Below are 72,089 nucleotides of genomic sequence, written 5' to 3' on the forward strand. Positions count from 1 at the left end.
GGAATAACAGGGAATGTCTCATAACAACATATTTGTCAAGATAGACTAGGCTAGCTGCAATAATAAATCCTCTAGTTTTAGGAGCTTAACACATGAAAATATATCTCTCACCAAATGAATCCCATGTGGGTTTAGAAGATCTACAGGGCAGTTATCATAGTGAGCACAGTCCATGTCTATTTCAAAGTACACTCTCCCATTCCTGGGAGAAAGAGCACATTCCTCCCAGGTCAGTGATGGCCTGTGTAGTCCATCTACAGCCAATACCCACCAACCCTGGTTCACGCTAAAATCTCATCCTTTTGTCCTTCATCCTCAAAATCCCCATTTGGGCTAAGAAAGTACATATAATTTTCATCCTCACATAGAGGGCAAAAATAGTGCCCCTGTTCATTCCTAGAGGAGGGGAAGTCATGCTGTTCCTCAGCTATATCCTGATCCTAACTGTCCACACTGCTCTATGGGACCCTTGCCTGAGCTCCACCCTCACAGCCTTTGTCTCAGCAGAGAAACCTTTCTCTCAGTGCTCCCTGGGTTGTAGAATACTCTAGAGGAGAAGCACATGTTCACTAAGGTAGTGCCTTTACCCTTGCCTAAAGGAGCTACCCTTTCTCCCCCATGAGAGAATGCCAGAGTCTACTCCCACTTAGGATGAGGCACTGGAGATATTTAGCACCTGCCTGAATTCAGGCTGCCAGGTGGCGAGCATCTGTCTGTATGTGCAACACCACTGCTCTCTCTCTTACCTAGGAATGTACCAGGTCATCCAGGGTATCATCTCTCCTGTCAACGACAACTATGGGAAGAAAGACCTCGCAGCTTCTCATCACCGAGTGGCAATGGCCCGACTGGCCCTGCAGACATCCGACTGGATCCGGGTGGACCCCTGGGAGAGTGAGCAGACACAGTGGATGGAGACAGTGAAGGTGCTGAGGTAATGGTAGTCACTCTCCTGTGTGATGACCAGGGGTCACGGGAGATGTCTGCAGAGCCTGCGGGGTAAAAGGTAGGGCAGTTTGTGGGGCTGGGTTTCTGCCAGGCCTTCTCAGCAAATATCCAAGAAGCAGTTTCTACTTAGCAGGAGAGAGACCAACAGATTCACATTCTCAGAGGGGTCCCTGAGCAGAAAAATTACAAAACACTATCCTTTCAAAAGCACTTTGTAGAAACACCCAACCTTATGTCAGATGACTGTAGCACTGGGGTCTAGCGCCACCACTTAGTAGCTGTGTGACTTTAAGCAAGTGATTTGACGTCTCTGAGACGTATTTCTCACTTGCAAAATGGAGACAGCAAAACCTAATGAGGATTTTTTAAATGTAAATAACTTTCCTGACCCAGAACTACATAATAATATTCAGTAGGTGGGACCTTTTGTTATTTTTATCATAGTCTAGGCTGAAAACTACATCTTTAGAATAAGCTGTCTTTTTTAATTGTACAATTCCTGGGTTATGTAAACCCAGACTTTTATGTGAAATAGAAAAAAAAACTGTAAATCTAGAAACAGTTACTCTGGATTATTTTTTCTTCTGGAATTTCTATTTGTATTCAGCATATGTAATCAAACTGTTTAAAACCCCAAGCCAGCCCTGAATGTTAGGGCAGTGGGTCACTAGCTTGTGTCTGCAAACTTTAAGGGGAATTGCCAGAGAAGCAGGAAGTCCCACCTCTCCTGGCTGTTGGGATTGTGAGGATGGCCTGCCTCATCACTAATGACAACCAGCTCTGCTGGAAGGGATTGCAAATTGCTGTGTCTTTTGTCTATTTAGAACCACTAGGATCGGCAGGAAATGGGAGGCACAAGGGACAAGGTGGAATGATTGACAGGCTTGTTCATAATGTGTTTTAGTTTTCATTTTTTCTTATCTTCAAAATCACTTGGGAGAAAAAGGTTTACCTTTTTAGTAGAGGCAATCATTTAGTTTTTATATCCTGGTTCTTATTACTTACCTTTTACTGGGGAAAGAAGCAGCCGGAAGCATTCAGCAGTTACAGTGTTGCTTCAGAACCTGTTGCCAAATTAAAAGGAGAGCCATTATAAAATAATTGTTATGACGCATGCTCTTCTTTATTTTTTTAAACTACCCATTAGTATAAACAAAGACCCATATATTGAAAATTATATAAGGAATAAATTGACACCTAGATCATCCTTTTAGAATGAGTCATGCAGTCATTTCTCATTAGAAGCAAGAGAATAGATCATCCAACAAGTAGTTTAGCTTGAATATGTAGGCAGAAACAGACGCTTTCTCCTCCACCCAGTGAGAAGCACTGTAGCCTAGGACACAGGTTTTAGAGCCAAATTTACTAGCGGAATGACTTACGTGATTTAGCCTCCCTGAGTCTCAATTTCTCACCTAATAAAAGGGAAATGACATCACCCACTTCACTAGGATTCTGTGTGAATTAAATGAGATGATGTAGGCAAAACACCTGGTTTATGGTAGGCACTTAATAATGTTAGCTACCTTCCCTGAATCCCTAATGCTGGCCCATAATTTGTCCTCAAAACAGATAAGCCATTCATGGATAAATAGAAGTTGACCATAGTACTATTTATGATTACTTGTGCTTTGGCTGCAAAATACAGGAGTGAGCTAAGATTGTACTGAATGCATTCGTTTTCTTTTTAATTTTTTTTTTTTTTTTTTTTTTTTGAGATAGGGTCTCAAAAAAAAGCTCCATGGTGATTCCAATACAGGCTAGCCCAATGCTTCAGCTGCCAAGTTTATGAATTAAGCTCTGTTGCTCAGGCTGGAGTGTAGTGGCACGATCTCGGCTCACTGCAGCCTCCGCCTCCCGGGTTCTAGCAATTCTCCTGCCTCAGCCTCCCAAGTAGCTGAGATTACAGGCACCACCATGCCCAGCTAATTTTTTGTATTTTTAGTAGAGGCAGGGGTTCACCATGTTGGCCAGGTTGGTCTCCAACTCCAACCTCAGGCGATCCACCCACCTCAGCCTCCCAAAGTGCTGGGATTACAGGCATGAGCCACCACACCCGGCCTGTTTTTAATTTTTTTTTTTTATATCTCCTTTATTCCTGTGTTTCTTAGTGTTGGCCTGCACACTGGAATCACCCAGGCAGCTTTTAAAAGTACCCATGTCTGGGTCTCACCCCAGAGACTAGCATGTCTTTGGTCTGGGTTGGGGCATCAGGATTTTTAAAAGCTACGGGGTTATTCTAATATATGGCTAGCCAACAGCTTTAGCTGCCAAGCATATGAATTAAGTTTATGATCAGTGCCAAGATGCATCCAAACCAGCGGTCTCAACTCTGGCTGCAGGAATCACTTAATAAGCTTTTCCAAATGCTCACCTCCTCCCACCCACCCCAGAGATTTTGATTTGTCAGGGATGGGCTCTAAACATTGCTATTTTCATAAAAGTTCCCATATGTATTTTGTGCAACCAAAATTGAGAATCACTGTTACAGTCAACACAGTTTTATAAAATGCTGATTAAGATTTTTAAAATTATTATTTGGAGTGAGTTTCATCTCCAAAATGTACCAACTGCATTTGTGTTTGATTACTAACACTTTCTGAAAAGTATCAAAATTGAGGATTTGTAAGACTGAAAATCCAGTTATAATTGTAAAGTCAGGTGGTTTTAGAAGCATGGTAGAAATCCACCCATCCTTTGCTCCATTTAGTTTCCTCTTGATAATGTCCGTAGTGAATCTACATCATAGTGGCATAGTAACAAACATCGCTATAATGGAAATTCACTGTGGAGCATATTAAGGATTCCTTCTTTCCCTATAAGATTGTTTCTTTTTATTCTAATTTTTTAAATCTAGGTCAACTTCCATGCCTTTAGGACACTTGATAACATATGTCACTCACCTTTTCCTTGTGTTGTGGGCAAGGCCTTAGTCACATGCCACTTGATGTAATCCATCATCGTCATCACCCTTTCATGCATCCCTTTGCAAACGTGATCTTGTGTTGTCCTCATTTTACAGATAAAGAAACTGAGGCTCAGAGAGGCTACGTTAATCACAGTCACACACAAATAAACAGGACGTGGAGCTCCCATCTGTGGAGCTCTGAAGTCATGCTTATGGCCATCTTCAAAAACAGGGATCTACAGGCTGGGAGCATGATGTGGCTGGCTTTACACCTGACACAGCTACCCTCCAATCTTTCCTGAAGACCAGTGGGGCTGCTGAGGACACCAAGAACATGCCCCCAGGGTCAGTGCACAGGCCCAAGGTACCACTCAGGCAGGCAGCAAGAAGCAGTAATGGTCATGCCCCATGGAGGCACAGTGGAAGTCCCTGGCAAATGCATGTTGTAGTGAAAGTAATTATTTCCACAACAAAGTTCAGAGATCCAGCTAATATTCAAAGTAGGGTCAACCTGAACTAGCACCTTCAAGGTAAGTAAAATGAGAAACACCACCACCTTTTACTGATCACCCTCTATGTGTGCCAGGCTCTTTCATGTATATCTAATAAGCTCGGCAACTCCAAGAGGTAGGTGGGTTTAGCCCTATTTTATACGTGAGGACGTGGAGATTCAGAAAGGGTTGTAAAATACTTCAAGTCCTACAGTTAGAAAGTGGAGGTGAGACTCGATCTACTTCAATCTGATGTGAGAGCCCATACCAATCCAAGGGTGAATCCTCAGAAATAAAGTTTACCAAAATCAAAGCAGTAAAACAATAATGAAAACACTGAGTGCAGCCAGGCTCTAAGAAGACTCTGCTGAGATAATCTGGAAGGGCTTTGAACCAGGTTAAATGTATTCATTCATCCACTCCTTCCATCATTCCTGAATTCAGCAGACCTCAGGAGCATTTTCATGGGTACTAGGAATATAAGATGAATCAGTGGTGTCCCTGTTCACAGTCTGGTGGGAAGATAGACTAAGAGTAATGATAATAACAGTTAACATTTATTGGGCTCTTTTTCTGTATGGGCTGGTGCTAAACATTTCAATTAATCCTCACAAAAGCTCTCTGGGGTAGGTTCTGTTGTTATCCCTCATTCTCTAGATAAAGAAACTAGAGACACTGAAACTCCAGAGCTACTAGTTAGAGCCGGAATTCCAACCCAGTCTAGTTCTAGAACTTAACACTGTGCCCCCTCCCAATGATATTCAGCTGCAGGCCACTTCCCCAGTGTTTGGCAAGGTAGAAGCACTTCTTCATTCATGATCTTGTGATACTCAGTGTAGATAAGACCAGCATTAACTTTCATGACCAGTTTACAGATGAGGTCCACGTGGCTTTGAGAGTATCAACACTACAGGGTGTCAGGGTCATTCAAGCAAAAAAGCCTGAACTTAAACCCACCCACTCTGGCTAAAAAGCATATGCTTTTCCCACCAGGCACTACTGCCCCCTAAATACAGCTCTAGTATAAATGCATAATACAGGAAGTGGAAGTTGGCAGATCAAATTGATGCAAGAAGGAGTGTATAATGATTGCCTGTGTTTGACAAAAGCATATATAGGTATCTCATGATTTGCAGAAGATTGATTGCTAAAGAAGGCAGGCATGCCAAATTTGTGAAAGTCTAATCATATTTGAAATGCCCAGTGCACTTCGTGTGTATTAACCCCTTTAATCTTCATAACCACCCATCAGAGGTGGGCACTGTCATAATTCCTCACTGGCAGATGCAGCACCATCCACATAGAGACTTGAAATCATCCACCCAGGGTCACACAGCCAGCTGGTGGAGGAGCTGAGATTCAACCCAGGCCATCTGGCTGCAAGCCCTGGCTCTTGGCCGTCACCCTATTGCCTTCTAAAGTACTAGTTCCTAATGAGAGCAGGCAGCTTTTCTGGGAGCTAGCTGTGGGCCATGCACTGTGCCAGTGCTTCAAAATGTGTGTGTCTCCTTCACCTTCACAAGAGCCTAAAAGCAGGTGTTGTTATCCCTGCTTCTCAAATGAAAATGTGTCTTGAATTCAAGTCTGTCTGATTCTAATAGGCATGTCTTTAACCCCTACTCAACAGTGACTCCTTCTTTTTTTTTTTTTTTTGAGAAATATTGAAGAAAATGTTAAAAGAGTAGAAATGTACTAATTTCCCTGCCTTCACCCATGTCACATGGAAAGTAGTGGACTGTCTTGGACAGGACTCTCCGTGAAGACCCACATGGCTTTCTGTCCCAGCACCTGGCAATGCCTGCCACAGAGTAGGCCCTCGACAGTTATTTGTGGAATGAGTGAACTAAAGTATATAAAAGCAGGTTGAGACAAAATCTGAAAATCCCTGGGTGGTTTTGAGGGCTGGAGGACAGACATACCCTGAGCCCATATGTTTACAATGCAGGCATCATCACAGCGAACTGCTCAGATCTCCACCCCAGATGGAAGGCCCAGACCATGGCAAAGCACTCTCCCCAACCCCTGCAGGTGGGTGCTGACCCTCTTGTCTGTAGGAGAATGAGATGTCAGGGATTCTGTGAGAACTGAAGCGGATAGGGGTGGTCCCAGCTGCAGAGAACTTGAGTCCAACCCTCTGGGCACAGATAAGGAATTGAAGGCCTGCCTGGTTGGGATGACACTTCCGAGGTTGAAGTTCAGATTAGACAATCTGCCACCACCCCCTGTAAATTGCTCTGCTAATTTGGGATTTTTTGCCCCAAAGAAGTTTACCTACCCTTGTGACTTGTTCTAATGACATGGATTATAGTCAGGGTCACGCAGGGATAAACTGATGAGTGCTGCTGGGTTTCTTTTAAAAGCCCTAGCCTTTTTGAATGTAAAATATGCCATTATAAAACTTGAACAAAGAGACTAAGACTTTATTTATAGCAGAATTACTCAATGGTTCACTCAAAAGAGGAAACCTATTTTTAAGGGAATTTAAAGTTGGTTTGGATTATCCTCTTAATTTGTAAGCCTAGACGTGTAAGCCAGGAAGTGTTGTCATTTCCTGGTGTTTGATTAAACCTTGTTGGCTGTGATTTCACCGTGTGAGCTGCCCTGGTGTCAGGGGCAAAATGCATAACGCTCTCATGCAAATAAGCAGGAGCACCATGCAGCGGTGGGCGTGCAGATTCCAGCAGGTCATCTGCAGAATTTCCTATGGCAGGGTCTCCAGACTTTGGTTGGTGGAACACTGCTTCCAGATTAGAAGAGTTTAGGAATGCCGAGGTTTAGCACACCTAATGTGGTTTCTTTACTGCAGGACTTTTTAGAGCCTTTACTATGTCCATGGGCATTGTGATTCTACAAGAAAGAGAAATACCTTGCAGTCATTCTTACCACTTTTTTAAGTATGGAACTCTTTGTTCAATATCTGTTAGTATTTTTCAGAACTAGCGCTTCCTAGAGCAAGATTGGGAAACACTCTTCTAAAAAGACTTGGAAATGCTACCAGGCCCTAAAGGTGCCATGCAACAGTCCCCAAATGCTGGCCAAAGGATCACTCACAGCAGTATCCCCTGTGCAGCTTGTTAAAAGCACTAATTCCCAGGTGTCTTCCCAGACCTTCTGAGTGGGAGTAGGGCCCAGGAATCTGGATATTTAATAAGCACTCTGAGGATTTGCTTTACAGCCAGTCTGGGGGACTGTGCATGAGAGTAAGAATCTAAGAAGGAGTTACAGTACCTCCTATATAATCATCTCATATAATGTTTATTGCATTCCTCTGGTCTCTCTGTCTGCCTGTCCTCTCCGTTACCTGCATGGGCTCCTTCCCACCCATCCCCCATAAGCACAGTGCCCAGTATTCATTATCAGCCTCTCCCTTCTTTCTGCATCATCTCTGACTCAGCAGGCATTCTTTAAAGGATTCTACAGACACTTTCTGAGCACCTCACTGGAAGAGAGTCTGGGCTCAGGCTGAGAACAGAGACAGCCAGCCCCAGCCCCCATCCCAAGCTGGAGACAGGGTATGAATGGAGGTGAGTCCAGGCGTGAATTAGGAAGGCTGCATGGAAGAGGGGGCACCTGCACTGAGACTTGTAGGATGACTGGATTATTGAGGTTGGAGACATTTCTGGGCCAAGAGGCAGGCCAAGGAAAGCACAAGGGTGGGAGATGGCGTAAGTGTGAGGCACTCCATGCCACTGGGGCAGACTGGAGCCTCCAGTGAGAGGCAGGGGCAGCCAGAGTGACTCAGGAGGGACAACACACTGAGGCTCCCATCCTCTCACACTTCGCTTCTCTGCGTATGCTTCCAGAATCCCTGTCTCAGCTTTTTGCCTGGCCTGCCCCTCCTTCCTCTTAATTCTTTGTTCCCCTATTGAAAACCTGTCTGTGAGGCCCAGTTCAGAATTCACCTTCCCTGTGGAACCAGCCCCCACTGCTCTCATTAACATGAGCTCTCTCCCTCTGCCAAAGCCCACCCCAGGTTCTTTCCAGATTCATTTTTCTAGGGGCTACCAATTTACTCTGCTTGGCCCTGTATTGTTGAGGGCCTCTTTCTCTCTTTTCAGACCCTAAATCCCACTCATCTTGTTCTATTCTAAAGTAACTATTTTTTAAAAAAGGAAGTTTACATGAAATGAAAACTGTTTTTCAGTTTACCAAAATATATCAGGGACTTTAAAAATCCTTGCACTCTGCTTGATAAATTCCCATTCTAGGAATCTGGCTAAGGAAATAATTAGAGATTGGGACAATTATTTATGCAGAAAGATGTTTATCACAACAGTTTTTACAATGGCAGGAAGTGAAAGCAATCTCAATGTTTAAATGTAAAGGAAAGTATACGAAAGTTTTACTGTATACATAGGATAAAGAAACTACATAAAAGGTTTTGATGGTGTGGAGAAACACTTATGAAGGAAGTGGGAAAAATCAGGATACAATACTGCATATAATCTCAAGTATATAAAAATATGACTATACTTTCACATCTGTTTGCATGTCTAAATAGAAAAGACTAAGGAAATACACTAAAAACTTATGGTGTTTTATTGAAAGCAGAATTATTGTTGTTATTATTTCTGCTTTAAGTACTTGCATATTTTCCATATGTTCCATAGTGAACACAGTTTGATGTTTGTAATTGGGGTAAAATGTAGAGCAATTAAAAACAGGAAGGTAGAATTTTTCTCAGCATAAGTTTGGCTTTTGATGAGATGGCATGTGTGTTACTAGTGACATATTTCTAAAGGACCATTTTGTGTGTTGTGTATTCTATTGGTGTGCTGTTATACTCTGGGGTTGCAAATTACATGATGAGCTCAGCAATTTCTGGCTGCCAGAGCCTTGCTTTGCCCATCACTCCTGTGATTTGCAGGCCTCCTTGGGCTCACCCAGAGTCATATGGATTGCTACATTCTGGGCTGCTTGGGTGTGACACTTTGGGATGGATGATGCCTCCATTTCTTTCACAGCTGACTCTGTCTGTCTTTTGTGAAGGTGGCCCCCGCCCATGGCTGATGGAACTGAGCACAGCTCGGCCACATTCAGAGGATTCCCTCTCCCAACAGAGCAAGCCCTTTATCTGTTTCCGTTTTATACTGAATGTTCCAAGGTGGCCTTGTATGGTAAATTTAGGTGCTGCCTGTCAGATGCTTCATCTCTCTTGTCCTGTTTAGACCCAGAAGTCCCACATTTCTAAGTGTGTCTGTGAGGTACCATGACAGACATCGCTGTTGGTGGCAGTGTTCACATGCTGCGCCAGACAGGAAATTTACATTGCATTCTCTCCATCGCTCAATTCCCATAACTTCCAAAGAAAGCTTTACTATCCCCATTTTATGGCTGAAGAAATAGGCACATAGGCTAAGTAATTTTCCTGAGGGTACCAGCAGATTTAAACTTGAACCCAGAGCTGACTGACCTCAAGATTGGTATTCTTTGATCTCACAGACTTAGGACAACCAAACTTTCAAAGATCCTAGTGGCACTTCCCTCACAGTCTATGTAAATTTCAGCTTTATCTGCCTTTCAAAGCCCTTAGCTACTCAAAGGTAGAGCACACTGCCCCCAAAATGCCCACGGACATCCTGTTTGTTTATGTATCTGTATCACTGTTAGGAGAAATCATATTGATTTTCTTTATGCTACACCCTGGAGTTACATACTTGGGACTTGGATAGAATCACTCAGTCTAAAACTTTTGTAACCTTGTTGTAAATGGATTTGGAAGAGATGTGTGAATGCCTTTGTGAGCCCTGAAGACAGGACTGCCAGGAGTTGGAGGTCTGCGGCCCATGTTGCCTGAGAAGTGATCTATCACATGGTATTGTCATCATGGAATAACAGGCACCGCCAGCCTCACAGATATGCCTTTGATTTGGGGGGCAGGGGAGGTGTGGGCACTTGTTCCTTCTAGGCAAGGCTCAAAGTGAATAGTATTCCTTACTGTCATTGTTAATGAATCAAACAGTACCAAATATTGAACCTGACATGCAGAAACTGTCCCCACAAAAAAAATCTATTGGAAACAGAAGGTGGTATCTTCTCTGTTCTCTGACCTGTAGGAAGAGAGGGGATGTGTCCCAGGCCCCAGCAGAACTTGGAATGAAATGCACATCATAGTACCTTCCCCATAGGAAGATCACATAAAACTACCTAATTGTTTGAAAGACCAAACGTAGTTCTTTGTACTACACTGGTCGGATAGATAAGAAATTGGAGTAAAACTTCACAGATGCAGAACAGTTCAAATACACATTATGTTGTGAGCAATGGGACCAGCCCAAATTAGTGAAAAGTGTGTTACTGAATAATTGTTAAATGTAATTTTATTGGTTTAAAAAGGCCAGACACTGGGAGATAATTCATAAATGTTGAGTGGGTGTTTCTATGAATAGAGTGGTAGATAAATGAGTAAATGGATAAGTGAATGAATAAATGAAGCGTAATATCCTGATTTTAAAGTTGAGATCGCATGAGGGGTATCGAATGGCAGAACCAGAATTTGAATCTAAGGTGTCTGGATCTAGAGTCTTAGTTTGTAACCGCTAAGAGTTCATACACGCGTGAATGAAGGAATGTTTGAATATCACTTACTAGACCAGTATTATGCCGCTAGAGCATCTGAAAAGTGTGTTTCTGTGATTGCATATGTTGCTTTAAATGAGTCCAGAGCTCATCATCTCACGGAAACTGAGACCCAGAGAAAGAAAGGGCTTGGCTCCAGCCGCACAGCAGCCTGTGCCCAGTTGAGGCCAGGACTCAGACTTCTCCATGACACCTCCAGTCTCTCCCTTTCCAATCCACAGTCACTCCAGTGCTTTTGTGTGAACTCATCTCTCTGGTCCACGTTTGGATTCCTTCAAAGGTTCCACCTTAGAGGATCCCAAACTGACCATTTACACCAAGTTTTTCCCCAGTATGGTAGCCCTGGAGCCTCTACTTACTGAGACTTTGTGCGACTGACAGGTGCCAGTGCTCTGGGACCCCAGTCTTTGCCATCTGCTGAAGCTGCAATCAGCTTCTGGAAGAATCAGAGACCCTGCAGCTTGTTTCTAGCACAGACGTGGATTTCCTTTGCTGATTAGCTCACCAAGAGGGACACAGATAGTGCCAGGAAAATCAGTCTGGGTCTCTAGGAAGGACTTCTCCAGTATAATGCAAGTACAGATTCCCACCAGCAGGCAGCAGCAGAACCCAGCAGTTGCCCACCTGGAGGATGGCTGCCTGGGTTTGACTCCCGACTTCTCTGCCTAGCTGAGTGACCTCAAGCAAGTCACGTATCTGTCTCTGCCTCAGTTGCCCCCTCCATAAAATGGGCACAACAATACTCACCTCATAAATTGTTCTGGGGTGCATATGGTATTATCCACATAAACAGCTTAGTAGTAGTGCCCATAGTAATCTCCCAATAAATGTTATGTATGATTTTATTATCACAATTAGCATTCTGTTAGAACACATTCCAAAGGATTATCCACATTAAGCATTGTTCTAGAGCTTTGTTTTATTGGAAACTGCAATGAAAAGGCCACCAGCTGGAGTCTTAGAGACCTTTTGGTTATCCAAAGAGCCTTTATAATTCATCTTTATAGTGAGATTTTTATATTAAAGTGCCAGGTACTAGCTCCTAGTAACACAAGGGCTGAAATGGATTTCAAATACGGCAGTGACTTGTCCAAGGCCCACAGCTTGTTGGTCTCAGGGCTTTCAGAACGTTACTCTCCATCAGAAGACACAGTACTAGGTACAGCACAGCCACCTTTAGAGCACTCTGCCTTGGTCCAAAGCAACCACAGACAGACTTCTGTTAGAACACTGGAAAAAAAAAATTGGTATTAGTTGGCACTTTTCCAATATTAAACAAAAGGTGTATTGATTAAATCATTACTTACAACTGTATTCCCTGAAATAGCTGCAGATTCATTTACATGCTTTTTCTTTTCAAGTCATGAACATGGAGACAGAGTTCTCGATACATTCCAAGAAAAGCATTTTGTGAGACTTTCCAACAGAATATGATGTTGTCTTTCCTGGCAGTGACCCTTCTGTAACTTTACTGGGTCCATCCTTGTTTTTGCAGCTGTGCCTGAGCTGAAGCTTCTCTGCGGGGCAGACGTCTTGAAGACCTTCCAGACCCCCAACCTCTGGAAGGATGCGCACATCCAGGAAATAGTGGAGAAGTTTGGCTTGGTGTGCGTGGGCCGGGCAGGTCACGACCCAAAAGGGTACATCTCAGAATCTCCCATCCTACGGATGCACCAGCACAACATTCACCTGGCCAAGGAGCCCGTGCAGAATGAGATCAGTGCCACGTACATCAGGCGAGCTTTGGGCCAAGGGCAGAGCGTAAAGTACCTGATCCCCGATGCTGTCATCACCTACATCAAGGACCATGGCCTCTACACCAAGGACAGTGCCTGGAAAGGCAAAAGCACCCAGAGCGCTGAGGGCAAGACAAGCTAGGGAGGGGGGACTCGACCCACACCTCCTCCAGCAAGCTCCTGCTGAGGATAGGGCTGGTTAAGGTTTCTGTTTTACTTTGGTTTTTGCTTCTCCATTTTTCATTTGCTTTATTTCTACAATGTTTCTACTTCCAAGGAGTCTTCTGTCCCAGGAAGAGATACCTTCTTTGCAGGAGAGGAAAGGTCTAAATCACAAGGATAGACATTTATCAAAGAAGTTAAAATGGTGTGGCAGGTCATTAGGATTAGGCAGAATCTCTCAGAGCTGCTGGACAAGGAGGCCTACTTATTTTGTGTGGATGGTAATTATGGCGTACACACTGAATGCAGTTCTGAGCATGGCAGGGGCCTCTGAGGGTCAGATCAGAATTGCCCACAATGCGTTTTTTAACTAGGACCAGGTGCAGCATGCTAGTCTTGATTGGAAAGATTTGACAGGATGCTAATTACTGAACAGTGGGTTTTTGTCAACGCCCTGGTTTCAGAATATGAACTGAGGAGTCAAACAGTTGGAAACCACACATTGCTGATTTACATTGGATCTTGCCTTACAAACCATTGTCTGCCTGCCTCACCAGCCTTTCATAAAATTTAAACAAAACTCTTTCTGCGTAGTGATCCTCAAGCAGTATTTTTGATATAGCAAGTGTCAAACTCGCTATAGTATAAAAGCCGGGGCTCCTGGTTTCCAGGTTTCTAAAAAGGAACTGAGGTAAAACAGATGCCTGACTGTTTTAAAGGATCTTTTTTAATGTTTTATGACTGCCTGTCTGTTTGAATACTGGCAAAGGGATAAATAATAAATTGCCATCAAAAAGTACTAATGAAAAGTTTCTCTTTTTTCTTCCTTTGTTATATTATTAATGCCTGATGTACCAGCTGTTGCTCTTCTTTTTAGCTGCTCCGTGAAATTTGCTACTGTTCCAATCGAACTGGCATGAATTTAAAAGTTTGTGTTTCCAGGTAGTAGGAATGGAGGAAGCAATTGCTTTTTGGTGCCATACAAATGGCCTTCTAAAAGAAAGCACTGGGCCGATAGCTCTTTTCAGGGTGGTCTCTGAAATATTAGAATAGGGACCTCATGTGCATACAGGATTTGTCATTCTGCTCCCAAATTAGGGAAAGGTTTTGATTGGCCTAACTCTGTTTCAGTTTACTCATTATACTTGCTGACCACATGAGTGAATGCATTCAGAATTTACATCTCCATAGTTTTACTCTGGTTCATCCTTGCTACAGGTTTAGTCATGCAGAAAAACAAAGAGCCTGTTAGGAAGAATCGATTTTCTCCCCCCTCCCGCAAAACATCTCAGTGTTCGCATATGTGTCATGAAGTGAAGTAGGAAATCAGGATTTTCTGGATCCAGCAAGGTCAGGGTGAGGAGCAGATTTTGATCCCTGCAACCACTGAAGCTGCCAGCCATTCCTCACCCTAAATGAACTCTGCACTCCAAGAGGTCCCTAAGGACCCTGAGAATCAGACAGCCTAGTCCAAAATCTGCCACAGCAAGCTGTGTGACTTGGACTAACTCCCTTCCCCCACTGTGAGCCTCTGTTTCCCTGCCTCTAAAATGGGAGATTTAATCAGACACCTCCAAAGTATCTTCTGGTTCTGGTTTTCTAAGACTCTGAGTGCTTCTGACCTCAGCCTACCCAGCCTTCTTTGGATCCAGTACACGTCTAGCCAGACTGGAAGCTCCCCAGGGACAGAGGATCTTTGTTTCCAGGGTTCCAGAAAGGGCCCTAATTATATGGATCTCTAATTTCAAATCAATAATTTTTATTCTTATTTCTGGAAAAGGGCCTTCCAAATTGTGCAAGGTTTTGACTCTTTAAAATGGATTCGCCATTTGCCCTGATGACAGTGTAGACAGAAGGGAAGTGACGATGTATTTGAGACCTGAAGGGGGAGTTCACAAGATCTGGGGATAGGTGGAGGCAGCTGGCTTTCAGGAAGAGGGAACATCACCTGCAAAGGCCTTGAGGCAGAAGAGGCCAAAATGGGCAGCATGCTGAGCTGGATTCGTCATCACTTCCTGGAGAAGGGGTACCTTACTGCATCATGCACCTGACAGCAGGTGTCTGAAGCCCCCTTGCCCCTGTCCAGCCTCTCCATAGGCTCAGGGCACCAGGTCCAACCAGGTTTGGAGGTGATGTCATCATCTCCCTGATCCATGTGTGCATCATGCAGCCCCTACCAGGCATAACATCCACTTCTGAGCCTTTATGTTGTCTCTTTCTAAAATAAAACAACAGAACCACAAAACCTACTTCATTAAATACATCTATAAATAAAACATTATATATCTTAATTTCTGTACTCTCACTTTATCTCATTGATTCATGTAGCCTTTTTTTAGCATCAGAAGAAAAATATGTATCACTGCTGTGCTCCTGATTTATTGTGTTGACACTGACCTGCATACCTGATTCCACATTCCTTTCCATTCCCTCGGGTCTTTTCTGCATCTACTTTGCCAGGGTGTTTTGTTTATTTTGCAAGAACAGAAAAACAGTGGTTTGGGCTCCTGAGTAAATAGAATTTCCAGCCTTAAATAAAGGTTCTCCTGTGATCGCATGTACTGCCCAAGTGAGAGGAGCTCTGTATCCTAGCCTGAGGAAAGGATTTTTCATTTATAATACTGTCTATGTCACTTGGGACAGAATGATGTGAAATCCCATGTTAAACCAACAGCGCTCCAGATTTGCAAGGTACATTTGGTAATTGGGTTAATACATGAATATGAATTTCCTTATCCCCGTCCTCACACTTTCTATGCTAACAATGTTTCTGCCCTCTGTTTCTGCAAGGATCTTCATGAATAGATTGTGTTCAATTTCAGTCATGAAGTTATTTTCTTGGATCAAAAATTGGCATTATATATATACATGCATGACTAATAAACAATCTGTAATCATGCACCTAGGCACACGCCTCAGAATATTTTAGTATTGTTAAAATAACCTCATAAAGGATTGTTCATGGCACCACAGACTGTGAGGGCTAGAGGGAACCTTCAAATTCATCTTGTCCCACATTTCCAAATTATCAAATATGTAAATCCCACAAATGAATGGAGTTTCACTACTAGAAAGAATAATAATAATGTGTTCTGTGGATGAGTTTGGGGAGGCCTCCTTTCTGTTCCCCTGTTGAAAATCTATAATGTGTGGAGTGCATGCCATCTCAGTCCTACCTTCTATACACCCCCTGTATGGAGCTGCTTTTATCTATCCCTTCTGTCACCTCCCCATCCAAAACACCATCATCTCTCACTTGGATCACGCAACAGCCTCCTAACAGGACGCCCCAATCCAGTCCTGACCCCTGCAGTCCATTCTCCACATAGCAGGTAGGGCAGCTGTATGTGTGTGCAAATCTGGTCATATTACTTCCCTTCCCAAACTCCTTCCAAGGGACATTAAGAAAATGAAAAGATAAGCCACAGACTGGGGGGAAAAATTGCAAAATGGGTATCTAATAAACAGTTTAAACTCAGGATATATAAAGAATTCTGATGACAAAAATAAGAAGACTTAACAACCCAACTAAAAAAATGACCAAAAGATTTGACTAGACATGTGTGGGAGAGGAGAACACAGCAGGCCTGATGTTGCTCTGTAGAAGGGTCTGCCTGTGCAGCTGGCCCTTGCCTGGCATCTGAGAACCTGGCTTTTGGAATGTCACCTCTGTTTCTAACTGATAAGGCTGTTTTGTCTTCCCAGGGCACTGAATCCTACAGTACCAGCTTGCCTAAACTGTTTGTACAAACAGTATGATTTATGGTGCACACGTGCTTTTCTTCTAGGAGTTTGGAATTTCAGTAATCACCCTTGGTCGTGTGGCAGAAGAGTGCCTACATCACTAGCCCACAAAAAACTCTGGATGTCGAGTCTCAAGCAAGGCCCCCAGGCAGAAACAACATGCACCATTGCTGCATTTCACCACTGGGGAGAGAAGCATGTTCAGTGCAAACCCCACCCCTGAAGAGAGAACTTTAAAAGCCTGCACCTGGACGCCTCCAGCCTCTACCTTATGTGCCTTTCCTCCTGTTGCGTGGTGTTTCATTATGATAACCGTTGTGTGGATGCAACTGCCTCTGAGGTCTGTGAGTCCTTCAAGCAAGTCCCCAAACAAGATGTTTCACCAAAGAAGATACATAGATGAATATAATAAGCACATGAAAAGGTGCTTAACACCATTAGTCATTAGAGAAATACAAACCAGAACCACCATGAGATACCATTTTATGCCCACTAAAATAGTTCAAATCCATCTAGCAATCCACTCTTAGATGTCTATTAAAAGGAGATAAAAACATATGTCCACTCAGACTTGTAGGCAAACATCTGCAGAAGCATAATTCACTATAGTAAACACAGGAAACAATTCAGGTGTCCCTCAACTGACAAATGTATAAACAAATGTGTTGTATCCATGCAATAGGACACTGTTCAGCAATTTTACAAAGGACTAGTGATGTCTGCAACAACGTGGATGAACCTCAAAATGAGCTAAGTGAAAGAAACCAGACACAGAAGATACATATTAAATGATTCCATTCACATGAAATTTCTAGAAAAGGCAAAACTAAAGAAGCAAAAGCAGGTCAGAGCCTGGAAATGGGATTGACAGCAAGTGGGTACAAGGAAATTTTGGGGATGATAAAGGTCTTCTAAAACTAGATTGTGAAGATAGTTGCACAACTGTGTACATTTACTAAGGCTCATCAAACTGTGCATGTAAAATGGGTAGATATTGTGTTATTTAAATGATACCTTAATTAAGGTGTTTAAAAGAAAAATCCCCCTGAGTTTCTCCTGCTTGCATTTGAGGTGAAAACCCAGCTCCTCATGGGGTGGCCGCCTCCTCTCTCTGCTTCATCCATGGGGCTTTCTCCAGCTTCTCATCCCACCCTCTTTCCCATGAGTGCTCCAGCAGGTGCTATTCCCTCTGCCTGGCACGCCTTCTCACTTCTCCACTTCCTTGGGGTAACTCAGAGTCTTCCTCAACTCTCTACCTCAAGTCACGTTTCTCAGGAAGCCTCTCTGGCTCTGCCCACTGCACTGCTAGCTCCCTGCCCTTCTCCTTGGGGACACTCGTCACTCCTAAAACTACTGACTCTTCTCCTAAGTACAGCTTCTGGCTCAAAGTGGGTGCTCGATAAATATTTCATAAAATAATGTCTGAATAATCATTTGAATAGTTCTGAGAAGCCCATGATAAACAAACTTGTTTAACTTTGTGTAAACCAGTGTTTTTGAGGCATGTTTTCACAAAGAACCCCCAGCTTTTTTTGTTTTTTGTTTTTTTAAGTGGAGTCTCACTCTGTCACCCAGGTTGGCGTGCAGTGGCGCGATCTTGGCTCACTGCAACCTCTGCTTCCTGCGAAGAACCCCTTTTTATACACATATACTTGATGGTATGTGCAACACGATATTTAGAAGAACAGTTTAGGAAGTTATTGTCCAAAGGTTTTTTCTAGTTTTTTTTCCTGCTACAAACAATGCTGCAATAAACACTCTTATGCATAAACCCTTAAAAGCCAGTGGTTTCGTGGGATAGATTCCCAGGAGTTCTTATTGCTATGTTAAATGGTATGTGTACATTTTATTCTAATAGATGTTACCAGATTGTAGACAGTAGATTTAAGTAAGTTGATTTTTTAAAAAAATAAAAAGGAGAATCCCAAAAAGCTGCTAAAATTCTCATTTCCTTATTCCTTTCCAGAGAATCTCCTTCATTATCTTTGATACAAGCCTAAGCAAAATCCATTTCTTTATTTCAACAGATAATCTATGATGAAGAATTTCAGGAATTTATTTGCCACAGAAAGACAGCAATACACGGGCAAACATTGTTCCTAGCATTTGCTGGGTGCCTAAGTCAAGGTTTACTTTTAATTATTGGCAAAAAGGAACTCTTCAACCTGCCTAAATAAAGGAGGTGGGAGCATCAGGTATCATAAGACTGTCAAGAATGGAAGGACCCAATGACAGGACATATAATAGGTTTCAGGAGAACTGGAAGAAAAAAGAAGAAATTGAAGATCCCTCTCTCTCCCCTCTCTCTCACTCCTCCTCCTCTTCCTCTCTGTCTCCCTTCTCTCTCCCTGTCCTTCCCTCTCTCCCTCCTCTTCCCCTCTTTCTCCCTCTTCTTCCCCCTGTCTCTTTCTTCCTCTCTCTCTCCTTCCTCCTCTCTCTTCTTTCTCTCTCCTTTTCTCTCCCTCTCTCTCTCCCTCCTTTTCTCTCTTTCCCATCTTCTCTCTTTCTCTTCTCTCTCCTTCTCTCTCCCTATCCAGCAGCCTTAACACCTGTGCCCAGATGACCTTCCCCCTTCACCCCTCATCTCAGTGTCATGATTCCAAATTCCCAGAGATATGCACTGTCCCTGAAAGGACTTGTTCATCCTTCCCCACATGGCCATGGCTGGCAGGTCGGGGCCATATGTTTCTTCTTCAAACTGTGGCAGTGACATTTTTGTAAGGGGGAAGAGTAAGTAGGAAGAAAGGAAATGATAGGCATCCCAAACACTTGAGTAAGTGCCCCTTAAATCACAAAGTAACCCAAGTAACCTGACATTTTGTGCATATATCCCCTTACTCCTGTTTTGCTGGAGGCAGTGGACTAGGATGGCATGCTGGTGGCCAAGCCACACCACTGGAGGGAGAAAGGAAAGCTGGCAGGGATGGCACCTGCATGTCAGCCACTCTTCACTGTTCTCCTTCCACTGTGGGCATCCAGGACCTGAGCCTGGCCGATTGGGCAGAAGCTGGGCCTGGATGAGCCTGCCTTTCACAGGGGAGGGCAGAGGAAAGGAACTGAAGCTGGCTGGTAAGCCACCACCTTCAGCCCAATTCTGCAGAGGAGCCAGGAAACTCCTGCCCAAGAGACACACTGAGCTCAGAACTGGGAGCATCGAGCCAGGCATGAGGGCCCAATCCTCTGCAGCAGCCCCAGAACCTTGTCTCCAAAATTCAACTGGCTTCTTGGAAAAAAGATGGCAAATTTGTACAAATGGATGCTTGTGAGGATTGTATGGATTTTCATCTCATCTCAAGGTGTCATCTCTTCCAGAGACCTGTCTTTCCTAACCAGTACCCTGCACCTCATTCTCATCGAACCTGGAGGAGAGCCTGTCCTCTGTGCTCCTGTGCCCCTGCACATCCCCAGTCACATCCTCACTCATCCTGGTTGTCCTGCTTCTGTGGCTGTCTCCTTGGCCTGACTGTGCACCTGTTGAGGGCAGGGGCTGTGTTGGAACCAGCTCAGTGTCTCACAGTATACAGGCCAAATACCCCACGGAATGGCTTCTAGATAATCTGGTGAAGGCCTGGCATCCACTCCCCCTTCCTAACAACATCCTGAGTTCCTTTTAACAGCTGTTCTTCCTCATCTGGTAGAGCATTGCTGCATGCTCATTTCCAGATTTTAAATCTGAAGTACAGCAACAGACTGAAAAGGACTGGAGTTGTTCTTGTGGCTGTGTTCTAACCAGAACCCAGCATGAGGTCACACTTGTTTTTCTTATTTCCCTCCCAAAAATGTTGTTTCGTGCTTGATAATCCATCTAATAAATTTTCTTATTTCTTAAGTTCTCCAGAATCTGTTTCTGTTCCTTGTGTCTTAAATAGGAAGAAGGGTAGGGGGATGAAGGAAGAAAGGAAGGAATGGAGGGAAGGAGGGAGGGAAGGAAGGAAGGAGGGAAACTAACTCAAACCCTGAGTGAGTGAATGGGTGAGATAAGACCACAGCTTGGCTGGAAAGCCTGCCATCAGCCGGCCAGAAGTGGACAATGGTGATGGTTGCTGTGGTGAGCAATACTGTCTTGCTGGAACAGCCAGACCAAGCCCAGACATTCACATCTATGTCAGCACTGGGCCAACCGCACTGGGCCAGCCATGAAGATGATTTCAGAAAATTCTCCCAAGCCTTCACAAATGTTATCAGGCCCATGGTGTCCTCTGCCATCTAAGTTATGACTAATGGACATCTACTGAGTTCCTGCTAATAAGAGACAGGAAGGCCAAGGCCCTGGGCCTCAGATTGCCCCAGATTGCCAGGGTCAGAGCACAGGGAAGTGGCCAGAGCAACTGAGCTATAAAGATATCTGGGCTCTGGTTCCCAACATGCAGAGAGCATAAGACTCACCTACAGAGCTTGGTAAAGATGCCATCTGCTGTGCCCATCCAGACTGTGATTCAGTAACCTGGAGTAGGCCCAGGAATCTGGGCTTTAACAACACTCCACTCTGAGGCAAATGGTTTCTCTTTAGGAGACACTGAGAATTGAGAGAAGGAAGAAATGCAGGTAGGCATTCCCTGGCGGCAGCAGACAGCTTGACCTCTGATGAACCTCTGCAGAGCTCCTAGGGGATGGAGCGCATCAGCCCTTCACCCCCTCCCAAGATAATTCCTCCCAAAATATCTTCAAATTGTGCTGCTGTCACTCTGGTGTCAAAAGCATTCAATAGCTTCTCATCACCTCGAGAAAAACGCCTGGTTTCTTGGTCGACCTTTGAGCCTCTGAATCTCATCACCTCCTTTTGCTCCTGTCTGTTCTCTAGTTGTTTATCCATGAACCCTCTCCCCTGAACATCTTGAGGTCTTCTCTGTCACTGTAATAAATCACTGGTTTCCCACCTCGCAATATTTGCCCATACCATTTCTGTGATCTGGAATGAACTCCCCTCTCCTCTTATCCTCTCTTAGTACTATTCAGTCCCTGGGACCCCCTTGAGCCTCGTGTCTTCCAGAAAGCTCCCCCTCCCAACCCTGATCCCCCTCCTCTGACCTCGCAGCTCATGTTGGTGTCACTCTGTATTAGACAACTGAGGCTGACATGGGGGTTCTCCGCCTCTGAATCAGGGTATGTCAGAGAATCCATGAGGAGAAATCCATTTACACTGTCTGACCTGGAAAGATTGGAATGAAATGAGGTCCAGGGAGATTTCCAGAGCAAGCCTGACTTGGACTGTCAAGTCTCCAGACCACTGCATCAATTCTCAGTAGCACACCAGGCATCCCGACCCAACCCTAAGCTCTAAGTTGACCAACTGTGTTCTTGCTTCATCACCCCAGTCCTCCCTGAGCCCTTTCTGTGCTCCTCCCGCCCTCAGGTGCACTGTGCTTGCCCAGGCATTCAGAGGCCCAAACAAAATGGTTTTCTTAGTTCCTTGGGTGGACCCTAGACTGAGAAATAACCAACTGAAAGGTGTGAATTCAGCAAAGATCACACCCTATCCCACACCTCCGAGGAGGCAACCCAAATAAATGACTCCACAGTGTGGCAATAACAGAAAAGAGTGTGGGCTTTGGAATCACACAGAACTAGGTTAGAATTAAGATTTTTTGACTTGGAACTATGTATGTGGCCTTCAGCCAATTACTTACTCTCTCCAAATTTCATTATTTACATCTGCTAAAGAGTGATAAGAACACCTATCCCATGCTGTGGTTCAAGGATTAAATTAGATAACATATGCAACATATTTGCTACATGGTGACCACTCAAACAGTGACTGGGATCATCCTCGTCATGGTCTTCATCAGGCTTTATGAAAAAAAATCTGAACCTTTCTTTTACGCTCATCACAATCTATCCCAGTGCTCCTGTGTCTTGCCTGGGGCCCCTCCACATCCACTATCTGGTCTGCCAAGGAAAATAAAGGCAAGTACTTTGGCAAGGACCCTGGGAGCCTATGTGCAGATACAATTCTTTTAAGATGGGCAGGATTTTGAATATGCTACTCCCTTGAGTCAGTTAGCTTTTGCTGTATAATGAACCACTCCAAAATTAAGTGATCTAAAATCAGGACCATTTATTATTTTTCATGAGTCTAACAGTTAGCTGGTACCTCTGGGCCAAGATCGGCTGATCTTGCCTAGGCTCACTTACGTGTACAGTGGTGACCGGTGGTTGTCTGGGATAATGTGGGTGGCTAGGCCATGTGTCTATCACCCATCAGACCAGCCAGATGTGTTCACCTGGAAGCAGGTAATAGTGTCCCAAGTGTCTGAGAACAGAAGCTGCAAGGCTTCTGGAGGCTATGCCCAGAACCGATACAACTAATTGCTTCCACCACAAATTCTACTGGTCAAAGCAAGTCATGAGGCCAGCCCAAATTCAAGGGGTGGGAAAATATACCCCATCTCTTGATGAGAGGAGCTGCAAAGCATTGTGATTTATGGCCACTTCTGTAATCTACGCAGGCCTCGAGCATTTCTCTGCATCCCTTATGATTCTTAATCATGCACTGAAGTGAAAATGTCTGTTTTAAAATAAAGATGGATGGGCGGTTGGAAGGAAGGACAGAAGGAGAGTTATATGTGCAATGCTCTATATGAAGGAGTGAGTGTGTAGATAGGTGAATGGGTAGGCAGTGGGACAATTTCTGTAGAGGTGTATTATGTGGGTAGATAATAGGAGATTGTGATAGATGGTGAATTTGTGGCTGGGTGGGAAGGTAATCTTCACACCCCACTCTCATCCCTGTAGCCCTGGAGCATGGTGACAAAAGAACAAGACAGCTGTGCCTGTCATTGTATTAGTCCTGGCCGTCTCCTGGCAGGCAGAACCCTCCCCTCCCCACCCACTGCACCCCCATGGTATGCTCCATTCCTGCTATGCTGGCTGGCTTGCCACAGAAGCTCACTTACATAACTTTGTTTCCATAACCATATTTCTCTCCTCTTCTCCTTTCCCTTGTAGTGACACTCCTGTGCTTAAACCTTTTCAGGGGCTCCCTATTTTCTACAGGATGGAACCCAAGTAGCTTGATACCAACTGTAAGGCTCTCCATGGCCTGGCCCCGCCTGTCTCTCCAAGATTTTCTCCCAGTGTGTTGGACCATCTCATCCCTCCTGCCTCCCACTATTCACCATTTGCCATGCTGAGTCACATTTGGTTATTTCACTTTCCCTGAAGATTCCAGCTTTCCTATGCCATCAACCATCATCTTAACCTTGAAGCACATTTTACAATCCTCTACTTGTTACATCTCTGTCTTCCACTGGACTTTGACTTCCTCAGGATTATGTCTCACTCATGGCACTGCCCTCAGCATCTAGCCCAGTTCCAGGCACCCAGAAGGTGCCCAGAAGTGTTTGCTGAAAGGGTTCATAAGCCCACAGCTTTGGCACATTCCCCTAGTTCTCTCAATAAGTGTCCATTTTAAGCTCATGTTACTGTGTGTCCAGCTCTTGACCAGGTGCTTCAAGGAATACAGAAGGAATTTAAGACAGTAACTAGCCACAAAGCATTGACAGTCTGGGTGAAGGAGCTGAAGCAGGTGTAGACAAGCACTCACACATGAGAAAAATCTCTGTCCACCCAATGCAGTATAAATAGCACCACTGGGAGAGCCCAGGGCTCTCTGGATTCAGAGATCATGGTGGAGTTGGAGCACAAGGACTTGGTGAGTGGAGGATAAAAAGAGGATGGAGAATATTTGAGCCAGGGGATCTACAGGAAGGGATCTAAGACTGGACTGTGAGGACACAGAAGACAAAGCCACCAGCACAAGATGGTAATGAAAAGAAAAGGGAAGTGGGCATAGGACTGGGAAAAGATGTTGGGGCTGGATAGTGGAGGACCTCCAGGGACAAGGAAGAGAAGGAAACTGATTCCTCAAAACGACCCTGTGAGGGTGATGGCTCAGAGACATTAGGTGGCTGACTGATCCCAGACCACACAACTAGAGAATGGTGGGCCTGGGACTCAACACCAGGCTGACTCTAAAACCCAGCTCTGTTCATTGCATTGGACTCTATCTCTCCAGAGGCACTGGGGCTTCATAAATATTATTATAATGCTACTGGGAATGTGTTCTCTGTTCTTGAATCAATGTGCTCCTGGCCTATTTCTTATCTTTTTAGAAGGACAGGCGCTCCACAAGCTGCCTAAACATCGTGTTTATCCTCTGCTGCTTCTGAGGAGACAGGACAGATACTGAGGCCTTGAGGCTAACCCTGAAGAAGTGACCTTGGCACACTGCTCGAGGCCACCACCCTTAGTCATGGGTCAGCATGAGCCCTGATCTGGATTCACTCACAGGGAGGGCCTTAGAGGACTCGGTCCCATGCTTCCTGGAAATCAATGCATGTTTGACCAGCTGCTCCCCTTTCATCTCTTCTTTGTATAATTCTGCCCCAAGAACGTAAAAACATTGCTATGGCAAGATTTGTTCTTTTTAAATCTGGCCAGAGCCTCACTAAGGTACATTAATCTTTAACTGTTTATAGATTTTTCTGTTTAGAATGTATGCCCTGTGCTTTCGTTTCACTTGGGGATTCAAGTTCTACTCCCATATTGATGATGACTTGGGAGACTTATTTTCTCTCTGGGATTTCCTTCTGCAGGCTCATTTATCAGGTCCAGCAGGCCAGGATCCCATGGATCTCTGCTTCATTCCAGAAACAATAGGTAGTTAAGACCTTGGGCTTTAGGATCAGACAGAGCCAGACACAAACTGAGTCCCCAGCCCTGCCACTCTACCCATGTGTCCTTGAGCGAGTTATAAAACCTCTCTAAACCTCATGCTCTTCTGACAATGAAGACCCAATGGAATTTTATCTTACCCAGGATTCTATAACCAGCACAAACCCCATAAATAGTCATAACAATTATTTTTGCCAAGTCTAACTCCGTGCAAGAACTCCCATCTCATCTCACCCTCCCATCCCTCACCCTTTCCCATCTCCCCTTTTCTTCCAAGGCTATCTACATGCTCTTCCTCTATTCACCTTATAGGACCACCTGCAATTCTCACCATCACCCATTGTCCCAATTAGCTCAGTAAGAGGGTGCAGGGTGAAATACACAAAACTATGATCTTCCTTAAAAGGCAGGAGGTGGGGAAGGCTGTAAATGTATATAATTCATATCTTTTTCAAATTTACTACTGGCCAAAAATACTTTTTAAGAGTTAAACCAAAGAGAAAACACCAAATTGAATAAATTTTCTGATAAGTCTTCAGCCCTCAAGGCCCAAGTACACCAAGTACTTGAGAAAACATGGTCAAGGTAAGAGATTTTTTTTAAAAAAAATCCTCCCCTACACCTCACCACTGGCTCAATGGCCCTATGGAAAGGAAAACAAGCACCCATGTGGATGAATAATCTGCTTACACCTCTCTTCTGTCTAAAACTAACTTCGCAATGGCCACTCCTAGTTGCCAAGCTTCTCAGATAGCCTACTCTACCTCTCACTTCAGTCCTTTTATGGGCATGTCATGGGGTAGAGAGGCTGACTGGCCACCAGTAGGCAGATAAATTATACTGACCCTTATCCCAACTTTCAGTGACTCTAATATAACCAAACTGTCATTGACATCTCACTTGAAAATTCCTTTAGTAATTGTTTCTTTCTAAAAAACATTCCTAGATCACTGTCATGGCATCATAAGGGACAGAATCATGACATTCTCAGTCATTTCATCTACCGTGTCTCTCATAGGTTGAAATGGCCACTTAAAGACTAAAATCAGGCTGAAATTCAAAGACTAACTGTTTCTGATTTCCTATCAGCTCTGCCATTACCTGAGATGCTGTTTCTCAGCTGATTCAAGACCTGAGCAACCATCCTGTTAGGCATCCATAACTCCACCAAAGTCCCCGTAGTCCCACTATCTGGGTTGATGGGCCTCTGAGACGCATAAGGTCTTCACCTCCAAGATAGGACTGTCAGGACGCAAGGCAAGTTCCCCCTGGCACAACCTTGGAATTCATGTGTGGGCTTCTACCAGCCGATGGGTAACCCCTATCCCCAGCCCACATCTATGCTTGCTCCACTGAAACCACAGGATTCCACAGGACCCATGCTTCATCCTCCAGGAGGCACTTCCCTTGCAAATGGATCAATGTCTACAGGGCTGCAGGACTGGAGGGTGGAGACCCAGGTATATTTGCAGAAGAATGTTAGGCTGGGCGAGTAGGCTGGGATAGAAAAAGTAGAAGGTGCTCTGTTTTTCACAAAACTGTCACAATTAATAACAGTTGCCTCACTGAGTGCCTGGATCTGCCCACTGAACCATGTTGTCATCACTGTGGGCAGGATCCTTGCCAAGTTCCACCTGCTAAACCACCCTTTCCAAAGTGCCCTAGCCATCTAGTGGCAACACAGAAGAGTCTACCACATGAGCCTATGGTTGAATAACCGGAAGGCATGTGAAAGATGACCCTCCTTCCCCAAAACTGGACCCTGACATGAGTTAGTGGGGAGCCTACCAAGATGGTGGATAGATATAGCTGCTCATGGGGCCACCTCCCATCTTCCCAGATCCTTGGAAGCCCTGCTCTACTCAGAGCCTGATACATATGGCATTTCTGGTAGCATGTTACACTGAGCAACCATTCACATGACATAAAATCCAGGAATAAGAACTGCAAGTAGAATTTATAAATACAATTTAATAAACAAACCCAGAAATCATATTTGTGTTCAGAAGTTGCATCCCACTCTGATAATTATTCACATGTACAGAGGGGATTAATTGAGGCTTTTATAATGCTGGCTAAATAAGAAAATGACTACTCACTTCTTGGTATCAAAACCCTTCCTCAGTGCAAATGCAAATTACCCCAAGATACCCTTTTTCACTTGCAAAAATCCAAGAGTTTGAAACCATCATCATCTGATGGGAAGGCTGTGAGGAAACAGATATTTTCATACATTTCTGGTGGAAAGGCAAAATAATACAATCCTATGGAAGGAAATTCAGCAATATCTAGCAAAAGTGCATTAGGTATTAGCCCTTTGACGTAGCAATTCCATTTCCAGGAATCTATTCCAAAAATACACTGGCAAAAATATAAAAAGATTTAACCCACTCACTGCAGCACTGTTTTTTACAGGAAAAGACTGGAAACTACCTATGTATCCATGAGTAGGATACTGGTTCCAGAACCTATAGTACATCCACATAAAGGAGCGCCATGCAGCTGTAAAAGAGAAGGAAGAGGCCAGGCGCGGTGGCTCACACCACCTGTAATCTCAGCACTTTGGGAGGCCGAGGCAGGTGGATCACGAGGTCAGGAGATCGAGACCATCCTGGCTAACACGATGAAACCCGTCTCTACTGAAAATACAAAAAAAAAATTAGCCAGCCATGGTGGCTGTCACCTGTGGTCCGAGCTACTTGGGAGGCTGAGGCAGGAGAATGGTGTGAACCTGGGAGGCGGAGCTAGCAGTGAGCCGAGATCACACCACTGCCCTCCAGCCTGGGTGACAGAGCGAGACTCCATCTCAAAAAGAAAAAAAGAGGAGTAAGCTCTATGTTTTACTAAAGAAAAGTATATGTTATGCTACCATTTATCCAAAAAAGCAGAGCTGTAGATATATATTTAAATTTTTATCTTATAATGAAAGAATAAACCATAAAATAGATAACCAATGGTATTGTATAAAACTTTTTTGGATCCCAATTCAAACAAATACACTGAAAAAAAGATGAGATAATTGAATACCTGCTGAATATTTGATGACATTAGGAATTAATATTTTTTTCTAGTCGCGATGGTATTTTGGTTATATTTCTAAAAAATGACTCCTTCTTAGAAGCAATCATCCAAAGAAGTTGCATTGCCCATGCACCGCTATGCAATTATGTGTTCTCAGCAAGATAATCTCACAGGGACCCACAAAAGTGTGCCTTCAGAAGAAACTACCTTTGAATACCCACCAACCCAGACAGACAGAAGCAGATCATTACAGTGGAAGTAAGAACTTCCCAGTCCAATATCACTACTCCCTTTCCTTGTTTATTACACGAGGAATAAAAAGTAAAAACTTAAATTTAAAAAGCCCAGCTATCTGGGTAACATAGGAGAAGCAAAATGCAGAAAAATAATTTCCTAGAGCTTTCTAGTCCAAAGTCATAAATTGGGACAGGAAGAATGTTGAGATCACATTAAGGTCTTGCTTATTATATTGACTGACAGTTTTATTACTGGAAAGAGATTTTTTTGTTCCTTAATATGGTAGGCAGAATAATGGCTCCCCCAGTGTCCATATCTTAATCTCAAATAGGCTACCTTTTTAATGGCAAAAGGGACTCTGGAGATGTGATTAAAGATCTAAGATGGAGAGGTTATCCTGGATTATCTGGGTGGGCATAATGCAATCACATGGGTACCTATACAAAAGGCAAGGGAGTCAGAGAAGAAAATGTAAGGAAGGAAGCAACAGTCAGAATGAAGTGACCATGAGCCAGGAAATGCAGGCAGCATCTAGAAGTTGGAAAAGGCAAGGAAGAGATTATTCCCCTAGAGCCTCCAGAGGGAATGCAATTCTGCCAACACCTTGATTTCAGTCCATGAGACCCATTTCAGACTTCTGACTTTCAGAACTGTAAAAGTTCATGTTGTTTTAAGTTTTTAAAAGATGAGTTCTCATCTTTGAGAGATACTTTCTAAAATGTCCCCAGATGATATGATATCTGGTATTTGCCTCAAAATAATTTTGAAAATTGGGGAGTAGGTGGTGATATAGATGAAACAAGATTGGCTATGGGGTAATAATTGGTGAAGCCAGGGAATGAATCCGTGGTGGCTCTATATACTATTCTCTTTAAGTTTACATAGGTTCAAAATTTTCTGTAACAAAATACTTAAGAAAGAGAGAAAACAAAAAACAAGGAGAGAAACCCATCTCTTGTGCTGTAGGTCATAGTCTGAGAAACAAATATGTGATTGAATGAAGAGGGTCAGATAGATAGTAGCTGACCGATTCTGCAGAACCATTTTCTATGCAGAAATAAATCCATGGGCCACCCTCAAAAGTGGGTTGAAGATTCTGGGGCCTGTAGACATGGTATGTCATTTGCATGTTTGAATATTCATGAACTCAACAAAGAGGCGTGTCCTCAGTAGACCTCAATACCCCTCAGCCTCTGTGGCCTCTTGACAAGCTCTCTCCCTCCCCTACACAGGAAGGCAGCTTTGTTGGACCACTCTCATCCTTTCAGACATTAACCTCACCGATGGCATGGTGACGGCTCAGAGATTGGAGCAGGGTCATTCTCCATCGTGTAACTCCAGAGACATATTTGAACATGGGAAAAAGGAAGATTTTAGAAGTCTCCAAGATAACAATGAGCCCTTGAGAAGAAAAGCAGGGACATGGTCTCGGAGCCACGGAAGCCAGATGAGAAATATTTTCTTATAAGATGAGGGAGAAGTACCAGGCCACCTTTGCCCTGCTAGGAGTGAATCTCTTGGCGTGGGGCAGACCTGGTGAAGAGGGTAGGAGGAGACTGCAAGTCACCCCCTGCCCCAGGATCTTGAGAGAAATATATTCTGGGGGTTGGAGACAGAACCTCAGGATCTGTTTCGGGGCTCTCTGCTCCTACCCCATTGTCTTTGGGAAGCTCTGCCACCCCAACAACTGGGGACCCTGGCAAGCCACTTGATCTGCAGTGATATAGGCATAGTACTGCCCACCTCACAAGGCAGACGATTGAGGCATCATTTCATGGACATATTTTTCTTTTTTCTTTTTCTTTTTTGAAACAGAGTCTCACTGTGATACCCAGGTTGGAGTGCAATGGCACAATCTCAGCTCACTGCAACCTCAGCTTCCTGGGTTCAAGCAATTCTCCTGTCTCAGCCTCCGGAGTAGCTGGGACTACAGGTGCGCACCACCACACCTGCCTAATTTTTGTACTTTTAGTAGAGATGGGGTTTCACCATATTGACCAGGCTGGTCTCAAACTCCTGACCTCAAGTGTTCTGCCCACCTCAGCCTCCCAAAGTGCTGGGATTACAGGGGTGAGCCACCACGCCTGGCACATGGACATATTTTTCTGAGCTCTGGCTTATTCCTGTGGAATTGACTGATCAGTTAAAAAATGAAAAGGTACATTTCCTTCCTATCCTCACAGGGAGGGCCTGCAGTATCCCTGAGCTTCCCTCACTCAGGAGCTCATGCTAGAGGTCCTTGGCTCTCTCCTCTCCTCCCCAACACAGAATTGTTCTTTGTGCCTGTCTAACTCACTCTATACACAGGCCAGGGTGGTTTTTCTGGCCTGGCTCCTCTTTGTGGCCTTGGGAGCGATTTGGGCCTCAAAGAATTGATGTAGATCTCTGCTGCTCTTCTTTAAAGCTAGTGAATAAAGCAACCCCCATTAGAGGTGCCTGAGTATACTGACATCTCTTTCTCTCAGTCATTTACAAGTCGGCTGTTGCTTTGGCACTCTGGCACTCCATTGCTCACCTATCTCCTTGGTCCCCTGGACTATCCTTCCTCCTCCTCATCTCTCTGATCCTGGCTGTCCTCAAGCTCCAGCTAGAGCCTCACCCTGTCCAGGGAGCCCTCACTGATTGCAAGCCCACACAGACACCCTCCTTCTTCTTTACATATTGTGTTCACTTCCTCTTTCTTTGCTTCACACATCCCAAGTAAGATTAACCCAGACAGAAAGGAGCTCCAAAAAATACTTTTCGTTTCTAAATCGAGAACCAAATGGATTAAATCAAGCATAACAGCATGGGCTGAGGAAGGATAACTTTGATGGTACCTGATGCTTCTGAAGAGCATTTCCCATTTCAGTTCATTAGACTGATCTTAAAGCCCCAGAGGAGGAGCACAAACCAGCCCCCTTCTCTCTCCCTTGCCTTTCCCTCCCTTCTAGGGCTCCTCTGGCTCAAACAGCAGTGGATCCGGAACAGTACTCAGGGCCACGCCCTGTAGATTCCTCATCCTTTGCTTCTCAGCACCCTGAGAGGTAGTCAGAGTGTCCCCATTTCACAGATGTGGTAACTGAGGCACAAAGAGACCAAGTATCTTACCCCAAATCACTCTGGTAGACAGTGACCCAGCCAGCAGCGGAACAGGCATTCTGCCTCTAAAGCCTACATATGCAGCCTACCCCTTGCTGCAAGAAATAGCACAGCCACCAGGGGCTGTGCCTGGGAGAGTGCTCCTGGGAGCAGACCCAGAAGGGCAGGAGCGTACTGACCCTGTTGGAAGACTAGACAAAGAGGCAGACAGAAACTGAGTGAAACCAGCTGAATTAAGTGCTAGATGCTCAGCTGACCAGGTCAGAAAAGTGAGGTCAGGTGAGCAGGAGTTATCCAGAGTGGTCAGAGGAGGGAGGAGTGGCAGGCTTGTGGTTCTTTGGGATGGACAAGAAGGACTGGAGAGGTGGGCAGGCCTCTGCCTCGAACATGAAGGGGCCATTCCAAGCATGGCAGGGAGCCAGAACAGACTGGCCTCTGCTGTGTGCCAGGCACTGTGCTGGGCATTTGGCATAAACCATCTCAGGAGATTCAGCATAAAGGGAGAAGTTTGGGGAGGATGAGAAATCCAGTTATCTGGGCTGGATGGCATCAGAGAGCGTCAGAGAGCAGGGAGAAGACTTCAGACTAGTTGGAAGTGACCAAGGAATGGCCAGTTCATTGCTTAAGCCTTTGACCAATGCTCCATTCTGGTAAGTCAGGACAAGGAAGCCCAAAGCATGGCTGGCCCTGGTGAGATGCCTTGCAGAACCCAGGTCAGAGCCCATCCATCCTTGCAGAGGTGTCTTATTGCACCTTCAGATTAGAAGGACTGGGACAGGTTGCCCTGAGTGCCCAGCCAAGATGAGCCCTGGGCTGGCTAGGGAGGGACACAGAGCCAGTACTTGTGTGAACAACTGATGACCTGACCATCCCAGAGCCAGACAAAGCAGCAGCGAGAAACAGGGGCCTGGAGCAGTGGCTCTCAACCAGGGCTGGTTTACCCAGCACCCACATCCCAGGCCTTTGACAATGTCTAGGAACATCTTTGTGTCTGGGTACCACTGGGATCTAGTGGGTAGAGGCCAGGGATGCCAGTAAACATCCTACAATACATAGGACAGCCCCCCACAACAAAGACTTATGTGGCCCAGAATGCCAGTAGCACAGAGGTTAAGAAACAAACCCTAGTCTAGGGAAACAGGGTGAGAAAGGCTGAAATCCAAGTCGCTGCCTGGGAGGAAGCTGCCTCTACCCAGAGGAAGAGACGTCTTCTCCTAATTCAGCCTGCACTGTGAGAATACATGTGAGCCCCAGGGAGGCAGCCTGGGGAAGGTGTTGCTAGAGGGGAAGAAAATATTATCTGCTGTCACTTAGGCTGTGATTTGTGCAAAAAGCAATTTAAAAGGTAGTGAAAAAGAGGGTCAAAAAGTCAGCCCATGTGATTATGTCATCTCCTTGGTGGCAAATACAGCCATGTTAAACCACTATGACATACCCACGCAGGTGACAAAGGAGATGTGATCAAGGATTTTCATTGCAGTACTGCTTTTAATAGTGAAAGATCAGAAACAATATAGTTTGTCCATCAGGGGACAAGCTGGATAAGCAATGGAATACTCCACAAAATAATGGGTATACTTTGTATGTACAATTATGGAAAGGTCTCCAGAATATATTAAGTGAATAAAGCAAAGTCCAGAACACCGTGGAGTACAGTGCTGCCATTAGGTGAAACGGGAGGAAACATTAATCAACAGTATATTGCTTACATTTGCATAAAGCAGCAGTGGATCTCAAGGTTGATTGTGCATCAGAATCACCCAGAAGGCCTTTTTAGCCACATGCACTTCAAATAACATCAACCATTTTATGTATGTATATATGTATGCATGCATGTATGTATGTATGTATGTATTGAGCCAGAGTCTCACTCTGTCGCCCAGGCTGGAGTACAGTGGCACGATCACGGCTCACTACAACCTCCGCCTCCCGGGTTCAAGCTATTCTCCTGCCTCAGCCTCCCGAGTAGCTGGGACTACAGGCGCCCGCCACCACGCCCGGCTAATTTTTTGTATTTTTAGTAGAGACGAGGTTTTACCGTGTTGCCCAGGCTGGTGTCGAATTCCTGACCTCAAGTGATCCGCCCGCCTCGGCCTCCCAAAGTGCTGGGATTACAGGCGTGAGCCATCGCGCCCAGCATCCTTTCTTTTATTTTTGGGAAAGACGTAGAAAGTGCCCCACTTTTCTCGCCCATAGTTGAACCGCGCAGTTTTCCTGACCCCAGCCACCACCGGCGCGAGGCTTTAGACAAAGGCCTGTAAGTGGCCTCTTTCCCTAATCACGCCAGTACAAACCCCAGGAGACTGTTTCCCAACCCTCGAGTGGCTGCTGAGTGTGAGAAGTTCATGGCGTTTGAAGGAAATCCCCAGGAGCCAAAGAGTTCGGCCAGCAAAGCAAACGTGCAGTCTCCCATCCTCTCCTCTTTCTTTGCAGGGGAAACGAACTGAACGTCAGAAACGAAAGTGGCGCGGCCTGGACAAACCTGACCCTTCGACATCCCCCGCCCCTGCGCCCGCCCTCGCTAAGCGGGGAGGGGCGACCGCTACAATGGATCCTCCCGCAGGCTTTGTGCGCGCTCGGAATCCAGCTGTCGCCGCCCCGCAGAGCCCCCTGTCCCCGAAGGGCGCTCATTTCCGGGCCGCCCACCACCCGCGTAGCACCGGCAGCCGCTGTCCCGGCAGAGTCTCCAGCCGTCCCGCCCGCTCGTGGCCAACTGGCTCCAGTCACTCCGCGAAATGCCCGTCGACTTCACTGGGTACTGGAAGATGTTGGCCAACGAGAATTTCGAGGAGTACCTGCGCGCGCTGGGTAAGCGCTGCCCGCTGCGCCCTGGGTGCCCGGCCGAGCAGCTCCGGGCCGCTCCCTAGAGCCCTACCGAGCCGCCGCCTGCCTGCCTCCGCCCCGGCGAGCCGCGGTCCGGTACCCCCGGACGCTAGAAAGGGCGTCTTCGGCCACTGCTCCCATGGCGGCCCCTAGGCTGCGGATTGGAGAATTTGGGGTTGTTAGGTTAACCGGTGGCAAATGTCTGCTTTTTGGCCCTGGACGTGGGTAATTTCATTAGTAAATCTGTGGCTTGGTTTGCTAGTTTTTGTTTTTAAACGGCTGACATAAGAGCAGAAAACTTTGTTGGGGGCGGCGCGGGGAGGCACAGGCAGGCTGTGCGCAGAGACAGCGCAAAGCCAGCGGGAACCCTAACAGTGTTTGCGGGCGGAGGGGGCTCCTGGGGTCCCGCTACCTTGGGAACGGTTCTCTTGAGTTTTCCTGCCAACTCTCTGCCGCTCGCTCTCCCCCCTCCCCACCCGCAGACGTCAATGTGGCCTTGCGCAAAATCGCCAACTTGCTGAAGCCAGACAAAGAGATCGTGCAGGACGGTGACCATATGATCATCCGCACGCTGAGCACTTTTAGGAACTACATCATGGACTTCCAGGTTGGGAAGGAGTTTGAGGAGGATCTGACAGGCATAGATGATCGCAAGTGCATGGTGAGGATTCGCGTGCACCCAGTGTCTCCTGCCCAGGGGGCCTGACCAAGGGCTGGGCTAGCTCATCCGAGAGGGGGCAAGGGCCTGAGGGACTGAAAAGACTTCCCCCTCTCAGCCCCCATGGTGGGCAGCACCAACTCATGAAGCATCCTGCTCTATCTGCACTGGAAGGTGATGGTTATGAAGGCTGCCATGTGCTGTGTCTCCACTGCGTTCAGGCACTCTCCCCGGTGCTTTATGCACATGACTTCACCTAAGCCTCACACAGCCTTTGAGGGAGATATGAATATGCCCATTTTATAGATGAAGAAACAGTCTCAAAGAGATGAAGTAACATGTCCAGAGTAGCACAGCTAGGGAGGGGCTGGAGTTCAAAGCAGGTCTGTTGATGCTGTTCTCTGGCTGGCTATGGGCTGGTGGAGGGTAAAAGGAAAGAAAGGAGGAAAGAAAAAAGAAACACAAGTAACCCCTTTGAAGTATAAACTTTCAATATGACCTAGTGTGAAGTCACTCCAGGAAGCTGGGGGCACCTTGATCTCTGCTGGAAGCCCTCTGATCTGCCCGTCCTTGCCCCAGAGCTGGGATTTGGCTCCTGGCCATCCCCTTCCCCACCCTGTCATCCAATGCCTGCTGAGCATTCTTTGAACTTTACGGCTGACACCTAGTCAGTAAGTCAGTGCCCCTCCAGCCCAGGCCAGAGGAAACAGCAGTGGGGGAAAGGGGAGGGCCAAGACCTCCCTCCCACAAGGGTGAGAAGCTCCTGACCCAGGACATCGCAATTAGTACTGCCACAGCAGACTCCGGAAGGCCAGCCCCAGGCCTCCATCAGCATTATCTGGTTGCTGGGAGGTCAAGGTACTCTTGTTCTCCTTTTTATCGTCTTGGGTTCAGAACTGGCTTATGTTCATCCCAGGAGCTGCCTTGCTTATTGATGGGGTCCTCACCCATCCCCTCCCACAATTTTCAAGGGTCTTTACCGCTGGTCTGCTGTGTGTCCAGCACTGTGCTAGTCATCTTACAGCACAGCACAGTGAGGGAGGGATAAGTAACCCCATGTTATGCAGTGACTGAGGTTCAGAGAGAGGAAGAGACTTGTAAGAGATGAGACTTGAGCCCTGGGCCTTCTGATGTTGAAGCCCACACTCCTGCTTTCTGCCAGCTTCTCTGCTGGTAGTCTGCAGAAACAAGATAGCTGAGGTCTGTTAGGATTGTAGTTGAAGGGATGCCCATGTCTGGGAATAGGTGTCTGGAGCCTGGATGACTCATTCCCCCACCTTGTCTATTCATCTGAAGGCAGTCAGGACTGGTATCTGAGTCTGCTGTTTGGAATGATAGGAAAGAGGGGGTAGTCAGCAGGGAGTGGCCTTGGAAGGACCACTAATGGGAGAAAGCACCATTGTTGTAGGGAAATGTCAGGTTGTGCCTTTAAAAATCTCAAGGACTCTTGAGAAAGGAAAGACTCACAATAGGAAAGGAGACCTTCAGATGGGATCTGCCTTTCTCATTACTGCCTAAGACCTGCTCCCTGGCACACCTCATAGAACTTTGCCCCTTAAGAATAATCCTTACCCCACTCACTATTGTGGAACTCACAGATCACATCGAACCTTTATTTTGGGTCACCACAAATCTGGCATGTGCTGGCTTGTACTAATTATCTTCGCTCTTTCCTTCCTTTCCTCATCCTTTAACGCATGAAACATTTATTGATCACCTAATAATACTAGCAAATATAGTACTCATCAAGTGCTTACTGTCATGCCAGATGCTATTCAAACGTTACATTAGCTGACTTAATCTTCACAACACCCTTTCCAGTCTCATTTTACAGATAAGAAAACCACGGCAAGATTTCTTGCTATGTGACCTTGGGGAAGTGCAGAGGGAGGATTTGAGTTAACCACTGCACTGAACATACTGCTTCCCTCACAGGCTGGTCACCACGGCAGGCACAGGACAGCAGAGCATGTCACAGGCCCTGATGTCCAGGAACGCAAAGTCTTTGCAGTGGAGGCAGGCACACCAACACTCAACACAGTGTGGCAAAGAGAAGCACAGGGTGCGAGTGAGGGGATTGGGACTACCCAGAGAAGGGGATCCCAGAAGGATTTCTGGAAGACGTGACTTCTGTGCTTCATTTTAAATAAAGCAGGGAGGTGGAAGGGAGGGTTTTGGATACAAAGGAAAGGACGAGGGCCACCTTTTCTTCTCAATACAGCATCAGCGTCAATCAAGCATCAAGCAGTAGTTGAGCAGACTGTGGAGATTCAGCCACTGGATGAATCCAGTGAAACTGGTCTGGGATGCATGGTTACTGTCACTGCCTCAGGACTCAGGGATGCCCACTCTCAAGTAGACAGCCATTCACTCACCTGTTGTGGCCTGTTGGGAGATGGAACAGCCCCTCTGCTCTGCTCAAGCCTTCCTCTAGCCCCATGCAGTGCAGAAAAGCCCTTCCCTGTGGGTTGCCTGCTGGGTGGTGTGCTGCTTTGGACTGCCGGAAGGACATGGCTGGATGGGGGTAGGATGATAGAATTAGAGTGGCTGTCAGGCCTGAGACTTGTTAATGGAGGGGAGCTGGGTGCCCAGAGGCCACCAGCTGAGCTCTCTGAGGGCTGCCAGGGGTCCTGGACAAGGTGGTTGCCAAAGATAACTTTCACTGCTACCCCATTCTGCCTCACACACTGGGTACCCACAAGCCAGGAGCAGTGGCCCAGAGGAGTTTGTTCCCAGCATATTACAGGAGTCCCATTCTCACTTGGGATCGGTCATTCATCTCTTTTTTCCATTCCTCTCTGGACGCCACAAGCATCTCATGGTGCTTCCACTATCTTTGCAACCTCTGTGTCAATGAGTCAAATCACACATGATTCCTGCCTTCATGGAGTTCAGTGTAAGGGGGAGGCGGCTTGAAGCAGCCAATCATGATGTAGTGGACACTGTGCTGATACAGGCAGAGAAGCACTCCCTGCTTGGTCTGAGAGGTCAGGGAAGGCTCCCACAGGAAGTGGAATCTGAACTGTGGCTTAAAGGATAGACAGGAAGTAGCCAGGCAAACAGAAAGGGGTTGAAAGAAAGGCCAAAGCCAAGAGCCGTCCCACACTAGACCCTGGGCTTGGCCCTGGGGTCACAGAGGCAACAAGGCCTTCTGGACACCCAGGCCAGTGGAGGAGACAGGCACATCTTCAGGCCATTACAGCCCAATGCATGATGGGAGCATGGTGGGCTGGGGAGCACACAGCTGGGAGTAGGAAAGCAGTGGTCAGGGAAAGTCCCAGAGGAGGTGACAGCTGAGAGGGGCCTTAAAGGACTAATTAGGGCAGATGTGGAGAAAAGGATAAGAGCTTTTCGGTAAGCAGGAGCCACATGGACAAAGGCCAGGGTGAGAAAAGCCTGGCTGGGAGGGAGTTTCTGAGGTGAGAGAGGGGCTGTCCGCAAAGACTTCAGCGTGGCTGGAGTGTGAGATGCGGCTGGGAGAGAAGAGAGCCAGGAGAACCCAGCAGGGAGACTTGATGTGACCCTGACAGGCGTCTGTGAGTCCTTGCTGGGAGAGGTGTGACCAGGCTGACATCCCTCCCCAAAGGGCAGAGGCTCTCACTGGCTCAGAGATCTCTGATCCTGCCTCTTTTCCATGGGAACCTTATCTGTATTCTAGAACCGCAGCCAGAGGGTGAAGCCCAGCCTGCAGATGTGTTTTGTTTGGCCTGTACAATGTTTGAAAAACTTCAGAGTCAGTTGCCAATAACTGCCAAAGATGATAAGATTTCACAGAAAAATCCATGTTTCTGGCTGTTCTTAACAAAAACAACAAGAAAAAGAAGGGCCCTGGAAACACTGGGCACCCGTTTATTCCTGCACTGCGTGGATCCCTGGAATATGCTGCAGCTGCTCCCTCTAGATGTTACATTTCCTAGTTTACCCCAGTCTTCAGCCCATCCTGTTACCTGAAGTCAAGGATCAAATGGCCATTTGTTACTGTCTGCACTGTGGGTTCCTTTAGAGCTGTGGGTCCCAAAGCAGAGACAGCAGCAGCAGCAGCATCACAGGGAACCTCTTAGAAATACAAATTCTCTGGCCACACCCCTGGCCTACTGAATCAGACACTCCGGGAGTGGGGCCAGCTATCTGTGTTTCAATAAGCCTTCCAGGTGGTTCTGATGCAACTAAAGCTTAAGAATCACTGCTCTGGAGTAAAGAAACACACAGTGTTCCTGTATCTCTGCAAAAAAAAAAAAAAAAATGGAAAAACTGTAAAATTAGGTGTAGAGGGCCATGGGCATGTAGAGGGCCAGTTTGGCCCATCACCCGAGTCCTGTGGACATTGCAATCCATGCCCAGAACCACCTGAAATAGCTCTGTGCTCTCTCCCCAGGTGGAGGGGTGGAGGGACTCAGTTCTGGGCGGCTCTGCATCACTAGGCTCACATTTCCAGTCTGATCTAATCAGATGTTATGGGACCACAAACAGCAGGCGCTATTTTGGTAGAGATATATAAAGTCTGGGCTCAGCTGAGCAGACACAGGGCTATTCTCCATTGCTTCCTTGCATGCCTTTGTCCATAAAAATGTGCGATCAGGCCCAGCGAGGAAGCAGCAGCATTTGTTGAATATAGCACATATGTGCTTTGGCAGGGTGGGAGCTCTTGAGAAAGGGAAGGTGCTCTGACTTCAGATAGTGTTTTCTCACTCCTGAGCGAGGGAGTCCCTCAGAATGATTTGGTTCTTTGTCTCGAAGTCCCCCCAGCCTGAGCAGGTTTTGTGGGAGAAGACTGAGCCTCGGCCAGGAATCACAGCCGTGAGCCTGGCTCTGCGGGGGTGGCAGAAGGGCCATGTGTCATCCCCGTGTCCAGGTCAGGTTTTTCCTGGAGGAGATGGCTTTGTTCACTCCGGGAACTGGCGCCTCCCCCGATGGCTGAAGCCTCAACTTCATATCCAGCGTTGAACTTAGGATGACCCCTCCACAGGGCCTGCCTTCTGCTCCCAGCCCTCCGCCCCTCTGTCGCTTTCTTTGTTTTTATTATAAAAGGAAAATATTCAAGTGGCACAGGAAAGTATGGGTTGAAAAGGGCCCCTTCCCCCGCTTAGCCTGATTCCCACTTGGTGGATCTGTCCGGAAATCTTCCTCAGACTTATAAGTGATCTATCTATTGATTGGACAGTTGGTCAATGTCTCTATCTAAAACCAAAAGAAAGAAAGGAAAAGAAAAAAGGAATCCACTTCTCTACATATTTTTTTAACTCAATGGTATTTCTTACGCATTTTTCCATATCAGCACTTACAGATTTTCTAAGTTCTTTTTTAACCAGCTATGTTTCCTTCCCTTCCCTCCCTGGACTTCCTTACTTAACATCCTTCTATTTCTCCATCCATCCATCCGTCCATCTAATTATATATGGTAATACATGAAATCCTCCAAAGCACTGCTGACACTTTGGTTTAAACTCTTGCCAGCTTTCTGATCCTATTCTTGACCCATTAAAGATATTTTTTGATTTGTTAAAAGGAAAACACACACACACACACACACACACACAATGCCACTGGCTAAAGTAATTCCCTGGGCTGCAGCACGGAGAATGCCGTTGGATTTGGGAGCCTCTGAGAGCTGCCCCTGCCCAGATCAGGCACCTGGCATTCAGCTGGGCCCTTTCCAGGCTAGAAACACAGGATCTCTTTCATGTCTTAGCTAAAGTTCTCCGACCTTTGAAATCGGTGTCAGCAGCGTGCTTTTGAGGATTACAAAAAGGAGAATTAAAGCAACCCAAATAAAATTCACAAAGTAGCTTTCAAAAATCACACTGCTTTGTTGGGTTTTGGGTTTTGTTAGGCAGGAACAAAGGAAAATAACATGTACTAAATCTTTACTAAGTGCCATGCCTGCCCCAATTGCTTTTTGTACTTTTTCTCCTTTGGTCCCCACAACAAATGCTGTTCAGTAAGTATCATTATACTCATTTCACAGATGCGAATCTGAGGCTCAAAGAAGTGAAGTGCCTTTTTAGCCCAAGGTCACCCTTGGGCTAGCTGGTGGCAGGGGAAGAATTCTAATTAGTCTGTTTATAAAGCTCTCTACCCCAAGGTCTCCCACAGAGCTTTGCTGAAGGCCAGCACCTCAGTTCCTTATTCTGAGCCTTCTCACAGTCTGAAGGTAAACCCAGGCAGTTTTGACAAAGCCTAGAATGAGTGAAAGGAGCACTGGTATTAGAGTCAGAACATCTATTTGAATTCTTCTTGATTATCTGACAGCGACCTTAAATGATTAGACACACTGCCTTTGTTTTCATATCTGCAAAATGGGCATCATAATTGCTGCTCAGCGTGTCTCACAAAGCAAAGCTGAGGACCATAGGGATAGTACTGGGCACAGGGGCTTAGGAAGCCACAATACTATGTGCAGAACAGGTCCAGGGCCTGTGATACCCGAGACGGAGGGGCATGGCATAATCACTTATGATGGCCAGGTGTTTACTGAATGAATTACAGCTGTTTGTTTTTCTGACCAACATTGCTTCTCCACCTTCCACCCAAGAGAAGCACCGTTTTCTTTATGGTGGGAATTACTCCTTCTCAACCTTTTGGGTCCTGGTGGGGCTGCAAATCATAGTACACTGTCTCTTCTGGGACGAGCACCTTCTGCCAGAGTGATCACAGTGTCCCATGGCCTGTCACATACTTGTGTATGTGACCCAAGCTGGGCCAGTCACCATTTCCTGGGAGTTAATTTAGGAAACCTGAGAGACAGGTGAGTTCTATTCCCTTAAAGGTTGATAAGCTGTTACGATGTAAGCTTCGAGTTCTCTGAGGCCAGTCCCCTTACCCCACCTTCTTTGGCTGCATGGAAAAATCCAATTGAAGGAAAATAAACGATGAGGCCAATAGAGACAGAGAGAATGCAACATTAGAGGGTTACTAGAGTTCCTGACACACCATTCCTAGATTTTCCATGTACTTTAAGCAATACATTTCTTTCTTTCCCCTTAAGCTATGTGAATTGGTTTCCTGTCACTTGCATCTGAAAACATTCTAAGACATTCAAACTCCAGAGATCAAGCGTTAAGGCCCACATAAGTAGTTAGAGTAGTAGTTCTCAAATTTGAGCATGCCTTACCCCTGTAGTTTCTCATTCTGAAAGTCTGGGTTGAGGCTTGAGAACTTGTTTTTCTAACAGGTTCCCAGATGATGCTGATGCTGTTGGTTCAAGGACCATGCTTTTGGCAACTACTAACAGAAAAATAAGGAAGCCGGCTGGCCTGTGCCTAGTTTCCTGTGATTTTTCTCATCATGATTCAATGTAATAAACCTGTGCTGGGGTAAAAGGTGCCTAGTTCTAGGGGATGAATGAGAATAGGCAGGTGTAGCTCTGTTCCAGGATCAGGGTAGTGGGGGATGAAGACTGCCTGGGGACAGTGGTTTGCAACTGAGGGTCCAAGTAAGTGATACCAATAGTGTTTGCAGCTGGACACGTGTGAGGTGCAACAGAGCAATTAGGAGCTTTGACTTTGAGATGGACCTGGATTTGAATCCTGGTTCCGCCATCCAGCTGTTTCCTTGGCAAGGGTACTTTATCCCTCTGAGCTTCAATGTGCTCATTTGTAAAAGGAGCTAAGGGTAATACCCACCTAATGGAGTTATGTGATAATTAAATGTGGTAATGAATTATTTCCATTTCCTGTTGCTGTGTAACAAACCACTCTGAAACTTAGTACCCTAACGCAACAATATTTATTTTGTTCACAAATCTGCAATTTGGGCAGGGCTCAGTGGGGATGCCTTGTCCCTGCTGCCTGCCGTGCCAGTGGGGAGGTGGAGGATCCACTTTACAGAGGGCTAGCCCACACTCACTCTCTGCTGGCTGCCTGGGCTTCCTCACAACGTGGCAGGTAGTTTCCAAGAACGCAAGCACCATAGGGTGCCAGCTACCTTTAATACAGGGATTAACGAGTTCTTCCTTTCTTCCTTCCTCTTGCCACCCTTTCCCTCTTTCTTCCCTCTGTCATTCCTGAACTGAGGGTCCAAGGATAGCATAGGAGTACTCTGGGAAAGAATGGTATAAACAAGATGGGTGTGAAGGTGGAGATGGCATGGAACCCAGGCTCCAAAACCTACCTTTGCCAGCTTTACAGTGGAACTGGCCCTGCACTCAGAAAGTGCAAATAATAATAATAATAATCTTCTCATAATGTGCAATAAATCAGAAAATCATCTTACTCTTTGACTCAGGGATCCCAGTTATGGGATTATGTTCCAGGAAAATCATTCTATTTGTACAAAAGTATCTGTTAGTCACTCTGTGATAGCAATTCTCAACAACCCACATAAGCATAACCACTATCTCAGGGCCTACTATGCGGTAGGCCCTGTCCTGTCACTTTATGTTTATTTAATCTCCTAACAATCCTGGATAGGAGGTGCCACTCTCCCATTTTACAGACATGGAGCCAAAAGTCCTGCCCAGATTCACATTACTGGTTAACCCCAGACTTGTGATCTGACTTCGGATGCCTCTGATTCCCTACTTTGTATGGTTTATAGAACAGGCTATCTCCTGCTGGAATACCTAAATATCAAATAACTATGGGTGGTTAGAAAGACTGTGGCTTTTTAATTGCATAGACCACTACGTAGCCATGTAAATGATCACTATGAAGATAAATGAAAACTTTTTATAGGCATTCAGTCACCAAGTTTCATAGATTCTGCTTCTTAACGTCTCTTCCTGTTTTTCTTCATTCCCACTGCTCTGAATATCTCATGCCAGTAATAATAATAACAATTAACATCTCTCATGCTTACTATGTGCCAGGCTCAGCGCTTTCCATGGATTATTTCATTTAATTACTGCAGTACCTTCACGCTGATCTCCATTTTACCATGCTCAACACTTCAGCCCATCCCTCCCTTTTTAAAAAGGGAATCTGATCATGCCACTCCCCAGCTCAAAATTCCTAAGGGCTTCCCAGTGCTGACGGGTAAAAGCCAGATGGCACTCAGGCTCTTCAGATCATGGCCCTGCCTGTCTCTCCAGCCCTATTCCCTCCCTCACTCCTTATGTTTGGCCCCATCTCACCATTTGTCGGAGCCTTCACTTGCCATCCTCTTTGCATCCCTCTACTCACTTCCCTGAGGTATTTCTTTGCCTTTTCCTCTGGGAGGAGAATTACCCACTGGTCAAGACCCAGCCCAGGCTTATCTGCTCTGTTCATCCCATCCTGATTCCCCATCCCACCACCGTGCCCTTCCTTTGCCTTGCAGCCTCTCTCTTCAGGTGCTGCTTTTAGGGCACCTGTGATGCTAGTTAATGTGTCTGAGATTCTACACAGCAGCAGCCACACCATCATGGGCTCAGTGGTCTCCAATGTGTTTATTAAATGAATGTTAAGTGAAAATAGCAGAACCTCAGAAATCTAAATGTAGTCATTGACCGTATCACTGCAAGATGCAATTGCCATTTAATAATAGCTCATGTTTGTTAGGTATTCCATGTGCCAAAAATTCTTCTAAGCACTTTCCATGTATTAATTCTTTTAATCCTCACAATAATTCTATGATCAAGATGCCAAAATTCTTCCTATATTATACATGAAGGAAATGACTCAGTCTGACAGAGCTGTAACTGGTTCGACTCCAGAGCTAGACCAGCCGGACCAGCCCAGACTGTCATCGTTGGGATCTCGTTTCTGCCCCTTACAAAGTGGGTGGCCTTATGCAAGTTACTTCACTTCTCTGTGACTTTACTTGTCTGTGAAGTGGGGATAATTATGAAATAGGGGATACCTGCTTTGTGGTGAGGATTAGGTGAACGGTGTGTGAGAAGACCCACCGTGCCACTGCCCCATCGGTATGAGCTGTTATTATTCATCCTCTCACACTGATCTGTGACCTCCAGAAGACCAATTCTGGGGGTGGTTACATGTATGAAGGGATACCTGGCAAACCAGAGAAGAGCTAGCAGGATTATGAGGGTGGAGGCTGGCCTAAAAAGACACCTGCCTCTCCACGCCCACAGGGAACAGGGAACAAACTGGACTAGGCCAAGAGTGGAGAGGAATTATTGCTTACTGAGCGTTTTGTGTGTGCTGCACTGACATAGGTCCTTGAAACCCCTTGTTTCATTTCATCCGGATGGCTCTGCTCTGTGGCTGGGCTCACTAGCCTCATTTTGCAGATGAGGAAGTGAAGGCTCAGAGAGGTGGAGTAAATTGCTTTGGTCACCCAGCAAGAAAGAGGTGGGAACCTGCAGTTCAGGTCTGCCTCCACCCAAGGCTATCACTGGGTCCCTCCTGAATGCCCAGCTTGGCAAGGCAGGCAGCTGTCCCATGGCTGGGCCAGACCAGGCCCACCTACCAAGTGATATTCAATGACCATAATATTCATGCCAGCAAAATGTTCACATGGGAACAGTAGGCAGACCATGGGCTCAGAGTTGGGCAGAGGGGATTTCAACCATGTCTTATACTATTCCTAGTTGCGCGCCTTTGAGTATAGAGCCTAAGCACTCGGAGCCCTAGAGACTCAGGGTCAAATCACTCCGATGGCTGGCCCCTTTCTATAAGGCTTACCTGTGAGGAAGAAACAGCCACATTGCCTGGAGAAAGCGTGGTGTTCAATGCAAGAGTGCCACCAGAATGTTTTCTGCTATTCATTCATTCAACAAATGGCAATGCACATTTTCTCTGCCACGGATTCTAACATGGGGGCTGGTGTCCTGCAGTGAATAAGAGGATCCCAGACCCCAAGGAGTTCTTCGTCAAGAGATCCTGACATGCTCACTCTTCCCTGGTTACCTGGTTACTGATCTAGCACCTCTTATCTTCTGGGAGCCATTTATTTCTATTTGCCTTGAAATATATATATATATATATAAATAAAATAAAGGCCAGAGATTCCCATGGAAGGGATGAGACCTTCAGTGCCCCTCCTAAGTACTCTCTGACAGGATGTCCCCTCTCTAATTCTTATTCTCCCACCCTACTCCCCATTTCCACCCCCCTGCCTGTGCTGATGGAACTGATCACACACCAATTCCTTGTACTGGCACCAGGTAGCAGATCCAGCAGTGGCTGTGCTGGATTTTCCATGGCACCAGGTTTGGCCAGCTGGAGCATGAAGACATACTGTGAGGAAGAAGAGAGGCTGTGAGCAATCTCCCCAGTAAATTCTGGGTTGGAGGTACAGGGTCAGCCTTCATGGGGAGGGTCACCCACAAGTTAAGCTGGGCAAAACCTATGTAGAAACTTCCCTCATGCAGCCCCTGCTGTCCCTGATTTTCCTGCAACTGCCTGTGCTTGTTCCCTTTGCCTGGGACTCCCTTGTTCCTCTTCTTCCTCTTTCCACTCTTTTTTTTTTTTGAGACAGAGTTTCACTCTTGTTTTCCAGGCTGGAGTGCAATTGCGTGATCTCAGCTCACTGCAACCTCTGCCTCCCAGGTTCAAGCAATTCTCCTGCTTCAGCATCCCAAGTAGCTGGGATTACAGGGACATGCCACCACGCCCAGCTAATTTTGTATTTTTGGTAGAGACAAGGTTTCACCATGTTGGTCTGGCTGGTCTCAAACTCCTGACCTCAGGTGATCCATCCACCTCAGCCTCCCAAAGTGCTGGAATTACAGGTGTGAGCCACTGCACCTGGCTCCTCTTTCCACTCTTCGCTAACTCCCGTGGTGTTTTCTGGCATCACTTCCAGCATTACTTCTAGCCTTACCTCTTCCAGGAAGCCTTCCCTGATGGGCCTCTGTCTCTACCTTTTAGAGGCTGTCGAGGTGCCTTCTGACTTCCATAACCTCCAGCACTTGTCTACCAGCACTTACCATTCTGCTGGAATTCTCTCTGTCTTCCTACCTTCTTTTCAGATAGTCTGTGAGCCCTCAAGAGCAGGCCACTCACCTTACTTCTGTCTCTCCAGCACCCACAGCTGGTGCATTGGAGGCGTGAAACTCCTGATTGCTGAATGTTGTTCCCTTGCACAGAACCATGTGGCGAATTCCTATTGCTCAGTCAAGGGTCAGTTTAAATCAGGGAACTGCAGAGCACAGTAATCAAGAGCATGAGCTCTAGAGTTGAATCTCATCTCCCCACTTCATGGTTGGGTGAAATTCAGGCCTCAGTCTCCACATTTGTAAAATGATGAGTAGTATACCTGTTGTAGGAGGTTGTCAGGAGTCAACTGATATGACACATACTTTGCCTAGTACCCTGCCCAGCACATAATGAGCACTCAACACATGTGGTTATGATGTTGATGATGGTGACTGATAATGACAGCAATGCTATGACTCCCACCAGGGAGCCTTCCCTGACCCCCCAGGCTGGGTCGGGGGCCATCACCCATCCCAGCGTATAGCACAGCGGTGTCATTGCCTTCTCTCCAGGCTGAGCTACCCCATGGCAGAGCTTCTGTCCATCCCAGCCTTAGGGCCACCCTAAGTGCTAGGTCCCTGGGATGAATGAGTGTAGTTCCACAGGGCCCTGTGACCTTCTCCAGTCCTGTTTCCACCTCCTTATCCAGAACCTTGGCCTTGAGCACTCCAATGGTTTAAATTGACTCTAGGAACTTTCTGAATTGTTTAAGGAAAAATAACTATAACATGTCAAGATTATTAGTCTTAACATTTTCTCATTTTGTTTGTCTTAAGAATTGTATTTTTTGCTGTTAGCTTTTTCATGGTATTAGAATTGCATTCTTTCATGCTCACAAAAGCCTTGTGGCTATACTATTTATAGTGGTTGCTTTGAACATCTATTATGTCTCTAATTACTTGTTCACATTTTAAGGCCTTATTAATTTAGTTTTAGTCTGCTTTTAGAGTGAAACTGGCTTCTCCTCTTGAATGTGCTGAGTTTAGATTATTCCAGCCCCCCAGGAATGGACCAGAGAAGAGGAGCCACTACCCACCCATTCACCAGCCTGGCCTCAGGGGCAGCTCATGGACTTTTTAGCCAGAGAGAACTGGGTTCAAGTTATGGCTCAAGCCCTAACCCCTTGGTGATGGGCTGGTTACTTATAGAAGTCTAATTTTTATCAGCTGTAAAGCTTGAAGATTTAGTGAAACATTGTGGAAAGCTCCCAGCACAGTACCTGGCACCTGGCAGGTTCTCTGTTGTCTCCCCTACTTTTCCCTCCTGATCACTTATTTAACACAAGCACCAGATGCTGAAAACCCTCTAATTGTCCCAGGAACACACATAGCCTCAAAAGGTGAAGCACACTTTCAAATCAAACTCCAGGATTTGCATCTTTTAGCAATTTACTTTATGCAAAGAAAGTATCTACTCACTGTCTGGTTTTGAAATTTTACGCCAAATCTAAAGAGCATGGGTTTTGGAGTCAGACCTGCGTCAGTCCTGGCTCTGGCCTTTGCAGGCAGTATCATCATGGGCAAAGCTTCACCTCTTATAACCTGGCTCTGGAACCACAGAGACAACAGAATTCAATCCCAGCCCTCCAGAGGAGGATCCGTAAACAGAGGGACTACTAGGGCCGGGTGGAGGGCTGTGAGTGATCCGTCATCCCCTGCTCTTGAGAGTGGGGTTTTGGCATGGGAGTGTTAATGAATGTCACAAGTTTCTTGATACCAAATAGAGTTCCCACCACTTGCAGGTCATACCAGGTCACTGCCAAGAGATGGTTCCGTTTAGTGGGAATTGTCTGGCACTCCCATTGTGAGTCACCTGAGTGGGGCAAGTGGGCCTTGAAACGTCCCTGGGAGACACCCACTCAGGCTGCCTGTGGGAGCTGGACTTTTTGTGTCACTGTCCCATGCAGCAGTGACAGCTGGGCTTTCTAAGTGGTCAGAGGACCTGGAAAATGGCTTCTGAGGTAAAAGTCCCTTGTCCTAGTGGTACAAAGCTGTCTTCATTCATTTGTTGGCACATGTCTCTCTGGGTAAACTGCTGGCAAGGCCAAGGTGATGGGGGTTATCATTAGTTTTTAATAGAAAAGTTAGATTGGCTTCACTTTCCAACCGGCGTCCCTGGTTCCAGCCCATTTGCAGACTTTTGGGTGATGTATGGGATGAAAATTTCTGGTGAGGAGGTGAGCTGAAGATGGCCATCCCTCCTCCTTACTCTTGGATTATCTGGGCTTCATTTCTAAGGTGGTCCCAAAGCCCATATGGGGGTTGGGAGAAGCAGCATTGTCTAGCCCCCTTGGTTTGTACCCATGTTCACCCCATCCCCACAGCCACCTGCCTTTTCTGTGGGACTTGAAAAGCATCAGGAATATATTCCTACCTGAAATTCTTCCATTAGACCCTGATTAATTGGATTAATCTAGGAAACCAGATTAAATGACCATTTAATGACCCTTTCAGATCTGGCTGAATCCTTGTCCCCAAACGTTCACTGCTCCTGATCTAGCAAAGATGGCTGGCTGCTGACTTCAGAGGGAGGTCGTGGAATAAGTTATTGGGTCCTGGGAAAGTTGTTTTCATAAGTTCCACTTTGTGTCACAAGAAAATGAATTACCATTGTTTGTTAGGCTTTCATCTTCCAACATTACTTACTTCCTTTTCCATGTCATTGGTTTTTAAGTGATAGTCCCCCTCCTTGGCTCCACACCTCCTTTTTCTGTTCTTACGACAAATCAGATTCTCTTTGAAATAACTAGTTTATTCCCACAAGATAAAAAGCTTAAAATGAAAAATCCAGTCCCACCAAAAGTGAACATGGGGAGAGGGGAGAATGAAATCACATTGCTGAGCCATCCCAGCTATCAGTGTGGAGTCTTCAAACAGATCTTCTGCTTAAACAAAGACCAGTTAATATATAAAGGAAGCAGGCATCCTGGTGCTCAGCAGGCAGCCCCTGCAGGTCTCCTTATAGATCTGAGTATCCTGGAAAGAGAAGGAGCTTCCAAAACTTTGGCCATGATGAATAGCATGTCAATCACTGCTTCACAAATCTCCAACTCTTAAAAAAAAAAAAAAAAAAAAAAAAAAAGGCTTTCATTGTTGTTCAACATTGACAAGCAAACCCATCTTTATCTAAGCTCTGGGCATCATGGTTACCATTACCTAGTGCCTCCTACATGCCAGCCCTATGCATTTTCTGTTTATTTTCTCGAATCCTCAGAACAACCTGGTAAAGTAGGTGCTTTGTTTATCTAATACCATGTAACAAACCACCCCAAAACTTAATAGTTTAAAACAACAACCATATAATTCTCATGATTCTGTTGGTTAATTGCGCAGTTCAGCTGCCTGTGGCTTTGTTCAGCTGAAAGCTCAGTTGGGGTGCCTCAACTCTTCTCCAAGTGGCTTCTCTCCCATCCTCCAGGGCTTCCCCTTGTGGCCCTCCTCTTTGGCAGAATAGCCTGGACTGCCTTAAAATATAGCAGCTGGGTTTCAAGAGGGGAGGGTTCCAAGAGGACAAGCCCCCAGCATGCAAGTGTTTATAAAGGCACTGCTTCCATCATGCTTGTTCATGTCCCACTAGCCAGAGCAAGTCACGTGGCCAAACCAAGGTGATGTAGGAGGAGACTTCACAGGGATTTGAATATCATGTGACTCGGGAGTCACCAGTGGAAGAATCTACCACAGTAGGTATCGTTTAGCCTTCTTTTGCAGTTGAGGGCACTGAGACTCAGAAAGGTTAATCCAGTTGCCCAATGTCATCCAACATAGTTGGGAACAGAGGACCCAGCTCTATCTGATACCATGTTCTTTGCTGCCGATACTAGGTCAAGCTGATATAGGTTGAGGTGGTATAGTAGGAGGTGGGCAGGGACCAGGAGCCAAGTATAAATGGGAAGTGAGCTTCCAGGATTCTTTAACCCAGAGGACAGCCTGACCAATTCCCTGGCCCACCTGCCCTCCTGGATGGTTCTACCCAACAGCACAGGCAGCAAAGACAGGCACTGAACACATGCTCCAGGCCACAGTCTGGGTTTTTCAGTCTGATATTCTGGCCCCATCTCCCCACCACCCCCCAACAACCTAGTTCCTCCTCTCCTTAACTCCAGAATAGTCATCTACAGCACCGACTGTTGTCATTTCTCCCTCATCATCTCCTACCCTTGCATCCTTATTCACTCTGCCTAGAATGCCCCTCCCATTTGTAGAAACTCCTTTGAGGCCATGACAGCCTGGGCACTTCTCTGTGGGGACCTCTTTATAGGCAGAAACCTTTAAGACCTCTTTCTGACTCCCAGCACCCATACCCCCACAATGGCTGGAATGAACTTAATGGTGTTCCTCCAGGAGACTGCTCAGAGTCTTAGCACAATGTCCATGTGTTTTTCTGCAGCCCCCAATGATTTTAGCCACCATCTCCTGGGCACTTGGCAGGTGCCCTGCCCTAGACTGGGAAACAAGTGGGCACCAAGTCATGCAAAGCCCATGTTCCAGCCCAGATTCTTTCTCTCATTTACTAGGTGACCAGAGAAAGTCATGGAACCTCTCTGAGCTCAGCCACCCCTCTACATCCAATACAAACAAGAATAATCTCTGCTTTGTCCAACTCACCCAGTATCAGAGTCAACAGAAGCTGGGGGTTAAGAAAGGCTTCCTTGGAGACTGATGTAGCATGCATGTGATAGGGATCCTTCCCTTTAAGAGGCCTGGTTTGTAGGGCTCTCAGAAAGGCTCCTCTGCACCCCAACAGGCTTCTATTCTCTCTATCCCTCAAGCTGTCAAGCTGCCTGAAATTCTGCCATCTGTCATTCTTTTGGGCTAAAGTATTGTTATTGTTTATATCCAGATGGCCCCTGTTAAAAGATGCCAGCGATCTGGAAATGGTGACACAGTAGCCCCAGGAGCAAAAGCCGGCTTTACCATTAATAAACATCTCTCTCATGGTCATTCTCTGACCCTGGTGTTGGAAGGTAAATAGGTGTGAGCTTTCTGGAGATAAAGCTGGCAATACTCATCAAAAGCTTTTCAAATATGCACACTCTTTGATGCAACAATTCCTCCTCTGGAAATTTCTTCCAAGGGAACAGTGTGTTCAAAACTGTGTGTACAAAGAAGTCTTAGTTATAGTAGCACAGAATTATAAATAAATAACTTAAATGTCCAAAATAGGTAATTGGCTAAATAACAATACGTATGTATAATCAAATACTATCAGGGACTGTTTATCGGCCTGTGACCAAGGCAGTCCATCAGGGCCCTGGGCTCAGAAGGCCCCTCACTTGATTTAATGCTCTGCTGTCACCAGCTTAAAATTCTTAATGATTTTGAGAAAATGACCCCTCATTTTCATTTTGTGGTGGGCCACACACACACTGTGTAGCTACTTCCTAGAATATTATGTAGCAATTAAAATAATGCTTATGGAGAATATTTGTTGAGATAGGAAATTGCTTCAATTAAATGAAGAAATGAGGATACGAAACCATAAATGATGCAATTCTAATTTTGTATAAAACAGAAACATGTAGATAGATAGAAAAAAAAAGAGTGGATGGAAATTTACCATATATTGTAATATACACAATGTTAGAGCAATTATCTTCTTTTTTTTTTTTTTTTTTTTTTTAAGACAGAACTTTGCTCTTGTTGCCTAGGCTGGAGTGCAATGACATGATCTTGGCTCACTGCAACCTCCACCTCCCGGGTTCAAGCAATTCTCCTGCCTTAGCTTCCCAAGTAGCTGGAATTACAGGCATGCATCACCATGCCCAGCTAATTTTGTATTTCCAGTAGAGAAGTAGAGATGGGATTTTACCCTGTTGGTCAGGCTGGTCTCGAACTCCTGACCCCAGGTGATCCACACGCCTCGGCCTCCCAAAGTGCTAGGATTACAGGTATGAGCCACCACGCCTGGCCTAGAGCAATCATCTCTAAATAAACAAAACTACATGTATCGTTTTTATTACTATTTTCTTCTTTAGTGTTTTTTTTTTTTTAATTTTCCAATACAAAGACTATGACTATATTTCCTGACTAATATTTCCAGAAGAGGCAAAAATGTATATCATAGCTGAAAACAAGCAATTGTCTCTTGTGCCTCTGAGTGAATCTGGAGCCCTTCTTACGCACAGTAGCCTCCTGGATTCAACACACAAAGAGAAGATCAGTTGATGAGGAAACCAAGTGTTCTTAGAGCTTCTTGAAGCTGAGGACTGATTTCTGGGTCCCCACTTCCCTCTACAGGCCTGGCATGGAAGGAGCACGGATAAGTGAATGGGCGTCCTGTCTTATTTATGGCATGAGGTCGTGAGTAGTCCTTACCCATGACATGTCTCACCACACGTTAACCACACTCTGTTTTGCCTTCTCTCTGGCCTGGGACTAGACTGTGCCCTGAGTGAATTTCTGGATCAGGGAGAGGATGTGCCCCCCAAGTCCTTTTATGCCCCATTTCTCTCTGGAGCAGAGGCCAGACTTATTCCTATGCAAAGCTGGGGGAGCACATGTGGCTCCACCTGCCTCCCTCCTGCATGTGTCGCATTGCAGGCTCCACCCCAACAGCAGGGGGCAGTAGTGATCAGCAGGCCCCAGACGGAGGCCTGGGGTGGGGAGGTCCTCCTGCAGGGAGTGGCCCCACTACCGCCACACCCATCTCCCGTAAGTCTCCTCTCCCAAATCCTTTATCAGGCTGTTACTGACTGTCCTGACTCAGCTGAGCATGGCAGGGAACACAAGGATCCTAGAACCTTAGCTGTCTACATCCAAGGCCTGAGTTAATGTCCCCGTGTGACAGATGGCGAGCACAGGGGCGCTGAGAAGGGATGGATTTACTGAGAGCCACACAGTGAGCGAGGGGCAAACAGAGTGCTGAGCACTACTGTAGGGAGGCCGGGCTCATAAGGGAACTGCCCCATATGGGATGGCTATTCAAAAGAAGGTGGGCAGCCCCAAATATGAGTGATGCCCACTGCGCTTTCTCTGTGCCCATGTCTGTGACATGTGTCTCAGTCTAGGGCACACTCATGGCTATGCTGGGGTGACAGGATCACCTTGCCTCTGAACTCCAACAGTTTTTTCAGCCCTGTGTTGCTGGGTGGACCTTTCCGGCTCCACTAAGACTGAAATCTCCCCAGGACACGGGCTGGGCCTCCTCCTCCTGCCTGTCTTCCCTTCAGCTTGCCCAGCACATGGCAAGGCTCGCAGTGCTCAGGGAAGATGTGGGGGCCCAAATGTGGGGGGTAGAGGGTGTCACGGTGCTCATCTGTGCTCTGCCAAGCCCAAGCTGGGCTGTGGGATCTTCCTCCCCTTCCTCCTCAGTTCCCTGGTGCCCTCCTGATGAGCTCCTGAGCGTACTTCCTGCTGTCCCACCTCGGGCCTTCACCCCGTGATGGGCCACTGGGAACTTTTCTCCACAGTGCCTCCTTTCCTCTCCTTCAGCTTCATTCTTCTCCCCTTAGGGCCCAGCCCTAGGGAATCCCACTTCCTGGACTCTCACCTGGGCTCCCACAGCCTCTGGTCGGTAACCCTTCAAGAAACAATTTAGTCCATTGGGGTGGGGGCCTTCAGAGCCCTACAGATCTGTGTTCAGACCTGGCTCTTCCACTGAATAACATGGGTGAACTTGGCAAGTCCCTGAACCTGATCTGTGAAAAGGAGATGCTAATCCACGCTCACGTGGACAGGCATGAGGCTTCAGAGACAGCACAGAGACTGCCCGGCAGAGCAGGCAGGCAGCTAACAGCTGCCATTTGTACCTTCACTGGGTTATTGATATCTAAGGTCATTCTCCCTGTAAGATGAAGAGTGCTTTGAGGGCAGGGATGGGGTCTTTTTGGTGTCCCAGGACTTAGCATACGTTGAAACAATGAATGGGTGAATGAAGTGTCTGGGGATGGTCAGGGTACTCTGAAAAGTCTGCCCTTCACCATAAGATTCTGGAAAACATCCTTCACCCCCCACACCTGGCTGTGCTCAGCCCTCAGGCCCTCCTCCCCACCTCAGCCCCATTCTCAGTGCTTGCAATGACAGCACCACTCCAATGACTTTTTCCCTCCTAATTACCCTTTTAAATAAAATTTATGGAGGTTTTCATAAATTTTAAAACTGATTTACACACTTTAATAAAAGCATGTGGTGGACAGGGAGTATTAGGCTGCAAATTTTCTACAATGAAATTGACATGAGCACATCCTGGATTATCAAGTTTGGGAGCTGCCCCTCCCCAGCCCCCAGAAGCTCCCGGCTTGCCCCGGGTTGACAAATGTGTCTCTTGCTTGGCAGACAACAGTAAGCTGGGACGGAGACAAGCTCCAGTGTGTGCAGAAGGGTGAGAAGGAGGGGCGTGGCTGGACCCAGTGGATCGAAGGTGACGAGCTGCACCTGGTAGGTTCCTGGGCTGGGTCAGGCTGGGTCCCCAGAGGCCCTGGTCATTGTTGAGGTCCAGATGGACCTTGGAAGAAGGCACCATGGCTGGGCCTTGGTTCTGTTCTGAAGCTTCTCTTCCAAGGGCCTGGAAAAGATGCCTGAGTGACTTTAAAAACCAAGCAATATATTTTCAAGGTCTAGGCTGACCCAATCGTCTAATCAGAGGGAAGAGGTGAGGAGTTATATCCCTTCAGCATCAGCAATGAGCTAAGCCCTTTTGCATTCTATAGCTCTTTCTCTTCTCTCAGAATAGGAATATGGCCCTTATTTTAGAGATGAGGACATGGCGACTCTGAAAGATTAGATTACATGTCCAAATTGCACATCTAGAAAGTGACAGAACCAACATTTGCTCTCAAATGATGTATATATTCACCATGCCAAATCGTATAGGCCAAAGCCAAGAAGGATTCTCTAAGCTTCTCTAAGATATGATCTCAGTCTGGGTCAGCGGGAGGTGATTAGGGAGGGGAAGCATCAAGGGGTCCTGTTGGTCAGCTCTGAGCCACAACTCTTCCTCTCAGCCAGCTCTGTCTGTAGGGTGCTGCAGAGCACTCCACCATACAGTTTAACTGTCTTTCCAAACAACTGGTTACTTAAACCAACTCTTGGGGAAAAATAAAAGCTAATGAGTATTTTTAGAGTTGCTGCCGTAAGTGTGACTCTGCTCTGGCCAATGACCAACATCTGCTTTTGTTTCAGGAGATGAGAGTGGAAGGTGTGGTCTGCAAGCAAGTATTCAAGAAGGTGCAGTGAGGCCCAGGCAGACAACCTTGTCCCAAGGACTGAGCGGTGTGGATGTGTGGGCCAGGATCCCCCTCTTTGCACAGCATGAGGCAAAAATGTCCAGCCACCCCCAGGCATCTGTTAGCAGAGTCTGTCTCTTGGCTTTGTCTCTTTTCCTTTTCTTAAAACAAAGCCATGCCAATAAAGTGATCTGTGTTCAAAACGTCTGTTTGGGGGAAGTTTTACTGCCCAATGTGCTCAGTTTTCCTCCAGGACTTCCGAGGCCAGCTTCTCCTGGTGCCATCCATGGGCAGAGTGGATAAATTCGGCCACATGTCTTCATATTTAGTCCTGAAGTTTCACCTTTGTTTCTCTCCAGAGGCACAGGCTTGGGTCTAGAATGGGAGGTGGGAGGGTGGCCTGACATTCAATCATTTGTGTATCAAGTACGTTATGTATCTAATTGTGGCCAAAGTATAGTGAGTGCCACAAAAGCAGGAGAAGATACCTTCCACCCTAAAGATCCAACCAACAGAGAATGTCTATACACCAAGGAGATGCTTCATCGTTATTTGTGAACAAAATGGAACTGGACATAATTTTAAGTCCAAAGCATAAAATTACTTAAACATAAGTAATTACCTATTGGATTTAATTTCAGAGATGTCGTGAGATGTCACCACCCCCAGACCATCCACCCCATCTATGGGCTGGGCTGGTATAAGCCCTTTCTTTTCACTGTTGTAGATAAAGCAGAACTTACAATTCCCCTGAAAGAGAGAGAGCAGCCTCATGTTCACACTAAAGTGTAGAGGAATGCTAGCTGCACCTTTTCATGAAGAAACACAAAGAAACAGAAGGAGTGAGGATGTGAGAGATCGTGACTAGGGAAAACAACTGGAAAAGGGAAGACACATGGAAGACCCCTTTAGAGAATCTGACAATCCGCCCAGACTGTGCCCTACTCCTTGACAAGAGTTAGGAGTCAGACCAGCTGAGTAAAAATCCCAACTTCAGCACTCACAGGGCAACAGCACACTCCTCTGGACTTCACTTCTCCAGTCAGAAAACCACAAAAAGAACGTGCCTCACCTCCTGCACAGATGGGTTGTGAAACTTGTAACCCGCAAAGCACTGGACCAGTAGTTCTCAGACCTGGCTAAAGGTTAGAACCACTTGGAGAGTTTTCAAAATTCCATATGCACAGGCCACTCCCTACAATCAATTACATCTAAACGTTTCAAAATACCAGGCATTACTATGTTCACTTGTTTTTTGAGACAGTGTCTTGTTCCGCTGCCCGGACTGGAACGCAGTGGCACGATCTTGACTTGCTGCAACTTCCACCCCCCAGGCTCAAGCAATCTTCCTGCCTCAGCCTCCCAAGTAGCTGGGACTACAGGTGTGTGCCACAATGCCCGGCTAATTTTTGTATTTTTTTTGTATAGATGGGGTTTCACCATGTTGGCCAGGCTAGTCTTGAACTCCTGCACTCAAGCAATCCTCCTGCCTCAGCCTTCCAGGATGCTGAGATTACAGGCATGAAGCCTTTGCACCGGCCATTACTTACGTTTTTAAGTCTCCCCCAGGTGATTTTAATATGCAACTGGAGTTGAAAACTGGTGCCCTAGACCAGTTTCAGGGTTCTCAACTGGGGGGTCATTCAGTGCTCATTCCACCCCCAGCTCTAGAGATATTTAGTGATATCTGGAGACATATTTTATCTCACAACTTGGGTGCAGGGCACTATTAGCATCTATTGGTTAGTGGCTAAGGACACTGCTAAACATCCTGCTATGCACAGGAAAGTTCTCACAACAAATAATTATCCCACCCAAAATGTCATGATGTTGAGAAACCCTGCCTCACACAAATGTAAGAAATGCTTTTTTTATTATAGGGATCATTTCCCTAGCCTAGACAAGGAAATGAAAATCCAAAATTGCATAATATTCTGTAGACCCGTTGTGACCCTGGTCTCTGTCCCTGAGGTTGGAAAACTCAAAGGTAAAGAGTCTTATAAAGACCATTCATTCATCACACACATATTTAATGAAGATCTATTGTGTGCCAAGCACTGATCTTCTTGGGCATGCAGAAATGTTTGAAACACCACAAGTTCCCATCCCATCCCAGGTATTGCAACTTCCATCACACCTCCACCCCCAGTGCATAAAAACCTCACCCAACAGTTAAGTTCTGATGGAGAACTCAAAAGTACGGCCTTGTTAGCGTAAGTGCGCACGGAATGTAGGAGTTGTGGCCCCACCCTCGGGAACCTCTGGTCCCATGGGAAGATTCTGTCCCACTCCGACTGAACAGCTTGAATACTGGGGCTGATCTTAGTGGACAGTGGGGAGCCACAGGAGGTTTTTGAGCAGGAGAGTGACATGATCATCCTCTGAGCAGAATTAATCTGGCAGCCATTCTCTCAGTAGTAAGAGAAAAAAAAAAGAGTGAGGAATACCAGTTAGCACAGGACAGTCACATTTAATTCAAAATTCACTTCATATGAGATTAATCTTCCCAAAGAAATACATGTAAGGTGAGAGGATTGTTTCCTGTTTTACATAAATCTATAACCACAGAAACAGGCTTATTGGCTTTAATGCTGCTTTTCATTTTCTTAGCACTATCCAAAATTTGCAGAGGGCTTGCTCCTAAGTTGGCAGCAGCCTGCATCACGGGGGTTGTTCAGGCTTCTTGGTGGCGTATTAGCACCTCTCACCTCTGGTCCAAAGCTACTGATATTCACTTCAGTTTTGGAACACTACTGCAAGTTCCACCGTTTAACCAGCACTTGGATGCCATTGTTATAGGGTATAAAAAAAGATTTTCAATTCTAATAGCACCTGATAACATAACCGGGCATTAATAAAGAAATCACTCTGTGAATTTCCAAAGCGTGGCTGTGATGCCCACGAGGACTGACAAAGGATGGAGGGTGTGTATTTATCAGCTTACCTAGTACCTCTAGGCTGTAGAAGTAGAGTTAACCATATCTGACAATTCCCTGGGCCTGCCACCTTGAAAAGTACAGGATTTTTGACATTTTTGAACTGAAAGTTACCATATTTCAAAACATACTCTGAGTCTTTATTTTTTATTTATTTATTTTGAGACAGAGTCTTGCTGTGACACCCAGCCTGGAGTGCAGTGGTGATTTTGGCTCACTGCAACCCCCGCCTCCCAGGTTCAAGCGATTTTCCCACCTCAGCCTCCCCAGTAGCTGGGATTACAGGCGTGTGCCACCATGCACGGCTAATTTTTGTATTTTTTGTAGAGACGGGGTTTTGCCGTGTTGACCAGGCTGCTCTCAAATTCCTGGCCTGAAGTGATCTGCCTGCCTCGGCCTCCCAAAGTGTGGGGATTATAGGCAGAAGCCACCGCGCCCGGCCTCTGAATCTTTGTTAATATATGTACATTATATAACTTCAAGTTTTTAAAAAATAGGACTGTCATGTGAAGTAACTCCGGCAGAATGCACTGAAGCTGAGCCCAGTGCAATAGCAGGCCCTCAATTAGGAAAGGCAGAGCGTGAAGTGGTTGAGTGTCCAAGCTCCGGAGGCACAGGGCCTGCGTTAAAATCCCGGCTCTGCCGCTTCCTAGTTCTGTAAAGTTAAGGCAAGTCGTGCAAACTCTCTGTGCCTCAGTTTATTCATCTGTAAATTGAGGCTAACTACTCCTCATAGATGTTTTGAGGATTAAATGAAGCTAATACATGTAAGCAACTTAGAGTAGATATATTTTATTTGCAAAGAGATTTGAACAGTGTCTGGCATATAACAAGCCAATTTACATGTGCGTTTTTTGTTTGTTTGCTTGTTTTGTTTTGTTTTGTTTTAATGGGCCTGAGAGGCATCTCAGGGGTGGAATCCACATGACTTTTGCCCACAGGGCATGGATAGAAACTGAAACCCAGGGAGAGCCAGGGAAACATTTAACAGAAATTGAGGAGGGAGATCAGTGGGTAGCCTGGCTAGGGCGGGAAGCCCCCAGACACTACCTCGGTAGCAAGGAGAGGGGCTAGGACAGGGCCTTTTTTTACCTCCCGGGGATGCAAACCCAACTGCAGGTTCTCTGCCGCCCCTCTCTACACACACACGCGAGATACTAGTCAGGACACTGGAGCTTCTGATGTGCAGATACCATGACCCGGAGTTTCTGATGCGCAGATACCATGACCCGTTGCTTCTGATGCGCAGATACCATGACCTGAAATCACAGAGCTGGTGGGAGGACAGACTTCGGACCCTAAACTCCCAAGTCTCCTAAAATATTCCCTGGGCAACCTCCAAAATCTTCCCACAAGAAAAACATGACAAATTGAACCCCAAGGGCCTCTCTGGAAGCCCTAATGTATAACCTCTGTCTCAATTAACTAGGTCACAACTATTGTTCCTTTCAGGAGCAAATTAAACAGCTCAGCACTGCAATTACACCTGTGTAACTCTCCTAGTTGTTACCTATCCATGCCAACACTGCCAGGAGAATTTCCCATGCCACCTTACCCCCACCTGCAGATCTGGGTCTTTCGCAACCCTGAGTCCCCAGGGGCTTCTCCTCTTCCTCAGCCTGGCCCCATATCCCACTCTGAGCTGAGGACCTACAGGACCGAGTCAACTTACGTAGCAGGGGCTTGCTAATCATCCACTTCATGGGAATAGACTTCCCTCTCCAAGGAAGTTGGGACAAAGATAGGGATGGTTGTTCCTTTGTTTAAATATACATATATATATATATATATACACACACACGCATATATATATACACACACACATATATATATTTGATTCACTCTGAGAGGGACATTTAACAACGACATTTCCTATCCCCCCTCCAATTATCAAAATAAACTCTATCAGTACTTCAGAGACAAGTTAGGGGTCCTCCTCCCTCCAACCATCAACAGCCCACAAGATCCCCCTTGTTTGAGCGCTGAGCCTCTCAAAGGTGATCCTGGCCACGTCTACTTTCTGAAACAGGTGCACCCAATAAAGAAATACTAGATCAGAATGACAAAAGTTGCAGATTATTTTAAGTGATTACATATAACAAATCAAATACAATGTAACATAATTAGGTGGTGCTAGTTCCAAGATAAGTATGGGACTTTAAAAATGTATGAATTCATAGTGCATCTGGGGCAGTCTGGTCCAATCATGGTGCACAGTTTACAGGCAGAGAACAACTTCATTCTGTCCCATCGCTGTCTCTCTTCAACCTTTGTGTGTAATTTCATTTGGAGATAATATCAAAGGTCGCAAAGTCTTTGATGAATGTGATGTCTGGTCCAAATAGTCCCTGCCTTCAACACTGTGTTCCCCATTGGAGGCCCTGTTTGAGATCCTAAAGCTTAGCTCAGTCTTACCATCTTAGACACCTCCAGTAGTCATCAGTCCTGTTTGTGGCTGCCCACCACCTTGTGAACAACTCTCTCCCATGTTTGGGGAATTTCCTTCCATCCAGTTAGGAATTCCATCTCTCCTAGCTATTAACAGCAGGCTGAACTCACTTTTTCAGCTGATCTTGCAACCACGCTTCAGGCATAAGGCCGAGGTTCCCCTAATTAGATGCACCCCAGTGACAAGGTTTGGAAAGAGAGCCATGCGAGGAAGGTGAATTATGTGGATTTGATCCTTTGGAAATGGTGGCAGCAGAGGAATGGCTTTGGGATGGCACCAGTGGTGGAGCTTCTGGTTCCTGCTGTCCAGTGTCATGGGCATTATCTATGCTGGCGGTGGACACGGAGTAGTACTGCAGTGTAGATTGTATATGGCTCCCTGATGCATAGCCTTTAGGCTTGATCCTAGAGATTTGTGGGAAACCTAAAATTCTGTAATTCCTTTTCCACTTGAGCTAGAGTGGGTTCTGTTTGCAATAAAGCACACTGACTGCCATACCTTTTGATGGGTATCTGCCTATCTCATAGCCCTCTCCTCTTTCCTGAGACCAGCCCCTCATACCCATAGTGCCAGGCAGGAGAGGAAGCTGCTGTCATGTCTGTTCTTTCCAACCTGGCCCACAGCCATAGCTGATTGGACCAGGTTAGTAGACACCTGACTCATGGCAGCCAAACAGATCTCCCCTGGAAATCTGGAATCAGGACTCAGAGATGCTGGTGAGCCTCTGTTGTTGCTCAAATTGAGGATCCAGAGCCTGAGTTTTGGTGGCGTAGGAGGGGAAAGGAGTGTTCTGTTGACCTGTATATACCAAGGCAGAGAAGGCTGGTCTGCAGAGAGAAAAATAAAGCAAATATGCAGAGAGAAGCCTGGGATGGCACTTTCCATGTTCCTGGTGGCTTTTTAGATTGTGGACACAATAATCTTTTGTCAGGCCAAGTGACACTTCCCACTGAAAGACCTTAAGATTTATTCCTGTAGCTTCATATCACAATTCTCTTTCAGGCTTAAGCCAGTGGAATTTTGTTACTTTCAACTACAAAAATATTTTCTAAAATAGCCACTCATTTGGTAATTATCACATACCTCTTGAGATTTCCCAAGATGGTTGTCTTGTATTGCAATTTTTTTCTATAATGTTTATATGAATATAATATTATATAAATACACTTATACTTTTTATTGTATGTCTTATGCATATAATAGCTTTGTTTTATACATAATTATGTGAGTTTGTGGGGTGGGGAGGCTACACTTAAATATCTCTGCCATATATACCCTCTCACCTTCTTGAAGTAATTATATTAATTTTTTTTTTTTTTTTTTTTTTGAGATAGAGTCTCGCTCTGTCACCCAGGCTGGAGTGCAATGGTGCAATCTTGGCTCACTGCAATCTCCGCCTCCCAGGTTCAAGTGATTCTGGTGCCTCAGGCTCTGAAGTAGCTAGAACTAGAGGTGCCTACAACCACACTTGGCTAATTTTTATATTTTTAGTAGAGACAGGGTTTCACCATATTGGCCAGGCTGGTCTTGAACTCCTGGCATAGTGACCTGCCCACCTCAGCCTCCCAAAGTGCTGGGATTACAGAAGTGAACAACCGAGCCCGACCCAAGTTTTTAAATTACTGCGAATACATGATCACTTGTAAACATGGTTAGCTCTAAAGTGTGGAACTTAGAGGGCCAGGAGGAAAAACATGACACTTGACTTTTACTTTTCATTTTATATCACGTTATATGATTTAAGTCATTTTAAAATGAGAATATATTCTCTTTATAATTAAGAAAAGTTAATAGCTCCTAATGAATAAATGAATCAAGGCAGTGATGTCATAAAATAGGCAACCAGGAGGTGCTTGTGCCTCCTACAAAACAGCACCTATGACGTGGTCTGCCAAGAGGTCAACTCTGAACCTGATCAAGTCTTTGGATCTAGCTACGAATTTACAGAAAATGCAGGGATAGAGGGACAAATTAAAGGACATTATAGGGATGCAATCAGTAAAATGTAGACTAAGAGAAATTCTACAGAAGAAATAGTTTGGTTTCTTCTCGAAATAAATTGCAAGGAACAAAAAAGAAATGGAGAAGGAACCCACAGACTACAAGATACTCAGGAGACATATCAATCCATTGTACTATATGGCCTGTATGTGAAGGCTAATTTGAACAAATAAACTGCAAAAAAAAAAAAAATAAACAAAATAAACATTATAAAGATAATTAGGAAAATTTGTAAACTGATTGGATATTTGATATTACCAAAAATACTGTACTGCTAAATTTTTAGGTGTGACAATGGCATTAAGGTCATGTATGTTAAAAGTTCTTATCTTTTAGAAATATATGCTAAAATATTTATGGGTAAAAGGGCATAATGTCTGGGATTCGTTTCAAGATAACTGAGGAGAAGAATAATAGCAGGAATGGAGTTGAAATAAGACTTGCCACTAGTGGATAAATTTTGAAGCTGGGTGATGGGTATATGGAATTCATTCAACTATCTTGGCTGCTTCTATAGATGTTTGAAATATTTCATGATTAAAAACTTTTTTAAAAGCAAATTAAAATAAATAAAATTTAAAATAAATAAGCCTGAACAAAATCAAATTCCATCTGGCTTCACTGTGAATCCCCTTGCAGAGCTGGTTGGCAGGGTTAGCCAGGCACTTTCCACTGTAGATCAAAGCACAGAAAGCAGTCACTTCTCCTGGGAGGGAAGATGGAGGGTGAAGCTGCTTGTGAGTGGAAGCTGAGAAGCTGCAGTGCACTCTGGCCATCTGGTCTCCCTCAGCTCACAGATGCTCTGGTTTCTAGGGCTGCGCTGGGAAACGTGGTGCCAGCACCATGGCTACCATGCATCTCCACTCCATCTCAGCTAGCTTGCTCTACCATTCATCTGCAGCCAGCTTTCTCTGGCATAAACCATCCACATAGACCTCTGTGGCCAAGGGGCCGTTCAGAGGTGTGTGGGAATGACGGATCATCTGGAGCCAGATTCAGGTTCAGGTGCCCCAGTAGTCCAGGAGTGGCAGTAGGAGGCCACATCAAGGCAGTGGAATGGAGAGGAGGGGTGTTTTCAAGCAGCAATGCTAAGGGAGAATCCAAAGGACTTATTAAATGATCAGAGAGAGAGAGAGATGGGAAAGCAGAAGAATCCAGAAAAAAAAAATTCCCATCAAAAGTGCAGGGCAGTTTATTTCCTTTATATCGTTTGGTCTTCACCATGAGTGTAGTGGACCACTGCCAATTTGCTTGTTTCACCTCTATTCCTGAAGCCAATATGGAGGACAGCAGGGCCCCAGAGATGAAGAGGTGCTTCCTTATTTAAGCAGCAGGAGCCAGTCCTTCCTGAAGTCATTCCTAACCCTGTACTTTTTACTTATAAGTCAATAAGCAACCCCGACCCTTAACTAGTATAAGTTGGGGTTCTATTATTTGCAACTAAAGTAGTCCTAACATAACAGTCTTGTGAGACAAATATTATTATGGCCATCTTCTTCATAAATAAATTGAATCTCTGGGAAGTTAATAAAATTGGTTAAAAGTATACACATATATATGTCAAAATAAGGTATTCTTTCTTCCTAACCCATTTTTTTTCTTTCCTCATTCATCTTTTATTTGAACTACAGAATAAGAGATTTTAGTGAGTATTGAGGTTATACAACAGGAGGCAGTCTCAATGTTAACCGGAGAGTTTTCCTGTAGACATTTAAGTTTGTTTGTTTTTGATACAGAGTTTCATTCTTGTTGCCCAGGCTGGAGTGCAATGGCACGATCTCAGTTCACTGCAACCTCTGTCTCTCTGGTTCAAGCAATTCTCCTGCCTCAGCCTCCCAAGTAGCTGAGATTATAGGCCCGCACCACCACACTCAGCTAATTTTTTTTTTTTCTGTATTTTTGTATTTTTGGTAGAGATGGGGTTTCACCATGTTGGTCAGGCTAGTCTCAAACTCCTGACCTCAGGTGATCCACCCACCTTGGCCTCCCAAAGTGCTGGGATTACAGGCATGAGTCACCACACCCTTAAGTTTTAAAACTTAAATGTACTTAAGTTTTAAAACTAGAAGGACCTAAAGCCCCTCCAGTGCTACCTAGGACTTCTAAGATCTAATCTGGCACCCACCATCCCACTACCACAAACACACCATTCTAACAGATCCTAGACCCTGGGGGTGGGAGCTAGGAGGTGAGGGGAGCAGAGTGGTAATAAGACTAAGTAGATAAAGACAGTGGAGAAGGAGGATGGAGACCTAGTGGAGAAAGGAGCTGAGGTGGTTTTAAAATATTTTGGCAAATTCTTTGACACAACTACTTCAAATGGTGCAGACTAATTTCCTTCCACTCGAATGTGGGTTGGCAGCAGAAGTAATGGTGCGTGACTTGCAAGGCTAGGTCACAAAAGATACAGCTTTCACCTTGCTCTCTCTTCTGGACCACTTGCTCTGAAGGAAGCCAGCCACTAGGTCATGAGGACATTCGAGCAGCCCCGTGGAAAGGAGAGCAAGTGAGACTTCTCACCCACAGCCTGTGAGCCACCATTAAGAGAAGATTCTCCAGCCCAGCTAAGCTACTCTTAAATTCTGGACCCAGAGGACTGTGAAATAATAAATGTTTGTGTTATTTCAAACTACTAAGTCTTGGGGTAATTTGTTACAAAGCAACCAATAACTGAGAAAGAAACTCTCAAATACACAATCAGGTTGGTTTCTGGAACGAGGAAAGACTGCTGTGCCCTGTCTTCTGAACCCCATGTGTCTGGCATACCAGTTCACAGCAAGACTTTCTTTCCACTCTGCAAGGTTTTATAGGCAGAACTAAGAGGCAGCACTGAGATTGGCACCTGGGTCTTTGTGATGCCAAAGACTCTTCCCTTCTCATGAGGCCAGATTGCACAGTCTGGGTGCCAAGAAGCTATAAAAAGGGGACCCTGTAGCAGGTGGGGGAAAGAGCTAACAAACCTCAACTTGTTCTGAATCCTAAGGAGTCCAAAACTAAAGGATAGAATAAGATGCCAGTTCTCCTACCAACTTAATTACTTAACTAACTCAGTGGAAATGTGATTAAGGTAGAGACTGAGATGAGATCATACGGGATTATGGTGGGCCCTAAATCCAATGAGACTCTCTTTATAAGAGATAGAGACACCCACAGAGAAGGAGGCAATTTGAATATGGAGGCAAAAACTAGAGTGATGTGTTTACAAGACAAAGAATGTCAAGGATTGCTGGCAACCACTAGAAGACAGGAGGGGGCACTGAACAGATTCTCCCCTTAGAACCTGCAGAAAGAACCAACCCTGCCAACATCTGGATTTTTTTTTTTTTTTTTTACTTCTGGCCTCCTGAACTGAGAGAATAAATTTCTGTTGTTATAAGCCACGAAACAAAAACATCAAGACAAACAAGAACAAGAACAACTACAACAATAGCAATAAACTCAATGAAATAAAATAAATAAATGGGAGCAATATGAAATAACAATTTCTTTTTTTTTTAATTGTACTTTAAGTTCTAGAGTACATGTGCACAACGTGCAGGTTTGTTACATATGTATACATGTCCCACGTTGGTGCGCTGCACCCATTAACTTGTCATTTACATTAGGTATATATCCTAATGCTATCCCTCCCCCCTCCCCCCACCCCACAACAGGCCCCAGTGTGTGATGTTCCCCTTCCTATGTACAAGTGTTTTCATTGTTCAATTCCCACCTATGAGTGAGAACATGCAGTGTTTGGTTTTTTGTCCTTGCGATAGTTTGCTAAGAATGATGGTTTCCAGCTTCATCTATGTCCCTATAAAGGACATGAACTCATCCATTTTTATTACTGCATAGTATTCCATGGTGTATATGTGCCACATTTTCTTAATCCAGTCTATTCTTCATCATTTGGGTTGGTTCCAAGTCTTTGCTATTGTGAATAGTGCCACAATAAACGTATGTGTGCGTGTGTCTTTATAGCAGCATGATTTATAATCCTTTGGGTATATACCCAGTAATGGGATGGCTGGGTCAAATGGTATTTCTAGTTCTAGATCCTTGAGAAATTGCCACACTGTCTTCCACAATGGTTGAACTAGTTTACAGTCTCCCCAACAGTGTAAAAGTGTTCCTATTTCTCCACATCCTCTCCAGCACCTGTTGTTTCCTGACTTTTTATTGATCACCATTCTAACTGGTGTGAGATGGTATCTCATTGTGGTTTTGATTTGCATTTTTCTGATGGCCGGTGATGATGAGCATTTTTTCATGTGTCTGTTGGCTACATAAATGTCTTCTTTTGAGAAGTGTCTGTTCATATCCTTTGCCCACTTTTTGATGGGGTTGTTTGTTTTTTTTCTTGTAAATTTGTTTGAGTTCTTTGTAGGTTCTGGATATTAGCCCTTTGTCTGATGAGTAGATTGCAAAAATGTTTTCCCATTCTGTAGGTTGCCTGTTCACTCTGATGGTAGTTTCTTTTGCTGTGCAGAAGCTCTTTAGTTTAATTAGATCCCATTTGTCAATTTTGGCTTTTGTTGCCATTGCTTTTGGTGTTTTAGTCATGAAGTCCTTGCCCATGCCTATGTCCTGAATGGTATTGCCTAGGTTTTCTCCTAGGGTTTTCATGGTTTTAGGTCTAGCATTTAAGTCTTCAATCCATCTTGAATTAATTTTTGTATAAGGTGTAAGGAAGGGATCCAGTTTCAGCTTTCTACATATGGCTAGCCAGTTTTCCCAGCACCATTTATTGAATAGGGAATCCTTTCCCCATTTCTTGTTTTTGTCAGGTTTGTCAAAGATCAGATGGTTGTAGATGTGTGGTATTATTTCTGAGGGCTCTGTTCTGTTCCATTGGTCTATATCTCTGTTTTGGTACCAGTACTATGCTGTTTTGGTTACTGTAGCCTTGTAGTATACTTTGAAGTCAGGTAGCGTGATGCCTCCAGCTTTGTTCTTTTGGCTTAGGATTGACTTGGCAATGCAGGCTCTTTTTTGGGTCCATATGAACTTTAAAGTAGTTTTTTCCAATTCAATATCAGATAACAATTTCAAAATGGCCTTGGGGGATTTAGGTATCTCCCTGAAGTCTTTTATTCCTTGGTAAATGTGTGTTGACCACTGGCTCAGTGCTGAAACCATGACTGGCCATTCACTCAAGAAATGTCACATCAGGACAAGGGACCGAATGAGTACTCCAGAGGGCCAGTGCTCCAGGAGCTTGCTGGCATCTATAGGGCAGTGTGAGATGCAGGAATCTAGAAAGACTGCCTGCAAAGGGGCTAAATACTTCCAAAGCTAAGAGGGGATATTTCTGGGAAGCACAGATACGCAACCCCAGGTGTAGTACTGTAGGCTGGTGCATTTTGTGGGGGCATTACCAGAGGGAAGAAATATGTTTCTGCTTCTAAAAGAAGAACCTGAAGGGAGCAAGGCCTTAATCCAAAAAAGTGCTCTTAGACCTTCTGTGATGTCTCAGACACTGTGACAAGTGGCAGGGGAGAGAGTTTCAGGGAACTTCCAGTGCCCACAGTAGCACCTTAATTCCTGTCATGTAGCATCTGCTCCTTTTGGTGTTTAAAGCCCCCTGAAGTCCCTTTTCTGAACATCTGAATGCTCTCTTTCTGTTTGAGCTAGGCTTGTCTCCTGAAGTGAATGTGATGTCTCCTGCACGACATTATTTTCCTTCCCATTTTCTCCTGAAAAATGCCTGATCCTTCCCTTTCTAACAATTCTTATGAACTTGCTCAAAAAGTGCTTCCTCCAAGAAGCCCTTCTTGAGTCACTCTTTTCTAACTAAGTTTACTCAATTTCAGTTGGTTTGGTTCTGCTGAAATCTTGGCAGATAGGGGCCAAGTCAGATTGCATATCGAGGAACTCTTTCTTACTGACCCATTTGATGACCACAGGGCCTCCATTAGACTTTCTCTAGCCAGGCAGGACCTAGTCTCATGCTGTTCACCTCTCCCTCTCTGCCCATCCCTGAGTTCTCTCAGTTACTGGGTACAAAACTGTTCAATAAGTTAATTAATAGCCTGAACTTCACACACTGTGTTTATCTGCCCAACCTTGACCATGCTTACGTTTATGGCCCTTCTATGAAGACCTCCAGACCGTGTTAAGAAATCTTCCTGCCACGCAGCCATAGGCGGGGACCTTTGGCCCACAAAAGAGGCCACCTCTGAGAGGGTGCTGTTCTTCAGATGAGGTGGGCATTGCGTCACCTAATCTGGGGCATGAAGATAATGCTTGAATATGTCTTCAGAAAATCTCTGCTCTTTTGCACTTTGGGACTCTCATCATTTTATAACCCCTGATTAATAAACCCTCAAGGTTGTTGTAATCAACCACAGATTTTTTTCCCCCCAAGCCCTACCTATTCTTCAAGACTCAGCTAAAATCCTACCTAAGCAAGATGCCTTTCCCTTTGCCCTAGATAACCACTGCTGGCTAACATTATATCATTAATAAATTTTATTCTTTTTGTGTTCTACTTACTCCCTTAAAAACCTTTGAATTAAACTGTAAATCAAAACTTAAATAGCAAAATGGTTAGAAATTGGTGATAATATTAAAACTACATGGGAAAAATATTTGCAAATTACATATTTGACAAAGGACTCATATCTAAAACAATATGGAACTCTCTAAACTCACCAGTTAAATTAAAAAAAAAAAAATCCAGTAAGAAAATGGGCAAAAGACTTGAGTGGACATTCTACCAGTGAAGAAACAAAGATAGTAAACAAACACATTAAAAGATGTTTAACACCATTAGACATTAAGAAAATCCACATTAAAACCACAGTGACATACCACTAAATACTTGTTAGAATGGCAAAAATTTTAAACACTGGTAATACTAAATGCTAGCTGGTACTAGTGCAAAAATAGATACATAAACCAATGGAACAGAATACAGAACCCTGAAATAAAGCTGCACACCTACAACCCACTGATCTTTGACAAAGTCAACAAAAATAAACAATGGGGAAAGGACACGCTATTTAATAAATGGTGCTGTGAAAACTGGCTAACCATATGCAGAAGAATGAAACTGTATCCGTATCTCTATCATATACAAAAATTAACACAAGATGGATTAAAGATTTAGATGTAAGACTCCAAACTATAAAAATCTGAGAATAAAACATAGAAATACACTTCTGGACATTGGTCCAGGCAAATAATTTATGACTGAATTTTCAAAAGCAAATGCAACAAAAACAAAAACTGACAATTGGGACCTAATTAAACTAAAGAGCTTCTGCACAGCAAAACAAAACAAAACAATCAACAGAGAAAACACACAATCTACAGAATGGGAAAAAATATTTGCAAACTATGCATCTGACAAAGAATCTATAGAAAACTTGAAGAAATCAACAAGAAAAAGTCAAATAATCCCATTAAAAAGTAGGCAAAGGACATGATCAGATACTTCTCAAAAGAAGACATACAAGTAGTCAATAAACATATGAAAAAATGCTTAACTACACTAATCATCCTAGAAATACAAGCTAAAATAACAATGAGATATCATCTCACACCAGTCATAATAGTCACATTAAAAAGTCAAAAAATAACAGATGTTGGTAAGGTTGTGGAGAAAAGAGAACACTGATACACTGTTGGTGGGAATGTAAACCAATTTAGTCCCTATGGAAGGCAGTTTAGAGACGTCTCCAAGAACTAAAATTGGAATTGCTATCTGACCCAGCAATCCCATTACTGGGTATTTACCCAAAAGAAAACAAATCATTCTGCTAAAAAGACACCAGCACTTGTATGTTTATTGTAGTACTATTCACGATAGCAAAGGAGTGGAATCAACTGAGATGCCCATCAGTGGTGGATTGGGGTTACAGGAAATGTGATACATATACACCATGAAATACTATGCAGCCAATAAAAAGGAATGAAGTAATGTCCTTTGCAGCAGCATGGATACAGCTAGAGGCCATTAGCCTAAGTGAATTAATGCAGAAACAAAACACCAAACATTGCATGTTCTCACTTATAAGTATTGGGTACACATGGACACAAAGATGGCAACAATAAACACTGGGGACTCCAGAAGTGGGGAGAAAGTGAGAGGGACAAGTGTTGAAAAACTCGTCTCGGTACTATGTTCACTATTTGGATGATGGAATCAATAGAAGCCCAAACTCAGCATCACACTTTATACCCATGTAACAAACCTGCACATGTACCCCCAAAACTAACATTTAAATAAATCAATAAATGCAAAACCACGGAAAATGAAAATAAAACATACATTTTCACTATAGAAAATATGATCATGTGGATAAAGTTACAAAGAAGAAAATAATTATTTTAGTGAAGATTTTTAAAAAACACTAAATGCTAGCAAAAATCCAGAGGTAATGGATCACTCATACATTGCTGGTGAAAATATAAAATAGAAGCACAACTCTAGAAATGAGTCATCAGTTACCTAAAAATTAAACATACACTTACCATACAATCCAGCAATCACACGCCTGGATATTCTTCCCAGAGAAATAAAATGTTATGCTCACACAAAAAACTGTGCATGAATATTGATAGCCATTTTACTTGTGACAGCCAAAAACTAAAGACAATCCAAATATCCTCCAATAAGTGAAAGGTTAAAAAAA

At 45.1% G+C, this 72,089-nt stretch overlaps 2 protein-coding genes across 7 annotated transcripts in view; both read left to right on the plus strand.

Moving 5' to 3' along the window:
• The window catches only part of NMNAT3 (nicotinamide nucleotide adenylyltransferase 3), a 110,072-nt gene extending 96,449 nt beyond the window's left edge, over positions 1-13,623 (plus strand). For 5 of the 6 annotated variants that reach the window (XM_031663724.1, XM_009201612.4, XM_009201613.4 and 2 more), the window contains 3 exons: positions 751-934; positions 6,293-6,375; positions 12,422-13,623. In XM_031663724.1, the coding sequence (XP_031519584.1) occupies positions 751-934; positions 6,293-6,375; positions 12,422-12,804 (650 nt within the window). In that variant the 3' untranslated portion in view covers positions 12,805-13,623. Of the gene's footprint in view, positions 1-750; positions 935-3,970; positions 4,387-6,292; positions 6,376-12,421 lie in introns of all 6 variants that reach the window. The other variant, XM_031663726.1, reaches the window with a different exon arrangement.
• A 20,489-nt stretch (positions 13,624-34,112) lies between these two features.
• On the plus strand, positions 34,113-56,289 carry RBP1 (retinol binding protein 1). The gene is given in 5 exon segments (XM_003895033.3): positions 34,113-34,259; positions 34,262-34,388; positions 34,886-35,064; positions 55,193-55,294; positions 56,039-56,289. Coding segments are annotated over 5 exon segments (594 nt in total). The 5' UTR covers positions 34,113-34,127; the 3' UTR covers positions 56,093-56,289.
• The last annotated feature ends 15,800 nt before the right edge of the window (positions 56,290-72,089 follow it).

This window comes from Papio anubis, chromosome 2 (genome assembly GCF_008728515.1).
Source record: "Papio anubis isolate 15944 chromosome 2, Panubis1.0, whole genome shotgun sequence".
In the NCBI taxonomy this organism is placed as follows: Eukaryota; Metazoa; Chordata; class Mammalia; order Primates; family Cercopithecidae; genus Papio; species Papio anubis.